General features: G+C 39.7%; 3 protein-coding genes across 3 annotated transcripts in view; 2 read left to right on the top strand and 1 right to left on the bottom strand.

Moving 5' to 3' along the window:
* Nucleotides 1-1,174: 1,174 nt before the first annotated feature.
* Nucleotides 1,175-16,887, top strand: kcnk18 (potassium channel, subfamily K, member 18). Its single transcript, XM_088304203.1, has 6 exons — nt 1,175-1,254; nt 6,302-6,666; nt 6,879-7,025; nt 11,624-11,656; nt 16,422-16,532; nt 16,792-16,887. The coding sequence occupies exons 1-5, from the start codon at nt 1,175-1,177 to the stop codon at nt 16,442-16,444; spliced, it is 648 nt and encodes a 215-aa protein (XP_088160329.1). The 3' UTR covers nt 16,445-16,532; nt 16,792-16,887.
* A 5,546-nt stretch (nt 16,888-22,433) lies between these two features.
* slc18a2 (solute carrier family 18 member 2) lies at nt 22,434-46,885 on the top strand. Its single transcript, XM_088305594.1, has 17 exons — nt 22,434-22,730; nt 23,675-23,826; nt 23,905-24,083; nt 31,284-31,632; nt 33,395-33,453; nt 33,560-33,643; nt 36,149-36,241; nt 36,688-36,777; nt 36,895-36,938; nt 37,074-37,134; nt 37,291-37,386; nt 39,373-39,451; nt 40,845-40,896; nt 41,327-41,390; nt 41,475-41,594; nt 42,378-42,511; nt 45,999-46,885. The coding sequence occupies exons 3-17, from the start codon at nt 23,951-23,953 to the stop codon at nt 46,104-46,106; spliced, it is 1,566 nt and encodes a 521-aa protein (XP_088161720.1). The 5' UTR covers nt 22,434-22,730; nt 23,675-23,826; nt 23,905-23,950; the 3' UTR covers nt 46,107-46,885.
* A 12,138-nt stretch (nt 46,886-59,023) lies between these two features.
* The window catches only part of pdzd8 (PDZ domain containing 8), a 45,122-nt gene continuing 43,197 nt past the window's right edge, over nt 59,024-60,948 (bottom strand). The window contains exon 5 of the mRNA XM_088304194.1: nt 59,024-60,948. This exon is cut by the window's right edge and continues 1,121 nt beyond it. Within this exon, the coding sequence (XP_088160320.1) occupies nt 59,734-60,948 (1,215 nt within the window). The 3' untranslated portion in view covers nt 59,024-59,733.

Raw genomic sequence — 60,948 nt, 5'->3', positions numbered from 1 at the left:
CAGTTGGGCCACCGTGCCGCCCGGATCACAACATACTGTCTGAAAACGGTGACCTATAGCCACCAAAGTTATCTGCTCAGCTCTACTCATGCCCACTTCAACTTGTGAAAATATAAACACGATCGGCACAATATTTCAGATTTTATTGGCATTAAATATGTGCTCCTCTGAGGAAAAGCCATTATCACAAGCACAATGATACTGCCACGTTTAGCAGTATGAAATTATCTTGGGCCGGTAAAAAGATAATTTTGTGCAATCCTTGGCTGTGTCAGCAGCCAAATTCTAATTGAGCCCTGACAGCTGCAGTGGGTGACGGGGGCTAATTGCTGCCTGCCTATGGAGTGTAACAAATCATTAGCATCGCTAATGCTAATGCAAAGTAAGGTTTTATAGGATTATATATCCTTGTTGGTTTCGACAACTCTCTTGTTTCTGTTCTGAAGTTTGAGAACCTTGTTGGGATGGTCACAGCGGCATAATAGAGGTGTAAATCCCCCCCCCAAAATAATTTTTTTTAAATATTAATTAAAAATATTAATAAAAAAGAGTGTCACTGATAGTGTAGTGGTACACTCGCCTGAATTGTGTGCAGGCAACGTGGGTTCAGTTCCCACACAGTGACGGTGTCTATGTCTGCCCTGTGACTGGCTGGCGACCAGTTCAGGGTGTAGTGCGCCTTTCGTAGTCAGCTGGGATAGGCTCCAGCACCCTCCCGCGACCCTGTACAGGATAAGCGGTGTGGATAATGACATGACAATAAAAAAGAGTCAACCTCTACTTTGCGTTTTTTCACTTTTCACGGGGAGTTGTGGTCCTCGTTAACCGCAAAACTATAGATTGTATATAAATGAATCTGAAGTGATTTTGGCATCATTTACGCCATACATTTTCATTTTTTTTTAAAATCAGGATTCTTCTGTATATACAAAGTGTCAGTGGATTTGTTAGTTTCTTTCATTTTTTTTAAACTGCTGTTCTTAATGTGAGATATTGTGTTTATTACAGTGTAATGGTGTGTTTATAACTTAATCCTCCTCTTGCCAGTAGGAATCCGGCTCTGGTTTCAAGCTAAATACGGACGACAGTTGAGGAGATGTGACATTTATGTATTTAGGAAATAAGTATCTCACCATACAATGAACTGCCCACTATGCAAAATTAGATTGTAGTAATGGCTCAGATCCTCTCCTCTTTGATTACGTCCCTCTATCTATCCATTTCCTATGCTGCTCCTCCTCATTTGGGAACTGGGTGAGGCTCCATCCTGTCCCAGTTTACTTTGGGAGAGAGTGAGGCGGGGTACACCCTATACTGGTCTGTCGTAAATCACCCAGGCACACATGAGGTTTAAAAACAGTACATGCATGTTTTTGCAACAACGTGCAAATTCGCTCAGAAATGCCTGATTAGACGGGCCCTCTCGACGGTCATGAATATATATAATTCAGTACATATAATATATATATATATATATATATATATATATATATATATGTATATTTTATTTACAATTCATCCTTGTAAAATTATCGCTTAATTGCTAATGCAGAGGTAGTCTGCTTATGGAGTTTCCATGCAATATATACGCGGTAAAGAACTTCACTTTAAAATATATTACTGGAAGTTGTTCATTTACAGTGCATCTATTTTAAATTGTTTTATTCAAGAGCATATTACCATATTACGAATTACATTATGTAATTGTATTTTAACAGTATATTACTGCATTTTGGATTGCAGTCTATGATAGTACAGCATAATTTATGGGAATTGTAATGATCTTCTATTTTCCTGAATACATTAAATTTTTCCTGTGCATTTAACTCATCATAGTTATGTACACAGCAACTGTAACTGAATGAACCAAGCACAAAACGACCCAGCGAATGGTGCGTGGCGTCACCCAACACATGGACGTCTGCTTGTCTTCGCCAACCAAGTCCACTCTCAGCACTCTTATTTTTTGTGTCCCTTTTTCTTGTGGCTTATTTTCTCTAGTTTCACAGTATTTGAAACTTTAAGACATTTTTATTGACTCCACGGATGTGCTGTGACCAAAATTTCAGCCCGGAAGGAGCAGATTCGGACAGCTGTTAAGCCCAAAAACCCACAACACCTGACCCCAACCTCTTCCACTCATCACCGTTTGTCGTCGGACATCTTGCTTTGAACGTCAGTTTCGTCACCATGTCCTGTTCCATTTTTCTTCCTCTAGCTATGTTACACTTGGTTCCTCATGTTCTTTGTGCTTGTCAACCTGGCACGTTCTTTGTCCCTTGGCACTGTTATGATCTGGATTTTTGTTATTTAGATTAAATTTAGTTGTTTCATTTATTGTTTTCTTTTGATTCATGTCTTTCACCTCTGAACTGTAAGACCGTCCTGCCCTCTACCATCCATCCATCATCTGGACCGCTTCTCCTCACTCGGGTCGGGGGAGTGCTGGAGCCTATCCCAGCTATCTTCGGGCAGTAGGCGGGGGTCACCCTGAACTGGTTGCCAACCAATCGCAAGGCACACAAAGACGAACAACCATCCGCGCTCACAGTCATACCTAGGGGCAATTTAGTGTGTCCAATGAACCTGCCATGCATTTTTTTGGAATGTGGTAGGAAACCAGAGTACCCGGAGGAAACTCATGCAGGTACGGGGAGAACATGCAAACTCCACACAGGATGGCTGGAGCCGGGATCGAACCGACGCCCGGTGCTGTCTCTCACTGTGAGGCCATCGTGCTAACCAGTCAGGCCACCGTGTCGCCTCGCCCTCTTCCACTTGACCTAAATTCATAATACTGGGGAGTCTTCTAGACTTAACCTCAATATGGTCTCCTTATTATCCCCCACTTAGTCACATTACCACCATTGCAGCTGACACTGCTTGCCTTGAAAAATGTTGTCGGAGGCATGAGGACAATTTATTTCTCTGGCTAGCTGCTGAGGTATGATGTCACATGCCCAATAGTGAGATGAGTGGAGTCCAGAGCACAGTGACTCTCTGATGTTTGTGTTAACGGGTAAGCCAGCCAAAAAAAAAAAAACACACAACTGACGGTAAGCAGACAAAGTTTGTTGACAACATTTTAACAATCTATTGTTCATATTCCACATATATACTACATACATTTACACACACATATTCCATTTCAGTGTTTAACATAAATTGTGATGATCACAGTGCACCCTGAATTGCCCGAACAAATGGAATTTGTCAAGCGTGAAAGTAAATCAGGGTTGCTAAACACTGACATGAGATGTAGCAAGTATTGAGTTGAGTCACCCAATACCCATTCATGGCAGTTTAAGCAAGGATGTTGGCAACAAAATCAGAGACACTTTAGACCGTGTTGGGATCTTGGTTTATTCAAAGAATCAACAGAACACACATGCAAACAGACCAAGAGGATCTGAGGCAGGGCCAAACAACAATGCAACATCTATTCGAACGCATGAGGTTTACACTCCAAAATCCAAAACCTTGATTGGGGTCGGATTTTATTCTTGTCATGATGTGTAACAACTCATTTTGGCCAGATTGGTGGATTATTTAACCAGCGAATATTTTATGGAATAAATAGTCAGTCGGATGAGTTTTGTAAATATAAGACTTTCGGACTTTCAGTATATATGCTGGATGCCTTTTCTGACACAATCTACCCATTTTTGTAAATTTAGAAAAATTTGCTGCCATTGACCAGTAACCAATCAAGCGAGCAACCTGCCACATCACCCAGAGTCAGCTTGGTCAGGCTGCATTCTGACCTGCGTAACTCTGAGACCAAGCACTATAGAAAATGTATTTACCCTAAAAAACAATAATAATAATTTTAACAAACAACAACAACAACAAAAATAATCAGACCTGTCCACAGACCCATCAATGTCATTCCTGTGATTGACTGGTGATCTCATCTCTTTAATTTAAAATTAAATATTTATGCAGAAGCAGGATAAGCGCAAATGGAAGGCTCTGTCATGAAGCAACGTACATCCGGAATCTGATGATACAGTAAATGACTACCAGAGGCCTTGTGGGTGTAAATATTGAGGTTACATTTTAGAAAAAGCCATTGCATTGTCAGTCTCTTCCATTTCTGTTAAAATTGACTTGATAGTGACGGAGCTTCCCATGAACTACTTTTGGTTATGAGCAAAATTCTGCAACGTGAACCTCGGACTTCACCCTTGAGGAATAAAGAATCTGCATCGACCCAAGCTACAAATGCGCTGTTTTTAAATAATGTCAGCTCCATTTTTGGTTTGAAAATATATGAGTTATTTATTTAAGACGAAATGTTTTGAGGGAGAAATACATTTATGTCTGTCTAGCCTTCTTATTGTTAAAGGTGCGGTATATGATGCCCAAGCTTGCTTGCAAGATTTGAGTTGTGGACTGAGTGCACTGTGAGAGGCATCATTAGCTAGGGCAGCTAGATAGCATGGCGTATTCATGTTGGAAAGTTGCCAAACATGAAATGTTACCGGTTTGGTGATGTATGATTTGGTTTGTAAAATCAATTAAAAATATCAAACAGGTGTTCAATTTACCTGACAACAGTGATAATGACGACTTTGGCGGTGGTTTCAAGGCTCGGCGACACAGCCGCGTAGAGAATCATCATTAGATATGGTTACCCTTGATTTGGCTCGAGGGTTGTACATTTCCTTCTGTTTAACTTTTGTTCCTAACCACAGTTCAATAAATGGCCAAGACAACTACCAGCGAGATGGAGCTCTACAGCAATTTGCCTCTGATTGGCTCGGTTCGTCACAGCATGACAAATCTAGAATTAATAATTCCAATTAAATTAGAGATATAAGATGGGATCAGAGAGGGATGATTTTCCAAAAGAGCATTTTAATATTCTCCTGGTAGGTCATACAGAAAGCTTTAACATATATAACAAAGATTTTGTTTTTTACTCTGCAAACTCTGCCTTTATTGTGGTTAGATGTGTATTAAATAGTTCCAGGCTGAGGGGAAACACTAATGTACTGTTTAAACTGGGGATATAATAAGTATCAGGAGGAGCAGAATGACACGGGAGTATAATGTGGGTCCGGAAATATACTGGTCAGACACTATATACTGTAGTGCTGGTCAAAAGTAATTAATAAAACAATCAATACAAAGTCACTTAAAAAGCTATTAGTGCTTAAGATGGCTGTTTCACAAAGTGCCATTCCAAACCAAAACACCTCCCACAAAAACTAATGAACATCATGTCAAAGCTGTTGGAGCAGAAATTCAGCGGAAATGCATAAAAGATAACTGTAGGACACCTTGATTGTGGTTGTTAAAACTAAGCCAGATGCAGGACACTTAGAAATAGAATTATCCAGTCTTGCAAATATATCATTTAAGTATTGGATATTTTCAGAAAGTGGTTCTTGTTGTAATCTTGTTCTTGCTTGCCACCTAAATATAGATCTTCCACAGCACCTGTTGCCCTCTGTGCTTTCAATGTTATGTTAAAAGAACTTTTACTGAGTCTGTTCTGACCTACTTCAAAATTAGTTTGGAGCTACACTGTTGAGATTACTCGTTGATATTTTTATTCATTGAAAAAGAGAATCATACATCAAATTTTGATACGGTATAAAATTAATATACAGGAAGTCCTCAGGTTCCGACATACTTGATCTGCGACATTTCGACTTTACGACGATCGTGCCTCGTCCGACAATTTAGGTTCACACTGCAGGAAAATGCGACCCAGATCAGATATTTTGGTTAAGACAATGATGTAAATGTGATGTGTCATACAGTAGCTTTGAAGATCGTGTTTACTAAGCATTAGCACTGATGTCACCCCCTTTGCAGTGTACTGTCAATGATATGTGATGATGTATTCTTGTAACTTAGTTTAGCTGAAGTCTCACATTTTTTAAATAAAAATCTTTTTCTAACATTTTTGTCGATATGATTACATAAAGGAGCCAATTTATACAATATTTTCTCGAGTGGGGGGTGTGCATGAAGAATCAAAGGAGAACCCATTAGATATTGGTGCTCGTGCTGTAAAAGGTGAGGGAACGTTCTTCTTTTGATTACATTACCAGATAGGGTATGATTTAATTTTCCTTTCTTTCTCAAACAATATTGCAAATAGACATCTATGTAGGTCTACAATTCTAGTTTTTTTTTAACATTATATTTTCATATACTGTAGGCTTTAAAGTCGTCCAACTATGCCTGCCATGCACTGCGGGCAGCAATACACTTAGATACTGTATATAGTGGACGTCCGCTGTAGACGTCAGTGTTATGTTTGTAATGTGTATGTGGAATGATTTAGTGAGCGGGGGTGCGTGTGTGTGTGTGTGTGTGTGTCGGCACTTAGCAGACCCAAAGCACAATTGTGGAGCATCAAAGCAAGACGGGCGCTTCCCACTTTCTGCAACGGTGGGAGAAGAAGAGGACAGTTGAGGAGGGAGAAAATGAGACCTGACAAGCAAGCCGTGAGCCCCAGCAGCGAGCTCAAGGCGTGCACAGAATGGTTTTGGAAGCTCCTTCCTCACCTAATGCTCTGCCTCTCTCTGGTCGTTTACGCAGCGCTAGGCGCACTTTTGTTCCAATATATTGAAGGGAGAGCACCCCCCGCCAAGCAGGAATACCATGGCTTCTTGGGGAACATTATTCGACATGTCCAGAATCTCACCAGTACGTATGACAAAAACTGCTGAAATTGTATTCTAATTCATTTACTTTCTTGTAACATCGTTTGTTTTTTCTCTAATCTTGATTCAAACTTAACCGTATGGAGTCTGCCTTCTGTTGCAGGTTAACTAACTTTTCCTGCTCATATCAAATGTTTACTCATTTAAGTTATGCCCCACAACCAAATGATCTTAACTCTTTTATTTTAATTCAAGCTAACGCATCATACACCCACCAAAACATAGTGGATGAAGTGGAGCATAAAATGAAAGCTGGTTTTCAGACCATATGGCTCCAAACACCTGACAGATGGACATTCTTTGGCTCCATGTTCTTCGTGTGCACAGTCTTCACAACGGTTGGTGAGTGCATTCCTTTACAAAATGAATGAGCATTAACTAGCCCAATATGATTACTTATGAATGTACGTATGGTCAAGGCAACAACAGTGTTTCTCATATGGCCACCTCCAAATGTTTGCAACCAAGTTTGTATATGTTAGAATGACAGATGGGCAACAATATGGCGTCAGGCCAAATCCACATACCACCAGCATCATAACTTATCTGGAGACCCCAGAAACAGCATGTTTGTTCAACTGTTGACATTGTAGCATTAAATAGTGAAAGTCAACACTTTTGTTTGGTCAATAATTTGTGAAAAAAAAAACAAATTCACAATTAGCATCCAACAAACTAACCGACGTTAGTAGTACATATAGCGTATGGGCTAGTGTCACGGTTAGCCCCTCTTAATTATCGTTAGCATATTGCTAATCACCAATTAGCATCCTCGTCTACTCGTTTTATCATTACATACATCTTACATATTGAATAGCAAAACTGAGAATCTGCAAAATTAGTGATGTATATCAGGAGCCATCCATAAGTCCATTTGAAGGAGCTGCACATGATTGTCAATTAGTCAGTGACTACTCGAGCCAAGTCCCAGTCAGTCAAAGCTCTCAGAGGAGAGACAACACTAGTAAGGATTAAGAATAGTGGAGAAAATGAGGGAAAGCAGGAAAAAAAACTTTTTTTCATTGTCATATTTACCAAGACATTGGATGCTTTTTTGTAGTGCTGCATAGAGTAACTAAAAGAATAGTTTTTTTCTTTCAAATACACTTTAATACAATCATTTTAATTAAAGCAGTGCTTTTTTTAAATTAATGTAGCTTTCTTAGACAAAAAATCAAGTTTACTGTTGTACACAATGCGACTTTCAGAAATGAAAACTGTTGATTGGCTTGGTCTGCAAAGAAAAAAAAATATTTAGGGCCTTGGCTTTAATGACAAGGGCCTGAAAGGCCAAAGTTTGTCATTTGTCAGCATTTGTCAATTGCACAAGTATAAAAATGTAACCACCGAAAAACAACTAAAAAAAACACTCCACCTTGACTTTCAGAGGCATATTTTGCACAAGTTTAAAACATACAATTGATAATTACAGGAATAGGCAGTAATCAAAAGCATCTGGGAGCAGGTGCCTTTACATATTTACCATAATCCATGGGATGAAACTGGAAGTGAATACTAAAACATGTTAGACATGGTTTTATGAGGGATTGCTTTAGTAAAATCTACAAAGTTATTGATACAATTTCCAATTCATTAATGAATTAATTTATTAAGGAATGAATACTCAGTGAAACTATACACAAGGGATTGATACAGTAAATAACAGTGCAAAGTGCATAGTCCCAAAGAAACTTTCCATCAGCACCTCTCATAAGTGGGAGGCAGCTGCTTTTGGATGGTTGGAATATCTGAGAAGAGACAGATGGTCTCCACAGCACGAGAAGCCTAATCAAGGCAACAAAAGATAGAATAAAAGATCCGGACCGCGGGATGGTTCGGACCGGACCCATGGCCAATCTATGATGAATTTTTTTCAGGGCATATTCGCAAACGTTGGCGCTGCAATTCTAGTTAATACGGAAAAGGCGTCACTGATTTGAGCCAATCAAATCTTTTGTTTAGGATCCACTGCCAATTGCGCAGCAGACCGGAAGAGAGTGCTGCTGACAGTATGCCTTGCTAAAAAGTTAGCAAGGTCGATGCGTCTTGTTTTAAATGACTGGATGGAGAAATTTAGTTTCGTTCTGGCTGCAGCCAATTCAAAACCAGTGTGCATCATATGCTCCGAAAGCGTCGCAACATTGCGAAGCGCCACTACGAAACAAAGCACCGCCCTTTTGTGCACAGTTATCCGCTGACGTTTGAGGTGAGCGCACGCAAAAACATCGAACTTCGAGTGCAGTACAACAGATGTTTACATTTTCGTTTACATCCCAACGGCATGCAAACGAATATTCAGTAAAAGTATCATGGATTTTGGGGAAACATAAAAAAACGTTCAAGTGATGGGGAAGTTGTGAAGGAGTGCTTAAATGCTGTTGCACAAACATTTAAAGGAAAACACAAATCCCAGATGTGTGAAATAATCTACCAAATCCCAATGGCCCTGACTCTGTTCCAACCCAGATTTAAGTCACTGGCAGGGCAGTCACAAACTAATTTTTCTCATTAAGAAGTTAAAAAAAATATTCAAAAGAAAAGGTGGTGTCAAAGCTCATTTTGAATTAGTTTTTCATGAGGACAGCCATTTTTATTGATTGTGTACTGAACATGTTGACTTGTTTTACTTGGATAATTAGGCTTTCCGTTTTTTTTAGGCTGATAACTCTTTGATTTGAGAAAAAAAGGCAAAAGGTGTTAACTCAATGTCTGGCACTTGATATATTTCCGCAGGAGATATTTTACTATTTTTTCCGGAAGTGGCACCCTTAAGTTCCTGGAGCCACATTTTCTTGAATGTGAAATAAACGCCTTATATTTGTTTGACTGGCAAAGGTGTTTAATGGGAACATTGCTAAATATTTCGTATATAAGTGCGCTCTGTTGAAAATGACTAAATATTGAAACTATATAAAAATGTGGACATAGGCTAGACATTTTGGGATGTTGGACTTTGGTTCGGACCTTTTAATTGGAAGAAATTTTCGTTGTGGACCTCTATGACTTTTAATTGAATACCTCTGATGTAGAAAATTGGATTGCATGTCAGTAACATCTTTATCAATCGTTCGTACACATTTTAGTAAATCTAATGAGAGCCAAAGAGCTTTAGCGAAATACTTTAATAGACAAAATAAATATTGGACTGCTGTATTTGTGTTAGTCTGACAACAGCATATTTGCAGTTAGCAGTGTTTGTCCTGACGACAAAAAGGCAGAAGATTCAAATGAATGACCTATGTTATGAAAATTAACAAAAAACAAAGCTAATTCAGCAACTCTATCATAAGGCAATGAAGAAATAGTAAAAAACACCTTGCATACATTTAATATTAGTATAGTAATCTATAATAATTATATATATTAGTGTTTATAGTATAATAGTTTTGATTGACACCTACACTTGACAATATTTGTATTCTTGTGATTATAGTTTACAGTAGTAAAGACCCACATCGCATCATACAGCAAGCTGTTTTAACAACATGGGACCGGGGGGGGGGGGGGGGTCAGGTATTAAAACATACTTTATTTTGAAATGATAAAAACTACAAAGCAAAATAATGTAAATGAAAACAAAACTGTATTATTATTGAATTGTTTCGTAATGTTGATGTTGCTCTTGTATTTAAACTCATGAGATTATGTGGGTACACTTTTAGTGAGTTAAATCTACATGAATCCCGTTCTTGGGTTTTTGGATGCCAATCTGAATGCCCAAGGCTGATGGCTGGGGCCGCCGCCCCGTGGGCACGCACTTAGCACGCCCCTGCATCATCTAATGGCTAATGGCCCACAACTTAAACAGGATAGGAGAATGTTTTTACATTACCGCAAAAAGCTTGTTAGGGGTTAAATTCACATTTCCTTCTGGTGATGTTGCTTTGGATGTAATTTAGCTCCTTACAAGCAACATCATGTGGTCGAAGCCGCAGCACACATCATTTCAGGACACTGCTTCAAATAGACCGTTGACTCCCATATAAAAGTGGATGTTTGGAATCAGTTTATTGGAATCGTTAACTCAGCATTTCTCAACTTATAATTCACTTTGTCAGAGTACTCAAGAGGCGACAAGTGGAAAGGAAGCAGCTGAAGGCATTATATAAAGAGCAACCTTATATACTGCATCTCGGTGTGGTCAGCAGGCTGTGCTGCTGCAAATAAAAAGGCCCCTTTTGCAGCAATCGCCACATCAGTCAAACTCAGCTGCGCATAAAACATAATTAAGGAACTCCCCACGACCCGGGCTATCACCTTTGAGCTGTGGAGATACCGGGCTGCACAAACCTACAAAGACATCCATTATCGGAACTGCTTCTCCTCACTAGGGTCGCGGGGGGTGCTGGAGCCTATCCCAGCTATCGGGCAGTAGGCGGGGTACACCCTGAATTGGTTGCCAGCCAATCGCAGGGCACAAAGAGATGAACAACCACTTGCGCCACACTCACACTTAGGGCCAATTTAGAGTGTCCCGTTAACCTACCATGCATATCGGAATGTGGGAGGAAACCAGAGTACCCAGAGGAAACCCATGCAGGCACGCGGAGAACATGCAAACTCCACACAGGAAGTTCCGGAGCCGGAATCGAACCCACGACCTCTGCACTGTGAGGCCATCGTACTAACCAGTCAGGTCACCGTGCCGGCCCCTTCTAAGACTAAATTATTTTTTATTTTTTTATATATGGAATGAGAACATGAAACAAAAAAACAATCAAGCAGTATACACTGTCTCCTACTTTGCACCAGTTACACTTTGACTACACATTAAAATGCCCAAGCTATCTTCTGCCCTAGTGTAGCTATGTATCATAAGAAAATACTTTTTTTTTTACTGTTTTTTTTTTTTTTTGTACGCTTGCAATGTACAGTATTGTATGTTTTTGGTGAGTGCATCTAAGACTCAAAGTGTTCATTTTTTTCCACATCCTTTACAGGCTATGGAGCCATCTATCCTGTCACCCTACCTGGTAAGGTGGTGTGTGTCTTGTACGCTATGGTGGGCATTCCTCTCATGCTTTTAGTCATGCTTGATATTGGAGATTTCCTTGCTACGCTGCTGACCAAAACATATGTTCATATTCACGCCTTCTTCAAAGTGCTGCGCTCACACAGTTGGTGCAAACTGAAGGCTCGCAAGAAAGCAAGGGAGTCGAACCATCGGACCTTGGAAGATGGTACAACAGTTTTCAGCCATGACATTGTGCTTCAGGAACGAGTCAACATCCGGAAAGCGTTGCAAAGTCAAGTGAATGTGAAGTCCAATTCTATGCAGCGGCGAAAAAATAGAGAAGTCTTTGAGAAGATTCTTGCCAAAGAAAATCTCCCGCGAAAGCGCCCCCTGTACAGGAGCCTTTCATGCCCAGAACTGAATCGAATACCACCCTTGCCCAAAGGAGTCGCGATTTGGGACCTCACTGAAATAGGAGATACTATGGAAACATTGAATGTACCGTTTGTGCTCATTCTTGTTATAGTATTTACTTATATTGTTCTCGGAGGTTTGATTCTTCCCATGTGGGAGACAGAAATGAAGGGATTTGATCCTTACTACTTCTGTTTTATCACACTCACCTCTATTGGTTTTGGAGACATTGTGCCTCATCATCCCAATTTTTTCATGCTCACCTCACTCTTCATCATTTCTGGTATGGCCATCATGTCCATGTCATTTAAGCTGAGCCAGACACGGCTTGTAAACTGTTACCGCCACTGCATAAAGAGCATAAGCATTGGAAACAGTAAGCCTGATCCGGCATTTAGATGAAGCTTCAGCGTAAGGAAGGTGCAGGCAAGAATTTGGCTCATCCGGTATTTAGATGCAGCTTCAACGTAAGGAAGGTGCAGGGTATTGCCTTACTTGCTACTTTGCTTCTTGCCAGAATTCTTCTTTAGTGTTGCTTGTTACCTGTTGGGTCTCGCCTCGTCATATGCGGGCTTAACTTAATTTTCGTGACAGTGCAAATTTAATCGAGTGTGTTTGGGGCCAGCTTGGGCGTGCCCTGCCTACACACGCAGCAGCCTCATCCCGACGCACCTGATGAATTGGTGACAGAACATATTCGTAAAAACAGCGCATCATCATTTTTTTGCCGGTGCAATGGTTTAGTTCCGCGTGTTCGTGAATTTGGCAGACGCACTATACGCCTCAGTGGGCGTTCCTGCTGTGCCGCCTCGCGCATCTTGCAATCTAGTGACACAAACTTGAATACATTTGAGACTCTTTCAAACCATGACTAAATCAAATGTAGTTGTATTTAAAGACCTAGTCAACGCCCTATCAGACGCTTGCTTCACGCCTCACTAATATTTGAAAAAGGCAGACAAAGGGGGTGTTGCTTGGAGGACCATTGGGCTTGCGAGGAAAAAGAAGGTTGGGCGTGGTCTGGATGTGATTGACAGCAGCAATGACAAACTACGACCTAAATCATTTCTATACTACGACAAGCTATGCTAATTAATCAAAATCGGTATTTGCAAACGCTACTGTAAGATGATTTATTTTTACAAGGATGTCTATATTTGGATAGATATATTTGATTTCTTATTTAGGGGGACTATTGTTATGGAATTGTATTGGCAGAGGGATATTGATTGTGAGGAGATGAAGGTGTCAAGTGTGGCGCGGGGGACGCGTTGAAAAAATGAGAAAGTGGTCAAATAAAAATCTGATGTGGAGCTATTCCCTATACATGTGCTGGTCTTTCAAATATTGTTAAACTACAATTTCAACTCCAACTTGCTACAGAGGCATGTACCAGACTGAGATGCTTATATACCACAGTGGCAATCAGAGGACAGAAAGGTAAATTCACAGGCAGTGCAATGTTTAACCTAAAGAGGGCTTCACATTCTCCATGCTCCATTCAACAAACGTGATAAAACGTCAAAATATTGACCAGGGCATGAAGACGCCTTTAGTAGACACCTGTTTAAACATTGTTTATACAAAAAAGTTGATTCGGGAGATAGTCACTCTTTAATTCAGGTGCAGGCAGAGATTCAATGTTCCACATACATGCATGGTCGACCTCATGGTACCGTACCCCGTTTTCCACGGTTTATTGGGACGGGAAGCTCCTGCGAATAGTGGAAAACCGCAAACTGACTTTTTATTCTTATTATTTCAAATTGTAATTGTTTTTTTGGGGGGGCGGCGGGGGCGTTGCAACTCCCCCGTCATGATTACCAACCTTCTAAATACTTGTTACACAGCAAATTTAACTTTACAAATGCAAAGTGAAGAATAAATGCCAAGCTGCAGACTGTGAGAGTCACGTGATCAACAAGCCTGGTAGAGAACAATTCTAAAATTGTCTTACCTCAACTAGAATCCCGCAATGAATTTTAGCCCTCAAAAAATACTGGTGGATTAATGCTCTTTTAAACCCACAAAGAAGAAGCACTGTCGCCGGAAGTAATCATGGCTAAACTTTCACTTTGCACAATGACATCAATAAATTAGTTAAGAAAAGTTGTTTTTCGACAAACTTTAACATTTTATTTAACAATGTTTCGTCATGCTGAGCGAACTGTTCTTGTTGGATGGATGAGCGAACCTCGCTGACAACTTCTGAACAAAGCTGTTGCTATCTGCTTATCCTGCTCAACTCGGACTAACACAACAGCACTTTTGAATAATGTTACGAGTTTCCCAACACAACCGTGTTCAAAAGTGCAGTTTGTTTATTAACGTTAATGAGACTGAGGAGATCGAACAATAGAAGATGCTGGGTCATCGCAGCCAATCAGCTCACGGGATAAATCCACCCGTGCTCTCCTTGGTCGATCTCGCACCTGGAACCAATCACGTGGCTTGTATGAATGCCTGTTTGTATGTGCGAATACTTAGAGTAAACTCATCTCTTTGAAACATTGCATCTTACTGCAATATAGTTGGCGATATGGAATGTATTTTTTCTTTTTTGATGAATATTTCGGAAAAACACGGAGCCGCAAAACATGAAGCGATCAGTGGCGACGAAACGTAATCCATTCATAAATGACAACAGTGCAATCCCTGCCAATCAATTGAAGAAACCAATTTATTGAAATTATCAAATTAAAATTGAAATTCTAATCATTATCTTCTTAAAGATATTTTAATAGCACTCGTCACTATTTTTCACATATGGACGCACAATTGGGAGGTGCAAGGTAGCTTCAAATTGCCCACGTCTCACACAAAGCCATCTACATCATCCGAAAGAGGAAGTAATGAAGTTTACGTGTCAATGTCAAACATGAACTCCAGCAAGTCTAATTTGTTTTAATTTCTGTTTCCACATTTCAAGCAACTCGAGCATGTGCTTTGCATTAGTATGTACATCCGTGAATTTATGCGGTTCTTATTCATCCTTTTGTCGGTGAGATTTAAACCTGTACCTTCCTTCCGCTGCAGCTCCATTCTCTTTTATTTGTATTTGCAGTCCAGGTGTATTAGTTTTTTGCAAACATCTTATTTACATCATTGTTTTCAATTTTCGTTACTTTGATTGTTGTGCTTTGCTCTCTTTTAGTCAAATACAACCTGTGTAATTGTTTAACCGAATACAAAAAGAATACATCGGTCAATGACCACAAGGACGATGAACAACTGCATATAAGGCTTAATCTAGCAAAGGAGTGCCTCTGGGTTAGTACAATCCCTCAATTCGCAAATTCACGGGCGCTGCAACTTTGTAGAATTTGTCGGTTGAGCTTAGGCTATGGCGATAAACAACTGTAGTCCAGACGTTCTTTCCTCTTGGCCCATATTTATTTTGTTTGTTTGTTTGTTTTGTTTTTATTTTTTTGAAAGTATACAGGGACAGTGCATATTAATAAAACAGTTTCCTGTAAATATGCCAGATTATAGCCAATGGCTAATTTGCATCCTTTGTCCCTGTAGCAGGTTGATGTTAGACTGTACAATAGAAAACATATAACTTTAAAATACAGTACAGTTTCAAGAAACACACTAATGGACATATAAATACATTGAATGCAACCAAGTATGAGTATGAGTTGTAAAGTGCTGCAATGCTAGCTTTCATGCTTGTTAAAGTGTTGTAGTGCAAAAGTGCTTGACTGTTAAAATGCTACAAGTCAGATGATGTCTCAAGTAGTAAAAACCAAAAACAGATAACAGCGCGACAGACAATTCCAAAAAACATATTCACAAACATAAATTACAAACAAAGGGTTTCCTACTCAATGGTAATCATGTAAACTGAGAAGAAATATGATTACAGACTTGATTCTCTAAAAGCCAGGTTTTTAGGTGTTTACCAAAGGAAGTGAGTATTATGGGGCTGTTGGCAGTTTTTCAGTCGGCTTCTTGATTATTTTGTTCGTTTGATGACACAGCTCTTTGTTGCAAATTTCAGACAGGATTCAACCAAGAAATACAAGATGAACTAACTGACTGATGTCACTCAATGAGCTGATAAATCTTGCTATTCATTTGGATAACTTTCTCTGTGAATGTCAATGCGGGCGATCGGAGGATTTCCTGAGTGCGTATTGAGAAGCATGCAAGACTGTTGTTATACTCCTGTGATCAACCCAATATTCTATCACCTTCTAATGTCTTCATGATCGAGTCTGCATTTGACTGCAGCGGAGGAGCCCATGCATCTTGGCCGAGGACCGCTTACCACAGCAGAATGCACAAGGCACATGAGGTCACGACCTTGTCGCTACTGCAGCTTGTTCTATCAGCATGTTTCCAACTGTTGACTATCTCTACTGCAGATTACTCTGAGCTGTATGGCTAGATCATCACAAACAGCGACAACCTTGACTCCTTTGGCTACCAACAGTGTGAGAGCACAATCATCGCCACATTCTGCTAAGAATCACTTGGTAAGTCACCACAGTCCTCAGTACCAAGATAAAAAAAAAAACTAAAAAACCTTGGCTGTCTTATCAGTCGCTATAGCTTAACAGTAGTACTACTCAATTTCTCAACTACTGCATCAAAACGTGATGTCTGATAACAGTCATTCAAATATGCATGTTTTACAATCTATCATTGTTACACAATAATTGTTTTTTTAACCCTTGTAATGACATTAACTACATTTTTTTTTCTTATTTATGTACCCGAATGAAACCCACACAGGCACAGGGAGAACATGAAAACTCCACCCAGGAAGGCCAGGCCCAGATTCGAACTCACAACCTCTCCATTGATCAACCAGTCATCCACTGTGCCGCCCATAATCATATATTTAAAATAAATTATGGCTTCAATATTTGCTGTTGTATTACAACATATATGAAGTGAAGTGTGACATGAGTGATGCTTTTCTACAACAGTATGCGAGTATAGAAATGTACTAAACTATACTAAATTTTGAAGAATGTCATTACTAATTACCAGACTGACGGATGCCCATTTTGCTGATAATTGACGAATTATGGGACACTTTTTTTTTTTTTAAAATGATGGACTTAGCACTAACAGAAGTGAATTTTTATCTGTCTGAGAGATCGTTACTTAACCCATCCATCAGTCCTTCACTGATGGATGCCTGTTTTGCTGCCATTTTCTTTTTTGGGGGGTTGGGTGGGGCAACGGACTGACGGACCGATGGACTGCTAACGGACTTATTTGACGGATGAAATGATAATTACAATTGGGTTCATCACAAAATATGGTTGTCTGACTAATTTAACTCCTTTTATTGCAGACTCAGCATCCAAAGACAAACAAAATTGATACACAATATACACAAGTCAAATATATACAAATATACACACAGACCAAGGTAAAAATATTAAAGAGCATCGTATAAAAGACAACAGTACCAATATTTTCAGCTGTCATGTAGCACTTTAACTGCTGTTTGATAAGTGAGCAGTGATTTCATTATTTGAGTCATAAAGCTGACGGATAAATTTATACATCAGATTTCTGAGTACAGCCTACAGTGTATTGACCCTTTTTACTCACAAACATTTCACTTGCACTGGTCCATCTAGTCAGTGATGAAATGACCGAGTTATTCAAACTTATCATGGAGTGGAATGGGAAATTAAGTCATGTATCCTCTTTTGTTCTGCAGATCATTACGACACTCTTAGCAACATTGTTTTTAATGTCACGATGGACGGCATACTCTGAACATTTATTCAAGATCTGTTGGAGGCCTGCACTACTGTGAATGAGAATCACCAAGTCATCTGGATCCGTGATATGGTTCACTAAATAATTCCCAACTATCCAACCAGTCTTACAGGCCCTCAACTGTTCAGAGAGATCATATATGCATTAAATAATACTGGGGACAAAATTCGTTTTTGTCTAACCCCATCGCCAACAACAAACAGGGCTGATATGCTATTCCCCCATTTGACTTGCATTTTTTGATGGCAGTACAAATAAACCTGGATCCTCACTATTTAGGCACCCCTCTGAACCAACTTTTCAAACAGTTTTTAATGGTTAATGCAATCAAATGCTTTTGAAGCGTCAATAAAAATATGAAAACAGATGGTTTCTTGAGTCTATATTGATTGCCCAGTTCTTTCAGGGCATAAATACACATATCTGTATTATGTTTATTTTCAAACCAAAATTGACTTTTAGTCTGAGCAACAACAGTTTTTTCTCGTACTTTGTACTGGCTAATGCTATTGTTCTATAATTACCACGACCGCCCACTTTACTAGCTTTATCCTTTATCATAGGGACCAACAAGACAGACAACATTAAATCTCGGAGCAGCCTATGAAAGGCTAGTAAAACATAAAGCCAGGCGTGGCGCTATCCTCATAATAGCATACTTGGGGTGTTTGTCAGATTTCTGATCTTAGCTACTTTTTCCATTTGGCAGAGTAGCATTTGCTTCAGACACTTCATAAGACATAATCAGGAAACATTTTATGTACTGTATTAGAACACTGCTAGGAACTTCAAATGTTCTCTGTCAGAAGGAGTTTCAACTCACCTCCGGCAGAACTTGACCCGCATCCTGGAGGAGTCGGGGGACACTGAATCCAAGTGAACTATGTTCTGTACCTCCACTGATGAGGTGGCCACCCAGCGCTGTGGCCATAAGGTGGTCGGGGCCTGTCGGGACGGCAATCCTCAAAGCTGTTGTTGGACACCAGGGTTAAGGGGTCCTATCACGTCCATTTTGCCTGTGGGACTCGAGAGGCAGTGAGACCATGGGAAATGTCTTCTGGACGGCTTTGAGAAAATTTTGGTCCACCATCTGACATCTCAGGATGGGGAAGCAGTGCATATGGGAGATGGTGTGCTGCTGACTTCGACTTGGGACATTTTGACATGGGTTTAAGTCACAGAGATGGTTAGTAAGATCCTCGTGGCAAGGCCGCAAGGGTGTATGAGATCCACCCTGAGTTCGCGAAGGGGGTGTGCGGTCAAAATGAGTTTCCTCCGCCGGGTGTCTGAGCTCTTCCAGTTAGGGTGAGAAACTTAGTCATCCGAGAGGGTCTCAGATTACAGCTACTGTTCCTTCACATTAAGAGGAGCCAGATGAGGTGGTTTGAGAATCAATTTAGGATGCTGCAAGGATGCCTCCCTGATGAGCTGTTCCAGGAACGTTCCAATGAGAGGAAGCCCCTGGGATGACCTCGGACACGCTTAACAGACTGTTAGCTGGCCTGTGAATGCGTTGGGATTCTCCCAGAAGAGCTATACAAAGTCACTAGGAAGAGGCAAATCTGGGCTTCCCTGCTAAAGCTTCTTTCCCAAGAGTCGACCCCAGATAAGTCGAAGAAAATGGATTGAGGATGGATCGACCACTTTTGCTTTGTGTACCCTGACGACATTCTTTTTTTCCCCCACTATATTCAGGACATACCCCCAGGCAGCAGGTTCTTCTCATGCCAGACAGCCTTCTCGAAAACTGATTGTCTGTTAATGCGGAAAAATGCAAGTTTCACTCGAGTCTGTTCTATTTCTGGGGTTCACTGTGGAGAGGGGTCAGATTTAAGATGATCCAGCCAAAATACTGGTTGTGGTCACTTGGCTCACTCTGAGATCAAGTGTCAATTTGCAGAGGTTCCTGGATTTCATCCAATATCTCTGGTGATAACCCTCTGAGGTAGAGGTCTTCAATCAGTTCCTGGAGGGCTAGTGTCCTGCCTGTTTTCCATCTCTCCCTGCTGCAAAACACCCGATTCAAATGATCAGATAATCAGCATGTTCTGCAGAAGCTAGATAACGATCCTGATCATTTGAATCAGGTGCGTTGTACCAGGGGGAGATGGAAAACGTACAGGACATTGGCCCTCCAGGAACAGGATTGAAGACCTCTGCCCCAGAGAGTTATCACCAGAGATGGACACTTTAGACTATTTTGTAGGTGTGTCCTTTTCTGCGACCTGGGCACCCCTTTGTCATCGTCCCTCTGTCCTTAAATAATTATCTTCTGTCCCCGTCCACTTTGTCCTTTAAAAGCACTTTTGTCCATACTAAAAGAAAAAAACTTAAAAAAATAAATTAAAAAAAAACGTCAGTTCAAAATGCCATGGGAGAGAGGCTAACGGCAGAAGTTTTTTGACATTGCATGACTGCTCCTCCTCTTGTCCGCTTGAAGTGAAGTAACTGTCATGCATGAGACAAGCGGCGCGTCGTGAAATTTCACAATGTCTGAAGTGTGTGTCTGCAGTGCATTGACAGATTACACACACTAAACAGGCTGAGCCTGTTTTTGTCAGTGAAATGGGCGTCATTTAGAGACGGAAAACCCACTTCAGCCCTTGTTTAGTTCGTCCTTTTTAAAAACTTCTTGTCCTCCCCAATATGGCCATATGTCCGGGACGGAATGCCCATCACTGGTCATCACTGTTTACACTACCTTTTCTGACCCTTGTTGGCTTTATTTAGTTTGAGCTGACTGCAGTTCCTCAGAGAACTTGTAGGTTGCACTGCTGTTTACCTCTCATTCCTAAAGTACCGAGACAAGCCTTTTTTATTTTCTTCATTTATTAAATAGAATATTCGTTACAATGTTAAATTAACCTTGAGGCTGAACTTTGAATTCTAAATTACATAAATGTCAAAGTGGAAAATTGCCACAAAAACGTTTTCCTAAACAGTCAGAAGAAAAAGAAAATACTCTAACCACTAAAAATTATAAATAGAACGGTTCTATAAATATTTTTAGTGGTATTATCTAGTACGCTTATCCAGTTTACTCCCACACTACAGGTTGGTGGCCTGTTATCAACTGACTAGTGATTTCAAACCTTAAAGCCGTGAAAATCCTTATCCACTTTGTACTGTGTGCAAACATTATGCTGATGAGCATTTAATTGACTATGTGACGAAATAATAAATAAAAAATGGGCTCCTCTTACGGTTTCGAGTCCAGATGCAGTTCTATCTTCGTACCACACGATGGCAGTACAACAACGGGAAAGATATGTGTGCCCAGCTGCTTATGAAGTGACGTCTTTACGTCTGTCGTCGATATTTGGTGCTGAAGGACAGTTTCATGAGTAAAACAATTGATTGCAGCTGTGATATGGACCATTAATTGAAGCTATGGTAATTATGATATGGCACAACTGGATTTTCAAAGTCTTGACTTTAAATGTTATTTTACAAGACAGACATTATTACATACTGCAATGCAAAGTAAAGGTTTAGTACTGCCCTACATTATTTATTCAGATTGTATACTTAATTGTTTTGACATGTGGGAACTGAAGGAAATCTGCCCAATTCAAAACAGCTTTGATGTATTAAAGCGGATATTTACACATGCAGTTCAGTGGAGAAATAGTTTTAATTTTGAACACAAACACAGTGGATCTGAAATAAAACACTCAAAGGTTGAATGCCCAACCCAAAAAAAAATAGCTATTCACCATTTTCAAATTACCTTAAAGCCATTTTGTGAAGAGTACCTGTATTTTCGGGGGCTCAAAGGTATTTTTGGAAAAAGTTACAAAATCATGAATTCCTAATGCTTGATAAATCTGCTGGAATATTGGAGCCCATAGACAACACCACATGCTGAATTTCCTACGCAGTGAAGCAGAAGCATCTGCTGCCCTTGGGTAGCCAAATACATGTGACAACTACTAGATACAGTATGTCTTGATATGTCAAAGGTATGTAAAAAAAGAAATAAATAAATGTAGAGGAAAGTGTTATGTATCAATAATATTGATGTTTTATTCCAGATACAAAATACCACTTTTTAATTGGTAAATTGTGACTGAGACCATAAAACTTGGTCACAATATAAAAATAATAGAAGAATGTATAGGAAAATGATTGATTGACAAAAGCATTCATTTTACATAACTGAAATGAAATTTTGCAAGACTTTATGGATCGATAAAATGAAGAACTATAAACAAGCCAATGCAAAGTACAGGCTGAGCCAAATTTCAGACGTCAAGCCAGGTAAACACATGTAATTAAGACCTATGTTAGCATTTTTTCCTCTTGCGAGAAATGTCAGCAAAAGATAGATTGTGAGATGTTTCTGGAAGACTATCATGATGATTGCCCTCTTGTGTGTGGTGTATTAAGATTGACTTTCTCCCCAATCTGCTTGGTTTGGATTATTCATCCAAGATAGGGGATAATGGCTTCTATTACATACTGGAGAGCAGGTGTCCTCAATCCTGTTTCTTTGAGGCCAGTGTCCTGTCTGTTTTCTATCGCTCCCTGCTGCAACACACCTGATTCAAATGATCAGATAATCAGCAAGGTCTGCAGAAGCTAAATAACAACACTGATCATGAAAACTAGCAGGACACTGGCTCTTGAGGAACAGGGTTGAAGACCCCTGCTTTAGAGAAATGTCAGCATCTTTTTTTTCTTTTTTTATAATGATCAGTGTACACTTTCTTTGAGCAAAAGGCTGATCAGGGAACTTGTCTTGTTACTTTCACCTGTTGGTTTCCCTTTCTGTGCCAGACAATCAGTTCATTTGACTCTTCCACAAGTGTGCCTCGTTGTGTGATTAGTGGGCGTCCCTGGCTTTTCGTCACTTCCTAGTCGATTCTTGTACTGCGTAGATGTGACGCCTTACAAGTTGGTTACATGCAGATTGTTATACCCAATTCAAGGTAATTTTCCCTCCCAAATTTGCTCGGAAAATGGCCAGGGCTGACGATCATAAATGGTAAACCTGTTCAATTTCTGCTTGTGAGTCATGTGTGGTCAACACCAAGTTTGGTTGAGAAACAGACTCTGCGATTTCGACATGAAACTGAAAAATAGCACATTATTTAACCATGATATCACATATTTCCAGGTAGGAATAGCGACAATTTCACCAATAGTAAGCAAACCCTTCCAAGTAATTTGACCAAGACAAAGCTGTTGAGATCTTCACCCAGCCTAACTCCTCAAGTCATGGGTTACTAAACTAGGCGTGGGGCCCCATTGTAACAGTGGTGGGGTCAAAAGTGCAAAATGGTTTGTCCAAGTAAGACGTTTTCTAAAATGGGCTTAAAAATGGTTGTTAAAGTTTACGCTTGATGTGTGTGCGGGCACTTCAGAAACTCCACAACAACAAAGTGTATACATGCAATCAAAAAGGGAAGCGCTTTCTCTTCCATTCTGTCACTAAAAGTAGTTTTGTGGAATGGAATGCCCCAAATCCTCTGGACTGTTGAAACTTATTTACCGGTTCCATCTAGCGACTACTACGGGAAGTCCACTCGGAACCAGCCTAATTTGAAACGAGCGATTGATGTCCATTGACCGCGACATTCAGGCACATTTTGTGGGCGTTATTCTATTGGAATGTATGGATTTAATAAACTGTTCATGGAGAAAATAGAGGCGAATACACGGTGCTTAGCCCAATTAATTTAGTTACCCGGTCAGGTTCCCGTGCAAAATGCAATAAAAAATGAAACGAGTCTTTGCCAATTACAATAACCCTTCCAAAAAATGTGTACTTAAAATGAGGATTTCCAAGCAAATTTCCACGAGTCTCAGTTCTATTTTTGAATAATAGACAATTCCCACCCCAGATCCCAACAGTTTAATGATTACTTTGTAGTGGTCTGTCCGTGTGTCTGTGTATTGTCGTGTCTAATTGGAGCCTTCACGTAGCATTCAGTATGACGTCAGCAGCTAGTAGAAAGAGACAGCGCTTCAGCCGCTGCACGCTCCTGTAAGGCTGCTGCTGCTGCTGACCTCTGTGCATCCGAGGTAAAATGGGACCCAACAGGTTCACTCTTTGCCACTGTGCTCCGCCACAGTGCTTTTAACACTTGTCTCTCTACACAGGAACACTTATCATCTACTCGTCCCGCTATTTTACGGAATTAACACCATGGGGAGACTGGACGCGTTCCGCCAATTTAATTTACTCAACTGGCTCAGAGAGGAAAGGCAGTCGAGGAAACTTATTCTCTTCATTGTTTTTGTGGCTCTGTTGTTGGATAACATGCTGCTCACTGTGGTCGGTAGGTGCAAACATTTCTCACACGCCTTACACTTACCCAGCTTTACTTTTTGGAAACGTGTTTGTTTTTTTTATTGAATTATTTTATTCGACGCAACAGGTGGCTCAACTGCCCCAGGGCTCAACAGGCTTCGATGCTTTCAAATGGTATGGTTCGTTATCACACAGAATGACATTATCATTCCTAATAAAGTCAACTGCAAAGTGCAAAGGTTATCAAAAGGACATTTTACATACGTAAATATATTTTCAAAGGAGCTCAGTTTCAAATCAGTGATCATTTTCTTCATATAATGTTCTACAAACAAAATATTTGACATGAATGCATATTGTGACCACTAAGATTTGAAATAATAATAATGCTGGCGTTTTAATTTGGCGGTGTCATACTAGTTGTGGCTGCGTGGGGGTGGGGGTGTGTGTGTGTGTGTATACAAAAAAACAAATGCTTCATTTGTGAATGTGCACTTTGCTGGCTATTTACGTTCTCGTATGAGCAAAATGGTCAAGTGTGTTGCTAGACAAATAGAAATATATATATATATATATATATATATATATATATATATAATTCACATGTCATATATTGTATTTTTAAGTGTTTTTGTCCAATCAGAATTCAGCTAGCTTGTGTTACCAGGCAGATTTCATTATACCAGCGGCACTTTCTTTTCTTGCCTTCAGAGTCTTCCCTGTGGGCTTCTGTGCCGTGTGAGTGAACGGGAGCTTAGAGTTGATAGACAGTTGCGATAGCCAATCTGATCACGAGTTGGTGGCAGTGTCCCTTTTCGGAGGTTTCACATTAAAGGTGCGAACCTGTTTTGTGATTTGCTTTTTTTTGTGAGAGGTCAGGGCCAGGCCAGGCATTCTTACTCGTCGACTGTTCGAAAATCTAAAATATATTCTTGCTTTTTTAACCCACAATGGCTGGAGGCGGGGGAAGTGCAGATTAGATTGCACTTATACTTGCAAGGCCATTTTCAAGACGGACCTTTCAAGAGAAGCTTGCTCTCGTGACCCAAGGTGGTCCAACACTCAGTAGTGTGTAAGGTGTGTGTCTTTATATTATTTCCTCCACCCGTCGTGTCATAAATGATGGTATTATGAGTGGTATTTATTCAAGTAGGAATTCACTGAAGGCCTTGGTGTGAAATGCACGGCCCGCCTCTAGCAGGTTGCATGGTCTTTCCTGTGCTGTGTGTTTTGTCTGGGTGGTGCAGCTTCATCCCCACATGTCCAAAATAATGAATATTAGAGTCTAACATTCTTCATATATGTGAGAGTGAAAGCCTTTTTGCCTTTGCCCTGCAAGAGATGTAACTGACAAGAAACCAGCTTCGTTACTGCCTGCCTCTCTCCCCAAGTCAGCATGGACGCACGATAGACGAGGGATGGATAAAAATCAACATGAATTATTATTAGTGAATCTGTTGACTAAGAATGCAGCCTGCAACTGAGGGTTCGATTTTTCGTGCTACCATAGGTTCTCACTGGTGGTGCCCTGCACACGAGACACCTTCTGCTCCAATCGCCATGGCATGATGTTCACTCCTGGTCAAATATGTGTGAAATGCATTTATGACAACAAAAATATTGTATCTTCTAATCTTATTGTACGGTGAGGAAACTATTAGGTAGGATTTTTTTTTTTACTATTTTTTTTTCCTCAAACAGCAAAATTTCAAAAGAATGTGTTTTTAGCTTTAGTGTCCAGTGTCAGCATAGTGGTTGTTGTTTTGATCCCAATTCTAACAAGAACCCACTTTCTCTCGGAAGAAGGTATTTTTACAGGAGGCTTTATGTTACTCTGAGACATCTTGCTCCGAATGCACACATACAGTATATCACATACGGTATATCTTTTTATTTTCCAATAAGGGATCTTCTGCCTATGTTGTCTGTTCTGGTCTTGTGCAAGTGCTGCATTACCACCCTTTCCTCTTACCCTAAATAAACTTGTTTTTCCTGGCCCTGTCGTGGCCTCGGGGGTTGAGGGTGCTGAACTGAACATCCCTGGTTTAAGTCTGGCTGCCAATGATGCTGCATGTCATTTCTCGTTAATGTCTCGCCCGAGTTTCCTGTCAATAAAAGCACAAGGCAAAACGAACGAAACTTGCTGTGAAACTCCAGCGCTTCTTGAATATGCTGGAAATGTCAGTTATGTAATGAAATGATTGGAATTTACTTCACAAATGCAACATCTAAGCCTTTGTTCTTTTTACCCTATATTGCAATATTCCATGTAGCTGCCCCGCGTTTCTGTTTCAGTTATTAGCCAGCATGCAGCCTGTTTGAATTAAGTTTAAGTGCTAATTTTATGATACAAATTGGCGTGGCGAAGGGTGTCGAGTCATTTGTTAGATGTGGCAGTTATTGTTTGCTCATTGTCACTCGCCTGTCAAGTTTCGAACCTACGTACAATCATCGCAAAAACTTAAGAGATTGCCAAATTTTTTTATATTTCTTGTACATTATAAAGAAAAACTATTTTCAGTATAGTCCATACCTAGATAGAAAAATATGGCGGTCTCAAGTACTGACTCTATGTTGAGACCTAAAGTAGAAATTATACAGAAAACGCAATGTTGATAAAATGTTGAGCCTACATTTGCTTTTCAACCATGTAATCACACAATATAAATGTTGATTCGGCCACCATCTAAACCACAATCTACATGCAATGTTAAGGAAACATGGATTCAACCAATATCTAGGAATGAATTTACATATACATTTTATATTAATATACAACTTTTTAAAATACTTCAAAATATTGGGTTACTACAAAAAGTTAAGTTTTATTAGCTTGTCCAAAATGATTTTTCTCACTTCCCCGAATATATGAAAAAGCTACCCGAGAAAACATGTTTAATATTCAAAGATCGGAATACTTTCAGGCAACGCCAGCATCTCTATTCTGTTTGTAGATTTTGGGCTTACATTTATTTGATTATAGTACTGTTTCAAATAAGATGCAGTTTAATTTTAGTCATATTTTGGTCATCTGAAATGTTTGATTTTTGTAAGATTTAAATCGACTAAATCCAATGTGACTGCAAGAATAACACTCCATATAGCTGTAAACATTTTATTCTTTGAACGGCAGAACACCAATCCATCCTATACAGAACAATATCAGCGTAAACTACATAAGTGAGACTCACGTCCGATGCACTCGCATGCCTCGGAATGCCCACTTTACGCTCATGAGCGAAACTAAAGTTAACCACCTCATTGCTGTCTGAAAAGTTAAATCAAACATCAGCACAATATAATACGGTTAAAAAGATAATTTTTCAGAAACGTACTGAAAGCAGGCAGAGCAGAGAGAAACTGACAGTGTTTCCGTGTGAAGAAATGCGCAATTGCAGAAGAGTTCATATCCGTGCACCAGTGCTTCTGCCGCCGCTGCTGCTGCTTCTTCTTCTTCTTCTTCTGTTACATTTTTGGCAGAGTAAACACCTACCTACTGTCCTCCGCGGGTTGCTGGTGTTACTTCACGTCACAGTTATACGACACACAATCAAGTTTTCTGCAGGAAGTCCAACACACCTCTATCGGCACATTATGCTTAACAATACATGAAGTCAGTGGCGGACTGTCAAGGCCTTCTCTGTTGGCCTAACATAATCAAGAAATCCTAATCATATTCTTCACATTGATGTCATATTATATCCTAAAGATGATTTTTTTTTTTTTTAAGGTTAGTTTTTATCCAATCATAATTCAGCTAGGTCATATTGCCAGACAGATTTCATAATACCAGTAGCCCGCACGAATCGTCCGAGGCTTTTAAATGCAATCGTGCAGGCGTCTATTCTGTGTGTGAGGGGTGTTTACAGTTGATAGACAGTTGCAATAGCCAATCAGATCACGACTTGGTTACAGTGAGCCTTCTCATTGGCCTTGTGTTGAACATGATAAACGCATTTTGTGATTGGATACTCACCCGTGAGGGGGCACCGCTATGCGGAATCAACACACCAGGAAGTGGTAACTGGTGACCGTTCAAAAATCTAAAATATATTCTTGCTTTTTTTAAACCACAATGGCTGAAGGGGGGAAAAGTGTGGATTTAACGGCAGATACACTTGCAAGGCAATTTTCAAGACAGACCTTTCAAGAGAAGCTAGGTTTCCAACACTCAGTAGTATATAAGGCTCTTTGTATATTATTTCTCCAGCTGTGGTGTTATAAATGGTGGCAATATGAGGGGCATTTATTCAAGTCGGACTAAGTACGAATTCACTGAAGGCCTACGTGTGAAATGCACGGCCCGCCACTGCTTTAAGTACAGTATGCGAGCCTTCCAATTGATAATGTGAAAGTGGAGGACTTTGCTGGTGATACAAATATCCACGTAAAATAAACTTGTATTGTATTTTATTGTATAAAAGATGCTCTTTTTTGGACCATTTTAGAGTTATACCCCTGCACGAAAATGACTTGGAAATGAAAGTTTTGCGTTCAGGACAAAATAATTAAATCAGAAAAGTTAATGGTGGAACGGTGGACGACCGGTTAACACAATGGCCTCACAGTGCAGAGGTGCAGGGTCCGATTCCGGATTCCTGTGTGCAGTTTGCATGTTCCCCCCGTTCCTTCATGGGTTTTCTCCGGGTACTCCGGTTTCCTTCCACATTCTAAAGACATGCGTGGTAGGTTAATTGAACATTAAATTTCCCCCCAAGTGTGAGTGCGTATGGTTGTTGGTCTGTGTGCCCTGCGATTGGCTAGTCCAGGGTGTACCCTGCCTACTGTCTGAAGACAGCTTGGATAAGATGCAGCACCCAAGCAACTCTCGTGAGCATAAGCGGCTTCTATAGTGCATGCATATGTACGTATGTATATATGCATTTTGCTCTTGGAAAAAAAGACATGAGATATTACACGCCATCCCCCAATATGCCCCCCACCCCGCTGAAGGAGAAGTAAGAGAAGGGCAATTGTAAATAACATAGTCAACATTAGTTAAACATTTACCTTCAAAATGTTTTAATTCAACCAGAATACAATGTCGATTCAACTTCAATCACAAAATTCAATTATGTCAAATTGTTGTCGGATCAACATTGATTGACCATTAATCTTCAACTGTAACCAAAAATCAAACTTCTGAACCCTAATTCAATGTTTATTGAACATCTTTTGCTGTCCGGATAGCTATGTATGCACACAACTTCTAAAGTGACTTTGGTTGTTCTCTCGGTATCAACCCTTAAATGAAACACTTATTAGCTGTTTTTGTTAATATATTGCTCCAAACAAATTTACCTTTACTTATATGAGGCATTTAAAATGAACAGGCAACCGAAGAAACAAGGGTCATCTCTTTATTTTTTTCTGTGCGTGTGTTTCGTGTCCTTCTGTATGTGCGTCGTGTATGCGTCAATCAGCATTCTGGCCAAACTCGATCTGAGTTGGTGAGTTCTCCACAAGAGAGTGATTTTTGTTTACTATTTGCAAGGAACTTTATTGCTTGCATTCTGGTCGGTGTCAGGAAGGATGGACACGAAGGAACTGCTGTTTATTTACAGTGACTGTACAACAGTATATTGCTGTGTTTAGTAATTGTAAAGTACTATTAAATCATACCTTGAAGATAAAAATTAATAGTTAATGAACAAAAACAGTAAATAACAGCATTAAATAGCATTTTTGTATCAATAGCTCTAAATCTACGGCGTAATGAAACAGTACCTTCAAGTATTTTTTGAATAATTGTAAAACTGAGTCTTCCCTCTCAGGTAAATTATCACCCAATGATCGGTTAACGTGAACGCACTGTAATTCAAGACCGTAAAATTATAATTTCACTCAAGTGATGCAAGTAGGCATCATCATCCCATCTTATTCTCCGTCAGCGTCTTACTGATGGTTGAGGGCTTATCTTTTTATTTGGTGGGTTTTCAACACTTTGTAATGACTGGTAGTCAAAATTCTCACTGTGCTCACTGGTAATTGGTTATAAAATATGTGATTTCTTAATCTTGACTTCGGACAGCAAAGCCTCCCTGTCAGTCCAACCTGAAAAGCCCACAATGGGTTCAACTAAGAAGTTGAAGTTATTCTTTTTCTTATCTCTCGAAATCAGCAGTGCTCTGTACTGTTTTTTCTGCATGATTCCATTATTCTTGTTCATAGTTTTTGGATTTTACTCCTGACGTGTTACACAATTTTTGATTGCTCGTTTTATTGGCATTCATAATCGAGGCTATTGTGGAATGTATATTCTGTAAGGGTTCTCAAACCTATTACCCATAGGTTAGATTTTTTTTTTCTCAGAAATGATTGATGATAACATAAAATGTGATAGTTTACTTACGAGTGTGTCTCTTGATTATTAAGTTCATGTCCGATAAATGCTCTGTGCTGTTGGTTCAAGGAAACTGCGTTAAAGTGAACACTGAGATCTGTCAAATCAGATTCTTGTTTCTTAAAAACTGTGTCACAGTCGGCGCTCTGTACTGTCCATTCTGTGCTACTCTCCCCTGCTAGCTGTTTTCTTCAGTTGTACACAGACAGGCGAATGGCGTTAGGGATTGCTTAAAACACTAAATACCTATAAGAAAAATTAAACTCAAGCCTGATTGTTACTTTTGTGACTTTAACTTGCTGTCAGGATTAATATATCAGTTTGGTCCAGAATTCCATGCTTTTCCAAATCTGAATATTTGTCTTCTATTTGTCTTTAAATCTTTAAATGGCCTCGCCCCAACATACCTATCTGAGTTTCTTCACCCCTACACACCTGCTTTGTGCTTCAGGTCTGCGCACCAAATGCTACTGGAGGCGCCGAGGACTAAGCGGAGCCTCAGAAGGGATTGATCCTTTTCTGTTGCTCACCCTGCCCTCTGGAATGTCCTTCCATGAAATGTTAGGCGGGCCCCATCTCTATCCACTTTCTAAACTTGTTTGAAGATGTGTTTTTATTCTTTGGCTTTTGACCCAACATGAAACTGTCTTTGTTCTGCTGTTTTCTGGTAAATGGTGCTGCACATAGACTATATAAACTGTGGAACACATCTAATATCCTAGTGTGACGTTTGGAGTACTGACCTGAGCAAACAAAGCAGCTTTTTCTTTTTTTTTTTGCTATATATCGTAATGTCATCCAAGATAGCCTCTTACCCAATGCATCATTCAGTGGTCATGTCAGATTTGATCTCGTCAGTATCTGATGCCTCTTTATGCCCAACAGTGCCCATCATTCCGAGCTACCTATACAGCCTGGATGAATCAACAGATGGCGTGTTGAACAACACCTTACCACAGCAGCAGAATCCTCCAGGAGCCTTCGACAGGATTGTGTCCTTATATGACAACACTGTGAGGTTGTCAGGCTCCAACGCCACGGTCGGGTCAACTGGCGTGGCCCCGCCAACATCCGCCGCTACGACAGCCGCCGCTCAGCCGTCGCTCAACTCCTCCGACTGCCCGCACTCGTCCAACAAGCTCATTAACGAGAATGTCAAAGTGGGGTTATTGTTTGCCTCCAAAGCCACCGTACAGCTGCTGACCAACCCCTTCATAGGGCCACTCACCAACAGGTCAGGTTTTTGCTTTTTTTTGGATTTGGCCTCAATGCATTTATTTATTTTATTTATTATGGCAGTTATGGCTCCTATCTTATTTAAAGGTCTTTAAACAAATTTTAAATCAATATAAGCACACATAATCATGTACTGTAGAGAGAGAGCATGCGCAATAGATAACACAAAATACTGTAAAAACAGTATAAAAAATGGGAACAATTCTAATAACATTTAAGATATTGCAGGAAGCGTGAACTGCAATATAGCGGGAATTACTTGACACCGTTTGTTACAATATTTTAAAACATTCTGACGTTGCAAGTGATCTTTTTTTTTTTTTACTCAAACTGAAGAAAACTAAGACTTTGTTACAAATATATGAGTGGAACTTACCAAGATGCTGTGGATTTCGAAACTTTCTAAATTTCTATAGACAATAAATATTCATTGAGTTGTGTTTTTGTTTTAATGGTGTGAAGTTATGTATTTTTTATTCTTTTTTAACTTTGATAAGCGGGTCAGAAAATGCGTGAATGCATTTTAATTTGGGGTTCAACTGATGCATGGTTAATTTTGTACACTTTATAAAATAAATTACTGTGTGTTATATTTAAAAAAAAATTCACAACTTTTCCAATTACAAAGGGTTCCATGAAGGGACTTCAGCACCTAGGTTAAGAACTACTGCTTTAGGGGTAATGGGCATTTACCGAGTGACAAAAGTATATATTCTATGAATGACAATGGTAATTGTTTTATTATATTTTGATACAACATTGTGTGCACGTTCAAGAGCACAATGGTGCACAAATATGTAAAAAAAAAAAAAAGATAAAAACATTATTTCATTTGATACGGGATGCCAAGGGACAGAATTGAGAATGACAGGCTTTCTCTCGGGTTTGAAAAGCTGTCCAAGAGTGAAAACAGAATGACATTTTTGGTCTTATCTAACGCTATATTTACGACATACTATGAGCAGTGATGTATTGCTGTTGTGGAAGGGGCATGAAAAGGTTTAATATGTTGCTGAATCTGTTTTATATCATGCAAGCTTGAAATTTCCTCTTTCTCAGTCAAACTGAGCGGAATTCCTGATAATATGCATTTACATACAGTCAGTGTGGGTAAAGCACTAGCTTGTTTTCACACATGAATAGCTAGCTACACAATGGGTGGGACGGAATGTACAAGTAATAAATCAACATTATCCATCCATCCATTATTCAAGCCGTGTATCCTCATAATGATAAGCAAATTCAAATTTTCATAAATGCGACCATGCTGGCGCAGTAATGTCAGCACATTCTGAGAGGTGTGAAGCATCCGTGGCTCTTCCAACTCCATAATCATTCATCATAGCAAGATTCACGTCATATTGTGTCTGTCTGAGTGCGCTAACATTATTGGCATGCACCTCCAAGGTAGTATTTAGTGTGTCAGCTGCACTCTCAGATAGGGTGTAAGTGAGACCAAGAACAGCACGATTACCTGTGCCGAGTCACCTTCCCTCCTGACAAAGGACAACAGAAGGCAAGTCAGGCAAATCGTTTGTGTCCCCTGAATATAAAGCTTCGATCGTTGGGCTTTGCTTTCAAATAAGACGCTATCATGTGTAAAAAGAATTATTATTAATATTATTAGTATTATAGACCCCTGTTTGGCCAAGGCGACAATTGGCAAAATGTGGAGAAAATTTCTCATTATCTTTTGGCAATGGTAGTAGTAGTAACATGGAAACATATTTTGAAGTGACTGGCTCTTGTTATGCCCTTAGGGTTGGATACCAGCTCCCCATATTCATTGGCTTCTGTATCATGTTCATCTCTACAATTAGTAAGTTGCACTACATACGTCATATATTAATTGAAAGAAAATAAAGTGCCTGCTTCTTGCCTGATCTGTCCTTGTCCATATTTATTTTATTCTTATTGTTGTGAAGTGTTCGCCTTCTCATCGAGCTACGCTCTGCTGTTTCTGGCCAGATCACTTCAAGGTGTGGGCTCCTCCTGCTCATCTGTTGCCGGTAAGAACTCAATCTTACCGTATGGCTCTTATATCCAGTCATCCATTCATTCTTATGCAATACCTTGCATGAAATATACAATTTCTGCAATGCTGCTTTATTGGACAATGAGCCATTTTCAGCCCAATCTTTAGTCTAAATGAAAGCCATGTGGATAGTAGGCAATTAGAATTGTCTGCTTTCTTCCAACCAATCAGCAAAGAATAATAATAATGATGAAGAAGTTGAAAATGGGGGCGATGACTTAATTGAGTGAGTTATGTCTATTTTCTGTTTCTCACTCATTATGATCAACATGCTATTATATTGATTGGTGATCATTCCAGATCCAGCCTGATGTTTCTTCCTTTGTTTCTGGCCTGCTTAAACATCTCGTCATCGTTTACTTGACGTTTCTTGCCCAAAGAATTTTCACTTTTTTAATAATGATGAGATATTGCAAAAAGGTATTTTTTTTGCTTTTATTTATAGATGAACAATTACTGAACAAACTATGTTCTTTAACTACTCATTTTAAATCTGTCCATCAATTTTATTATAAGATGACGAACCATTCATATGGTACGATAAATCCCCCCCCGTCAACTAAAATCAAAATAAATGCAGGAAATGCATATTAACTGCTTTTTTTAATTGACCAACTGGTACACATTACTTTCAATGAAAAATGAAGGTACAAAAATAATTTGTTTAAACATTCCAAATAGCTTGCTTTGCATGACTTGAACAATGTCCCAAAGAACAGGAGAAAAGGAGTACCTCTTGCAAAATCTTTTTCCGCAAATAGATTGCGCCAAGATGCTGTAATGCCATTTGCAAAGGCCTAGATTTGTGTAAAGGTCTCTTGTAAACAATATAAATAATGCCATGTGTAAAGGCACTAATCCTGTAAACAAAATGCTAAATGAAATGAAAAAAAATGTCAATGCAAGCCAAATAAACAAGTGTGTATCATCAGGAAAATGTTCCGTCTCGAGTGCTCCGGTGCGCAGTCGCCACTTGTCGTCTGTGTGCACAGTCAGGCTCAAACAGGGATCCATGTTGCGACTCGACCACTAGTCGGATGAGGATGCAAAATACTTGACAAGTCTAAGCTCCCGTCCCGATGTTGTCCATATTAGGAAGTATGGTTTGCGAAAAATATTTTTGTACCTCTTGTCGGCTTCTTTTATGAGGTGTTTAAATCCTGTGCGCTCCACTGTAGCTTGAGGGGCTCTATCTAAAGCTATGTGCTAGGCTATCGCCTCCACCTCTTAGACGTTCTCTCGTATGGTGTCGCCTCCGTTATGGGCTGTTGTCACTTGTCGAACCTTGCTTCTCATTTTGAGCTTTTAGCACAAGTTCCAGGTCAACAGCAAGATTGTGTTGTAGGTGGTGAAAAAGAAAAGGTTGGACGCGCTCTTTTGGGTGCTTACGACGCACTTTGTTGTTCGTGTTCTTTTGCTCAAACATCGTCTTTATGGAACCCAAAACATTTCCAAACGACAGATGTCTTTTCGGGACAAGCGCAACACGAACAACTTCGTCGTCAGTTTTCTTTCTTGTTCAAATGGATGGAGTCACGTGACTACACGCGCTGTAGTCGTATTAAAGGGGCATGAACATAGCCGCAGACAGAAAAGACTTTTCCCTTCTTTTTTTTAAACACAGAATTTACCGATATGGGCAAAATGATGTAGGTTATTGTAATAAATTTCGGTAACGGTAAATTTTCGGTTTATCGACCAGCCCACTTTGTCTTTTTGCGCTGAGCCGGCCAGGCCACATGGGGGCAGGCCTGGGCACCAGGCGCTCACCAACGAGCCCCCCATGCAGGCCTGGCTCTGGGGGCGGGCCCAGTGACCCGCGTCCACACAAGTGAAAACAAGGTCCAGTCTTTTATTCATCATGAGGGGTCTAGTGAGTCATGCTTTATGTGTTGTGCCAGGTATGTCATTGACATCTGGAGCGTTCCAGGCGCATTCTCCACCAAATCACCCAATGACTTCCTGCTCTCCCCCTTATAAACATCTCGTGAAGAATATCACATGGTGTGGCTTTTTTTTGTTTTGTTTTGTTTTTTCTAATTGTTGCGTTTTACCCCAGGTGTTTTACATAAAGGAGTGCAATATTCCTGCAGAGGTTTGGTGCCATTTAGCGTAAATAAATGTGGGTACCGTACTTTGTATGAGACTTTGATATCTTGAGTTAAAGGTGCTGAAGCAAAAAAGTGTTACAACCATATCCCTACAACAAGACATGTGGTTTGTGCCTTGTTCGAGGAGGTGATGTTCGGGAATCCAATTATCTCTGGATGGCTGACTCACCTCTGTGCAAAAGGAGTAAACATCTGAAGACATGGTTATTTGTATACCAAGTTCTTGTCCTTCTTCTCCTACTCAAACAGTATTTTCAGAAACTTCTCAGTGTATATTTAGGTTAAGAAATTGATTTATAGGAGTAATGTGACCTTGTTGGTCCCAGTAAGTACATGATATACTTCAATGTGTATGTCTATATTTCCAGGGATGGGAATGCTTGCAAGTGTGTACACCGATGATGAAGAGAGGGGCCATGCGATAGGGATTGCCCTTGGGGGTCTGGCAATGGGAGTTTTAGGTAGGCAACTATTTGAAACTCATTACACTGTATAGACTAAAAGTATCAGGATATGTGGCCATTACACCAACAAGAGCTGAAAGCAGGATAAAATATTTTTTAGTTTCTTGTTTCTGCTTTTTTTCCCCGATGTGAATTTTGGCCTGTATTTGTAAGGGAAAAAAATATTTTCCACAATCTGTTGCCACAATGTTGGAGGCATAGAATTGGTCATTGCTATTACCTCAATAGCTGCAAGATATACTGTATACTTTTGTGCCTGTAATATACGTTACATCAAGTAGTAGTCTTGGAAATAATTTTTTTGTGGCACATATTGATTTTTAACAAGTAACCTTACTTGACTTAAAAAAAATATGAATAAAATAAAAAATGAAAATCTCGAAACATTTTGAATTGGTTTGATTGCCATCCATTCATCTGACAATCCTGTTTGTCTTTCACAGTTGGACCTCCATTTGGAAGTGTCATGTACGAATTTGTTGGAAAGACTGCTCCTTTCCTCATTCTGGCTTTTCTGGCTCTGTTTGATGGAGGTACACAATATTTACAATATACTGTATCTTACAACTAGATCAAAAATTATTTCCCACAAGAATTGTATAATAATACCACTTAACTTTAATATTATTTCATTGAATATTTCTTAACAGCTTTACAGCTTTTTATACTTCAGCCCACCAAAGTAGAACCAGAGGTGAGTAGATTCGTCTCAACCCACTGACTTAGAAATGCTCATGAAATGACCTTTTCATTCAGTTTCCAAAAAGAAATGGAAACATTGAAAATTGTTCTTTGAACATAGCTACAAAGGTTGTTTTGTTTTTGACAGAGTCAGAAGGGAACGCCACTGTTGACCCTCTTGAGAGATCCATACATTGTTGTTGCAGCTGGTAAGACAATGAAACCAAGACAGTAGACTTAAGCAAATTGAATGTAATGTCACTCGTTTGCCACGTCATTTTTGTGAATGTTTAGAACTTCTACAAGTTGTGTTGAGAACTTTCTCAAAGAAAAACTATCCATTTATCCCTCATTCTTCTTCACAGGTGCAATTTGTTTTGGCAATATGGCCATTGCCATGCTAGAGCCAACACTGCCAATCTGGATGATGGAGACCATGTGTGCCAGGAAATGGCAGCTCGGTATTCGCCCTTCTTTTTTAGCACTTTAACACAACATAAACACCCATAAACGTGGATGTCAACTTTGAACACTTATCTGGGCCAGTTCCCCATTCAGATACAGCAGGAATGCCCACTCTTTTTCATTGTGTGAGCTACATAAATAAGCTAAATAACCAAGTCTAAGTGATCTACTTACTTTATTTATATATGTATTTGAAAATAGAATTAGAAGTCCTGATAGGTATCATATATATTGATGTACTTTGTATAACTTGACAGCCCTAGTAAAGAAATATAGTCCCTTTCTCAGCAATTTATTTTAGTTCAAGGGAAAATTCCAAAAACGGCAATGAGTTCTTATTCATGCATACCTGGCCTGAAGTGTGGTTGGTACTGTCATTTTGACTGGAGACTTGTGTTGTCAACCACATCGCTACATGAACAGAAAGTCTCAGGCTCCAGACCTTGTTGGTGAATAGTTGTGGATATGGTGTGTAGTATTGCTGTCGAGGGGAGTAAAAATGATGGCTAGACTTGCTTGGGATGCTGCAATGACGATATTTCTATGAAAAGATGGCCAGTGGTTTGAAAGGTGTGTGAAAGAAGCCATCAACCAGACAAAGGAGGGGGGTGTGAAACATGCTGGATGCATTCAACAGTGCCATCTTTGTCTCGTGACAGCAAATGTAAGTTGCTTTTGGTTGACACTGTTTGTCGCCGATCACTACTTTGTTTTGCTAATTGGGCTAGCGGTTAGTGTTCCCATGTTGTATTCCTATCCAAATTCAGGATGCATATTTTATAGGCTAATTTGTGTTCTAAATATGTACTTTATGTTCTGGTCATTTGGACCTTTGAGTTCTTAAACTCTGCTGATCCAATGGAGTGAACACGTTTTATCAAATAACGCGAAAATAAAACCATATCGTACATTTTGTGTCATTTACCACTTCCTACAACACATTGTAGTTAGCAGAGCAATGTGTGTGACATAACAAAATCACAAAAATCCAATGCAAATGATTTGACAATTTTAGTAAACCCCCATAGTTTAAAATTTCTGCTACATTTACCCTGTATACTGCCCGAAGACGGCTGGCATAGGCTCCAGCATGCCCACGACCCTTGTGAAGAAAAGAGGTTTAGATAATGGATGGAAGGATGGATGCTACATTTTCAGTATAATTGAGTTTTATTCTAGTATTAACCCAACTGCTTCCCTTAGTATCCTTTACCTGACAGGATATTTCTTTTCATATTAATATGGAAACATATCTGAAATTCTTTATATTTTCACATTAATCATTTAAAATCCCAAAAAGTAAATCTACAGTTCAATGTGACAGTGTGAAATAGTGACAATGGACAATAGCAAAAACAGACTCATGTGAAAGACTAGAAATTTAGATTTTTTTTTTTCTCGGTCGAAAATGTGTTCACGGCACTGTGGTGTTTCTCTTACAAAGGTAATTGTGGTTGTCTCCACAAATGTTTTGACATCAACAGTAGATTGTTGTGCTGCTGCTGCTGCTTTACAACTTGAAAATCGATAGGTTAATAAGGCATACATTTTACATTCAAGATGAATATACGGTATGTGCATATTTCTACGGCAATGGAGTCCTACATTTTAAACATGTTGCGATTTGGGCACCTGCTGCTAAGTATTCTGGTACTGACTCGAAGGGAAGATTAAGTCACTGGTGAATAATCTGCAACATTATATACTTCATTTATATATTTATTGTTTTGCTCCTCCAATCCGCTGTATATGAAGTCTTGGTCCGATAAAAATAAAATGACAAACAGGATATTAGGGTGTCATGGGCTGGCAGGTGGAAAGCACAGGTCTTCATTACGTACAGACAATGGAAGATGTACAGCAGCTTTGAAGATGAAGCACTGATAAAATCTGCTTATTTTTCAAAGCCTTGCCACACCTTTAGTCTTTTGTACCGCCTGTTTTTTTCACTGTGTGTGTGTGTGTGTGTGTGTGTTGTCTAGGAGTCGCTTTCTTACCCGCATCCATCTCCTACCTTATTGGAACCTACATCTTTGGAACGCTGGCCCACAAGATGGGGAGGTAGGAGGGAAATAAGCCTTATCTATTCTCTAGTCTCTGCTTCGCTCCCTCGGGTGGGTGCGATATCTGTTTCCGCTTTTCAAAATTAGATTTCAGTGTTTTTAATGTTCGTGAGCCTGGCCTCATTGAAAAGCCTTGACGCTACTGTGCGTCATAATGTCTCGTTGACTACATGTGCCCTCTTGGAACGGTTTTTCAGCTTGGTTTTCAGTGTCAAATACGAAATGTTTATTGTTCCTCTTGTTACAATTTTAAATTCTCACAAGTTTCCCAATCCTTCTTTGTTTATATAAGGACTGTAACCATGTTATTTACTAGCCCAAAGATCCCGATTACACGCTCTGTGGTAATTGTTTTTTAGTACAAGATACAGAAATTTATGTGGACTTCCATCTCCTAAATCACTGACTGTAGTGAGTGTGTTTATAGTGACCATGTGTGGAAAAAAAATGTACTCAAGTTCAATTAATGTATTGATGTATCTCATTTTAATCAGTTTTGGCATTTGTTACTAGTCCATCGCCTTAGTAATGAAGGGAGAAGGAAAAACATATTGTCAAAGTTTACAGGTCGATTACTAACCATAAAAAAAAAAAAGCTCTGCAGTAAATGCTGAAATGGTTTTGCGGGCTGAGTTAAATAAACATGTGCAGAGAATGAACTGAAAAGGATCACTGATTCAAAGTTATTGTTGATCCTTTTTTTGTATTTGTCAACTTGTCAAATTAGCTATACAATACATGTTCGTGTACTGAACAGTCAGGGTTCTCGAAATGCCTACTACTTTGCCAACACATCACAATCAATTTAAAATCTAGTTCTGTGCTTGTCTTTACGGATTTCCTGTTGGTCATCGCTGGTACGCGTTTGTGATGATTTTCCTATAAACGTCTGTAAACTTATGAGATTTGCTGTGAAATTGCATGATATTGTGACGCCTCACATTCAGGCTTACATAACTTAAAAAGGAAATTGTTTTGGACTGACTTAAACTACTTTTGTCCGGATGAACGTCACATTTAATTGAAAACTGTTAATTCAGTGTTTTCAGCAGACATGTCAACTATGATGTTTTACTTTTGACTCTATTTATATGTAGCCGTTTTAGCGTTGTATAGTTTTCTGAGTAGGGATGCCCTTTCAAGTAACATGACATTTTCGTCAGGTTCAAAGGTGCTCAGCTTATTTGCTTTCTTGTTCAGATCGCTTCAATGGATATTCCACAAATCCCTTTCTGTCATTCCTCGCTTGAGTCATATTTTATATTCTGGAAGCTTCCCCCCCCAAAAAAAAAAATCATGAAATGCCGTGTAGAAATGTTTTAGCCATGAGTGAATAAGACTAAAGCAACAACATAATAATTCCCTGATCAGTTTCTATCTACCCCCAACAGATGGCTTTGTGCCCTTATTGGAATGGTGGTGGTTGGTATCTGCGTAATAGGGGTAAGTACAGTGGAGTTATTTACAATAGTAGTTGTCAGTAGACAACAAAGTCGTTTCTGATTGTTATTATTAGTCAAAGTGTGGTGATGTCGTTTATCTGTTGTACTTTGGTGCAGGTAGCCTTGGTTCAGTTGCTACTCAGAGATTGTGCTAATGTGAGAGTGAGTCTTTATTCGTGCCTTGCGACGGACTGACGACCATATTTTGACTGATTCATTTATAGCAGACAATATCGTTTTAGGTTGTTTTGTTACCTGACATGTTTCGGCGAGTCTTTTCGCCTTCTGACCAACCAGTTCAGGGTGTTGTATGCCTTTTGTCTAAAGTCAACTGGGATAGGCTCCAGCTTCCAACCACCTATTATTATTATTATTATTATTACTATTATCATTTGTATATTGTCATCTGGTGTACTGTCCACCTATTGTAGGTTCCATTTGCAAGGAATATCTATGGACTCATTCTCCCAAACTTTGGGATTGGGTTTGCCATAGGTAAGTATGTCCCATATAAAACCATAATAATACTGCCAGTCATACATCACATTGAATGTGCCACCTGTTCACCGTTTGTTCCAGGCATGGTGGACTCTTCAATGATGCCTATAATGGGATACTTGGTGGACTTGCGGCACGTGTCGGTATATGGAAGTGTGTACGCCATTGCTGATGTGGCTTTTTGCATGGGATTTGCTTTAGGTAAGCAGGAAGTCACACAAAACCTTGAAACTTCTAATAAGATGACACTGAACCAGCCCAGAAGGTTTTGTTTCCATTTTGGAGCGCTATTGAAAACGAATTGCTGATATCTGTAAAAGAGAAATTCTCTTCTCTGAGGATGGATTTGTGAAAGGGCTACATAACATTTTGTATGTTAACATGGCATTGGGTAATCAAATTATTGGGATTATCCAACTGACACTGGCCCAGGTACAACACCTCATTTGAATTGGTCATTTTCGAGCTAACCTAGGTAATGTGTCAGAGTCCAGCAAATGCAGCATGTAGCCAGATGATCTGCACATGTTCCTGCGTTCCTTTTACTGGTAGGATAAAAATAGCAGTGTGTCAAATGTGTCACACTAAAATAATGGATATTTTGGAATGCAATAAGTCCCCAGAAAATTAAAAAATGCAAAGAGGGTATGTGGCCGAAGCACCATCAATGATATCTGATGCAGAAATACAACAGGCACAAAAGGTATTTTGTTCCTATCCTATACCTGTCTAATAGCACAAAGTACTGTAGCAGGTTTTGACACAAGAAGTGTAGCGCTCCAGATCAGTTGGTGCGTCGGTGCCCTATTCAAGAGCACCGCGGCAGTGCTTGGGCAGTAAACTGACATTTTCTCATACTTGTTCCATTGGCTACTGATTAGGAACTGGTTAGTATCCACTCTTTTCAGACTGAGTTACTACCAGTCAGTGAAAGTCATGTAGTGTGCCTTGTTTCTTTAAACCAAGCGTCGTCTTCTCTTTTAGGTCCATCTATCGGAGGATCCATTGCTGAAAGTATTGGCTTCCCCTGGTTGATGACCATTATTGGAATAGTGGACATTTTATTTGCTCCCCTTTGCCTCTTGCTCAGGAACCCACCCGGACAAGAGGAAAAAATTGTAAGATTTCAAACATACGACAATTTCCATGAAATTCCATCTAGTTCAATGAGAACACTCACCAATTAACTAAGGCTAGTATAAAATAGTTGCCATATAAGTTGTGAACTTGGAAAATGGACCGAGCTAAACTACATTACATTAAATTAAGTTACCCATTGCTATAGCTTGATTTAATTAGTTATTCAATCCAATTCATAAATTTAGATAGACCACAACAGTTTTGTAGATAAAATAACCTGTACAAAGCCAAAATATATTGTGGGGAACAATTGTTTTGCATTACTGAACGATTACAGATATGAGGTAACTTGTATACATTTACTCTAACAGCTTCAGGTGTCACATTTTTCCAACTACTTCCTGTTTGAATTTCCAACACACATACACACATGTACAGTTTCTTCTCAATTTGTCTCTTTCTACCCACAAAATATAGCTAGCTCGTGCTATGTTCGCTGTTGAAGTTTGCTGACTGGGTTGTGATGACTAATTTGGCTGCCAATTGCTGCATGAACTTCGTCAAATACTTGATTGTGTGTTGTTAAATGTGCGTCGGTGTTGACATAAGCTTCCTTTTGGGGTTGTATAGTTAATACCAGAATGTGCAACTATTATGTGACTACTCAATGACTATGTTGCTTATTTGTTAATGTAAAGCTATGGGGAATGTACATATCTCGGCCTCCTCCATTGTCCCCCGCAGCACGCTTTCCATCACGCTCTCCTGTATCAGCAAACGTAAGAGATGCATTTAAGGTTTAGAGCTAGTCGTTTCTGAGGGCGCAGCCGTGTTATGTACTCACAAATGAACTTTACCACTCAAATGATATTTGATGTTCAAAACAGTGACAATACGACCACACTAATGAGAAATGTAGATCATCAAGTAATGTTACAATTTAAAATGCTGCTAATCCCCAACACTGCAGATTAACACTGAAGTCCCTATTTTCATGCCCAGCGAGTCCCGATAGTGTGGGGCTTTGAGAGAAACCCTTTACACTATGCACTTTGGCAACAGTTATGTCTCTTCTTTAATCGCAACAACTAGATCTCCAATCTCGCTCTGTCACCATTAATTCATTTCCAGGATAAACCACTGATCAACTTCGCAATGATGCCCAGCCACAGACCTCCCTGTCTCCGGCCACCCCCTTTTGACCTGTCAGGAGGAGACAGAGACATAAAGCTGCTGTCAGTCATATTCCCACCATTATGTCTTTAGGTTAGGGTTTGCCCCAGTCACTTCTGTCATGATTATGCTTGGAACACCCCAGCGAGGTCTAGCAGATATCCAAAATGACAAGCCAAAATACTAGCTCCTTTTCTGCTCTCTTAAGGAGCAGCAGATGTACATCCCTCCACGATGGCCAAGCTCCCCATCCTTATCTCAAAGGGCGGGTTGAGTCACTCTTAGAGGGAAACTCATTTCCCCTGTTCATATCCGCAAACTTATCCATTCACTCCATACCCAAATGTTGGAACCATATTTGAAGGTGGGGGTGTAAATTGGTCGGCATGGCACAGCACTCTCTGCAGTTTCATGAATGAACACAATTCTGCAGATGCTGGAATCCTCCCTCTGTTGGTCACAATCGGATGTTGCATACCTCTCTGATCAACAAGACCCCAACATATTTTACACTCCAACACCTGAGCCAGAATTTCAATCCCATCCTGCAGGGCACAATACATCATTCTTTTTTTTTGGAGGGGGGGAGCCACGGCCTGCTATCAGGATTGTTCGAGCAAAAATGTCTTTCCACAGAATTGATATCACATGAATCTATTAAAAGATGTTGACTGATTCAAATGAGTTTAGTTGCATCAAAAGTGAAGAGAATATGGGAATTAGACTCATTTCTTATCCAAGTTGGCAAATACCTTCCAGAAAGTCCAGCCCAGTGTTCCTTCCGGGAATTGTGCATTGAGTTTCAACAAACATTCCAATGACAATTTCACTGCCCCAGTGCAAGAATGAATTGTCCTTATCAGGTCCTTCTTGTAGCACAAGCTGGCCACGCCATTTGTCAAAAGGTGCTTGTGTATATGTCACATGAACTGTTGCAAGCAATCGCTGTGTCCTGCCCAGTGCTCACTCCTCAATATGTGAGTGCATCCAGTGTGTGAACATAGAACTTTCTGTAAATTTTGCACCTAGCTGGCGTCCAAAACTGCTTGATCAGCGTAACATAATGTATGAGTCAAGTTTGTACACGTATGGGTTTATTCAAAGAGTTGACTAAACCTTTTGCTTCACTTCCAATAGGATCCACTGATTTTTTTTTTTTTTGTACCGGAAGCCTAACACTTAACAAAAGAAAAAACAGGTCAGGGTCAAATTTTGATTAGGTAATCCAATAACTGTCTGCAAAAAACACAATAGGACAACCTTTCTCAGGGTGTTGAATCGATCGTAACAGACTGATGTGATTGTCTTAGATATTTCACCTCTCAAGCAAGAAAGCTTCATCAGTTCATGTAACAAGGCTTGCTTATGACAGACCAGCCTGAGTTGGTGTGGAAAAACCCAACTGTTTAAGATCCAAGTTGGAGGCACGCTTCATCTCCTTGTAGCGTATCATTATTTTGGGATGCAAAACGATCATCATGTACATGCCTTGAGAAGCTTCTGTTGTTGGGTGGAAACTCCCTCATAAATATTTCTCTCAATTTTAGAAAGGTAGTAGAGCGACCTCAGGGAGACTGTTTTTTTTTTGTTGTGTGTTGGGGTAAAATGATTAGGAAAGGATGGCGAAATAGGTGGCGTCATAAGTCAGCTCCTCTGTTCGAGATGGTGTTTATGGTAATGTAAATGTTTTATGTTTCAGATACGCTGGGTATTGTAGCTATTCAAGGCTCGAAATAACTTTTTTCTTTGATGAGTAATTTTGCTCATCAATGATTTCATTTGAGGACCAAATTACTAATTTTGAGGAGCATTTCTCTTCCGGTTAATCCCAGAGCCTTGAATCAAGGGTTTTATTAAACATAAATATGATAGTATAACGGGGCGATCTAATGTAGGCCTGCAGTCAGGGGCGTGGTGGCCATCGGAAATTTGGGCAAAATGTCTGGATTTTACCAAACGGCTGGTCTGTATTGTGGCCGGTCCATAGCATCATGTCCACTGTCACAATCGTGGGTTGACCTTCCTTCAGAGACACGGGTGAGTGACGCTGTAGGCTTTAGGAGTGGATCAAAAGACGTGGAATTTTGCCGATCCCTAGAAAGTGGGGAGGTACATGGATTGATGTATAGATAGATAAATTGATCAGCGTTGTTTCCTAATCAGCACTTATTTCACATGGTTGGGAATCACAGAGATGGATGGATGGATGGATGGACATACAAGATGCATAGGATATATAGATTTACCGTGCGTGCGTGTGTGTGTGCAGTTGCGGTTTATGTGTGTGAACTGATAAATACAATAAGACATCTACTGTCATGGTAAAATCCACATTTTCTAATTGTCTTTCAGGCAATTTTGATGGACTCCAACTGTTCGATGAAGACAAGGTCCTACTCCACGCAGGGAAATTGCTATCAAGGTGAAAACATGGATCCCGATTATGATGATTATGACTAAGAGCAAAGTAACCACGCAGGGTAACATGAACAAGGGTTCAGAGGATCTATTTTGTTGTATAAAAATAAGGAACGCAGAAAAAAACACCGCTGCCAAGATGTTTCCATGTGAATATCTTGCGTTCAGTCTTCTCTATTTATTGTCTTCTTAGCGCTTGTACCAAGACAAAGCAAAGTTGATCTTGATCTGTGTTTGCGAGCACATCTTGTAAGAGCCAACAGCCTTATTTGTTATAGACCGCTTTTTAAAATTTTTTTTTTTTATTAATTTAAAAAGCACTTTAGTGGTAGGAAATGTTTCAAAATGGTCATCGAATTCATGTCTGTTTGATGTCATGCAAAGCCTTTTTTTGTCCTGTGTTTCCAATATTTTGAACTTACATGTGATGTTTTTCCCTCGTGCCTAAATTGCTTAAAATTGTGGATGATGGTGTCAGTGACAGTTATATGACCGATTTTGATAAGTGGGAGTATAGTGAAACTATTGAGTGGTGGGTCAAACCCGACACGTGCTGAATTTGTTACTGTTTGAATTATAATTGTGTGCGCAGAGGAGAATATTGGAACTAAGTGAAAACAAAATAATTAGTATTGTCATACTGTAGGTCATTTATTTATTTCAGACGGCTGGCGCATGTGCTTGTGGTTGTGCCATTTTTAGTTTATAAAAATGTGCAGAATTGTAAAACTAAATGTGTTGCTCTTATTGCTTACAAATATCGAAACAAAGATGCAACACTGTGATGGGTAATAACAAAATAAATGGTAAGGGAGGACAAACTGGATGTTTTATGCTATTTTTTTTGTAGATTTCTCGGTATGTACAGTAGCTCTGAATTGCATCCACCCAACATCCAATTAAGTTTGACCAACATATGAAGCAAAGCACTGGGAATCAAATTTGACAATTTAAAGTACAAAACATAAACGCATAAATATTAAAGTTTGCTGGAATTTGAGGATGTTCCGAAAATCGCAATCTTTTTTTCCACATTTTGTTTCAGATATCATATGGATAGATGTGCGGCCATCAGCATTTGACAGTTTAGGCTTTTCTAAGAATGTCATTCCCTTGTCTATGCCTCGCCAGTTACAGGACATGATGCACAATTTTTTTTGTTAATACGATTTCTTTTATGTAAATTCGTTCGCGTTACAAAAAGAAATGTGACTTGAATATGAATGTAATGTATACATGATGTGACACATGCTCGAAGCACGATTGAGTGACGCCAACCCACGCACAAAAAAGTCTGCTGTCCCTTGGCACAGTATTCAAAGAAATATATATATGAGGGTGCTCGTGTTTTCATCATCTCATATTGCCATAGTAGCAAGGTGGGAGGAGGTAGAAATATTTTGGGGAAATGAGGAAAAAAAAAAAAACTGAATTGACCTGCAGTGCGAACATAGCTCTTAATTTTCAGAGTGAGTTTGTTAGTTATTATCATTATTATCATTATTGTAATACTTAATTTTAGTTTTTATTAGTCTTAGCATCGTTTTTTTTTTCTACATGTAGCATGTTTGTGGAGTGCAAATAAAAGTAACGGCTACGAATTGTGTCAAAGTAAACTAAAATTCCTAAAGGACTGATTGGCAGTCTTTCTTCTACACAACCGTACAGTAATATAGGAATGAATACTTTTGAAATAAACCTCAAAAGTTCATGCATGAAAATAATTGACAAAGGTGTAAACGAAGAACTAACGTTATCTATCATTCTAATATTGGTTAGTTTTGATGAATTTTACGAACATAAAATTTTGTCTCAGTTAATTAGCGCTTTTTAGAAGCACTCTTGTTTTTATTTTACTTGGTTAACGAAAATGTTGCGCATAGTACAATTTATGCTAAATAGGGCAAGTTTATTGAAATATAATATGTTCTTGGCAAACCATGCCTCAGAGACCTGCAGCTACCACCAGTGATGACAACACAAAATGTCTTGAGCAGGTATTAGCCAGGCAAATTGTTTAAGGAGCTCGGCAAAAACCAAAGCTCGATTCAATGGATGTTTCAGCGCATCCTGATCATCACATTTCAACAGCTTTGCAATGCCGCTCCAGTGTCACTGGGCGAGCCTTCTGCATGGGAATGATACTGTGTGCTTACAAAACGTGAGGTGGCCAAGCTGATGGCCTGACACCGTGAGAATTATACCAGAAATTAAGCAGAAAAATGAAGTTGATAGTGACCTCTGGGACACATTTTATTCAAAATATTTAATGACTGGTGCTGTAACTTATTGTTGCTCATCTTAAATGATTTGCCGAACATGTTATCCCTTTTACGGGTTTCTCATATGCTCTCGTTAACATTAGTTCAGCAGAATCAGAATCAGAAATCCCTTTATTGTCATTGTACTCACGTGTGCAACGAGATTAGAGAGCTCCCCTCTACAGTGCAATACAACAATAATTCAGATAAATATATAAATTAGATAAATAAGAGGTTAGTGCAATGGAAAATAATACTGAATAGGATATATAAAAACACATCACGTTGCTGTTCTGCAAGGTAAGGGTGGTCGTGTGTGTGTGAGAGTTTAGAATGGAGATGGCTCTTGGAAAGAAACTGTTTCTCAGTCTATTGGTCCTTGATTTGATGCACCTGCAGCGCCTGCCAGAGGGCAACAGGTCGAACAGGTGTGAGTTTGGGTGAGTATTGTCTTTGACGATATTGAGAGCCCTGCTGAGGCACCGGGCGGTGTAGATGTCCGACAGTGAGGGGAGAGGGCAGCCAATAATCCTTTGCGCTGTTTTGACTGTCCTCTGGAGCCTCACTCTGTCCGCCTCAGTACAGCCGCTGTACCAGGTGGCGACACAGTACGTCAGCAGGCTCCAGATGGACGAGTGGTAGAAGGCTAGCAGCAGCTTCCTGTCCAGGTTGAATTTCCTGAGGACTCTCAGGAAGTGCAGACACTGGTGGACCTTCTTTACCACTGCTGTGGTGTTGTGTGTCCAAGAAAGGTCATCGGAGATCTGTACTCCCAGGAACTTGAACGTGTGGACCCTCTCCACACACACGCCTTCGATGCAGAGGGGGGGCGGCACCGTCTTGTTCCTCCTGCAGTCGATGACGATCTCCTTTGTTTTTGCAATGTTGAGTTGCAGTCTGTTGTCCTCGCACCAAGCCGTCAGTCTCCCTACCTCCTCTCTGTAGGCTGTCTCGTCACCTTCCGAGATCAGACCGACCACTGTCGTGTCGTCAGCAAACTTGACGATGGTGTTGTTACCGTGGGCTGGGCTGCAGTCGTAGGTGTAGAGGGCGTATAGGAGAGGGCTCAGCACGCATCCTTGAGGGGAACCGGTGCTCAGCGTGCGGGTGGAGGACGTGCAGGGGCCGAGCAACACAGTCTGGGGTCTGTTGGTCAGAAAGTCCTTAATCCAGATGCGTGTGAGGGCAGGGAGGCCGAGAATGTCCAGTTTGGCGACGAGGATGTCTGGGATGATCGTCTTGAATGCCGAGCTGTAGTCCACAAAGAGCATCCTTGCATAGCTCTGCTGTTGTTCCAGGTGGCCCAGCACAACATGCAGAGCAGTGCCGATGGCGTCCTCAGTGGATCTGTTAGCCCGGTATGCAAACTGGTAGGGGTCCAGAGTGGGAGGAAGGCAGGATACTACAGGAGGAGTGATGTTTACAAAACAATTTCTGCCTTATATCATTCATTCTTTGAACATACAAGCGGTTCCCTTTATTATGAATCATTGCTTATGGACAGATTTTTATATATCGGAATCCATATATCAGGCGTGGGCAAACTATGTTAAACGTTTTAATCCGGCCGACCAAACTTGAAAAAAATTTTACCTTGTTAATGATTTATTTTCTAAATACTCCGGAGTGTCAATCACAGATATTTTGTTGTAATGCTTTTGTTCATTTTCAATTAAAATTAAATGTATTTTTTTTTCTCCGATGAGGTAGGTTACAAAAACACTCCATCCATCTGCTTCTGGTCCAGCCCCTCTGTCAAATTTTAGAACCGAATGTGGCCCACCAATCAAAAGGTTTGCCCACCCCTTCCATAAAGTATTTGCAGGGCACCAGAATTTCATGCCTTATTTTGTATTAGCTCACTGTTGTACTGTACATCTGAGGATAATCATATTTTTGTGCGCGGATAATGATGTGCTTAGTGGTTACTAAAGGCTACTGACTGAAAGTTGCGAAGCAGATGTTGCATCTTCGGTCTGTTTTTTTTCTTCTCATTTTAAAAAATGTGTCTTAGAAGAATGTCAGTTGTCCAACCTCAAAGAAACCAAAAAGTGAGCCTTTGAGAAATGAAGCTTTCTCAGAGTTAATCAGCTTGTGAGGCAGACTTGGCATGACTGCTGTACTCACAACTAGTTGACTTTATATGAAAATTGACATTTTTCATCTTTGAGGAAGGAGGCAAGATTACTGCAGGTTAGCTTTACTCGTTTGTTTCTAAAATGATGCTACCAATTGATCTTGATTGGTTTCCCGCTAGTGTTTATTCTTCATTTATTCTTCGCAGTTATTATTGTCTGTTTCTGTTGCTATGATATCATAATGTTCCAATTTTTTTTCTTTTAACATGAAAGAAAATACTGGTCCGCAACAGTTACATTCCACCCTTTCAATGTGCATGCTTCCACAACCAATAAGTCAATGAAACTCAGTTCCTCCTCGTACCAAAATATTTGTAACTTTATGCTTCCAAAAGCAGCGCAGTGATGAATGGTTTGCAAGTCCGCCAGCAGTTCTGCAATTAGGGAGTTTGACTGCAAGCATCATTTGCACGTTTTGCCTGTGTTTGTGTGGGTTTTCGCTGCATACTTTGGCTTGCGCCCAAATTCTGAAAACATGCTTCTTGGGTTATTTGAAGATACTAAATTGTCCTTAGGTGTGAATGGTTGTTTGTGCCCTGTGATTGTCCAGTCCAGGGTGTACCTTGCCTCTCACCCAAATCCCTCGTGTGAATAAGTGGAAAAGAAAATCAATGGATACTTCCAACATTAGGGAAGAGTACAGTGAAGGCTCCGTTTGCTTCCATCGTCACTACGGCAATGTAAAGTCTATGTAGGCATGATAAGATGACTTTGCTGCAAAAGAACCTCACTTCAAGCTCAAAATATCATCTCTCAATACACTGACAATCCAAAAGTCCTCATTTCCCATCCCACTTTTCAGCACCCTTTTATGACGGCGCTGGAATGTTAGGCGCAATTCTGTCCACTGATTGGTTGACAGTTTGCTTCTGTGTTACAATTGAACTTAAAAATTAAATTGAAAGGGAAAAGCAACATTTAATAAAAACAATGCGTTAGAGCAGGTGCGGGCAAACTACGGCCTGGGGGCCACATGTTAAACGTTTTAATCCGGCCCGCCGAACTCAAAAAAATTCAATGAATAAGCCTTGTTAATGTTTTTTTCTAAATACTGGGGTTTGTCAAAGACATATTTTGTTGTCACAGATATTTTGGTATAATACTTTTGTTCATTTTCATTTAAAATTAAATGTATTTTTTTTCTCAGATGAGGTGAGGTAACCAAAACTCTCCATCCTTCTGCTCCTGGTCAAATTTTAGAACCCATTGTGGCCTGCCAATCAAAAAGTTTGCCCGCCCCTGCGTTTAGAGGATTCAGATTCATTTTTCTCTAGTGTGGTGTTATAATTACCACAGAACACTGTTTATTTGTCTTCCTACTTTCATTCACACCGAGTACTTCTCACTTCGTTATCTGCAAGCCACCTGGTTGTCAGTCAGCATTTCAGTCATGTTTTTTCATCCAATCTCCTCTCACCATGAAAGAGTCACGAAGTTGAGGAGGAGCAAAGAGGAGTGACATGTTCGTTAAGAGTCAAAAAACAGTTACTGTGCATAATCAGAGCAACTTGTCGCCAGAAAAACTCAAAGGATAAACCAAGGGTATGAAATACAACCATATGAATATAATGTTTTTTGTTTCCCGTGTTTTATTTGGTAAGTGTACAATTCTGACTTTGCATTGTCATTATGGGATATTGAGTAAAAATTTTGGTGCAACGTGAAGTTTAACTGAATGAGTCAGACTACTTTGTGAATGTGCTGCAGCTACTGAGGAGAGACATTTAGGTTCAGATCTTCACAGATCATTGAGCGGCAAGTGTTTGCGCACGGCCCGAATGTTGACTTTTATTTATTTATTCTCAGGGTGCGGCGTGAACGAACATGTTCAAGTTTTCTAGGCAAGACAAGAAAAACTGTTTGTGATCATTAAATTGTTGAACATGTTTGTGACTGTGCGACCTTCAACGAACCCCAGCAAAAATCAACGTCCGCTGCCCTTAAGAGTATAATGTCCAAGACACGATATTTGTTTTGTGTGTGCGTGTGTGTGTGAAAAGGCCTGGAATATTTTATTAGTTTTGTTGAACATGCACAAATGTATATGCTGTGTATCCATGTCGTCCATGAATATAAATATTTGTAGACGTATGACATGATTTTACACATCCATCTTAGTCATATGTGAAATGTTTTCACACCAGTAGAAACCTTATTCGATATTAAATGTGACATATTCTAAACATTTGCCTCCTTAATATGCAACAATGCGATCAATATGAGAGATTGCTTGATTTTAATTTAAATCACCCAAATTCCCCATGGAGGCTACTGTACCTAATCAATGACTGTCACAGTTTTCGGTTTGGTGTAAAAAAATATTAACAGTCTCGGCGAAGGGTGGAAGGCAAAAAAAAAAAAAAAGAAGACTGACAGGATAATGTGGGAGCGGACACAGTAATCAATCTGTCCATCTTACCACTGGTTCTGAATTACTTTACAGAAGCTTACACAATGCACTCCGCTCACGCTTTAGAGATTAGAAATCCAGAAATATGTTCAAAATTACACTCGAATAAAGAAAGGAAAAACAAAAGTCTTAAAAAAAAAAGGCGGCATTTCTTGGTGATTCAAAAATAACGTGTCTGGTCATTTAAAAAAAAATCAATTTAAGACCTAATATATACTGTAGTAGTGAGGGTGTTTTCTTCGTCATCCGTTGACTTGACATAAGGTGTCTCTTGTGGCTAAATGTGTTTATGAAGCTATTTGTGTTGCAGCCCAAATAAAAAGTGTGCTTTACAAAATAAGCAGTTTTGGATGCAGCAATATATTACATTTATGCTGTAACTATGTCATATAAGAAGTTCCTCTTCATGTTTTTGCAATATTACTGAGTCTTGTAACGCTTCACAAATTCGGATCACAACACATTGAATCACACAGTTTAGGAGAGCAGACTCTTACTTGGCCGACAGGGTATGACGTTTTTTTTTTTTAACCAATTACTGAAATAACATTTATTCTACACAGTAGGAAGCGAACGCAGCTGTTTGAATTGCCCATTTGGTCACTCTGCCAAGAGTTTCGTTCGATGTAAATTTTTGATGAACACTTCATGGCTGAGAATAACTGTCATGATTTCGTAAAATAAAATGCAAAACAAAATACAAGCAGGACCAAATCAAAGTAAAAAGCAGCAAATAAGTTGTGAAGAAATAAGAGTCCTTGTGCTTTCAAGAAGATTTTAATGAATTTTTGTGCCATTAATTGCAGAATGCAAAACAGTGGTCCCTCTGATTGGCTGTTAAAATGCAAATCACCTGCCAAAACCGAAGACGACCGGTAGCCAATGACATCACGCTACGACAATCCAAATCGGACAAACTACATTTCACCCCGTTAAGTTAGCGCATGATGTAGTCGTTTTATGTTATTTATTTATTTTTATAATTTTTTTTATTCAATTCAACTCAAACCTTTGTCTCCATAAAATTTGTGTCTTGTTCAATCAATTATCAATTACACATCAGATATCACTATTTTTTGTATGTAAATTCATTTCCGTAATTGATAATTTCATTTAGTTCCAGTTTGGAATTATTTTCTTACTAGACAAAATATCAGTTTCAATATTTACATTAAAAAATAAATCGTATCGATATCTCCCACCATCGTCGGTATAAATCTTATTGGAATCTCCCACTATAGTGTCAAAACATTTAACATTATAGTCAACACTATATAGGTAAATATCCTCATTACAAGTTAACTTTATCAGCAAGAGTATGATATAAAGTTTGCATTTTCTTTTTTAAAGTGTCACAATCACTAATGCCAGATTTAAAAATAAATAAAAAAAATAAAAAATTAACTTAAAAGAAACTCAAAATTGAATAACTGATTACTCTAAAAATAATATTATAAAGAAACATTCCTTTCACGTGCAAGTAATATGTAATATATTACATTTTTGAAGTAACTTGCCTAACACTGCAAATAAGATGCAAGCTTGCGTTTTATCGTGCAACAGGGTCAAGTCAGTAAGTCGGAAACATCAGAGTAGACATACTCCACAATATCGTAGTCATTAAGAGATTAAACATACATTCATGCTGGCCTGCTTTTGGTATAGCTGTGTGGAGGTGAACGCAGATGGGGACAGTTGCTTTCTAATGTGTTGCTGGAGCTCTGCAACTCCGATCAGCTGCTTATCTTCCCCCAGGACAAGTAGGGCAGTTAATTGCAACTACCACGACACAGAAAGGCGCTGTGTATTTTTAACACTTTTATAATTATCAATGGAAGGGACCATGTGCAATATCAGTATATAGTAAATTCAACTTTAGTTCGCTGCTCTGTCATTTATGTAAAATTGCATTATTTTTATTCATCATAAAAACTGCAGAATGTTCATATTTCCTGTTCAAATACACCCATGAGGCGCAAAGTGTGGCAATGAGTAAGGCGAACCGAAACAGACTGCGCAAACCCTCACTGAGTTTGGGAGGCTTGGAAATTACAAAGGGTGTTTCTCTCTCTTCACATCTCCAAAGTATTGCGCCCACTTTTATTACACCGTAATTTTCCATAGTGAGTTTTAAATATTTGTGGAACATACCATTGGTGTTGAGCAAAATCCATGCATCTCCAAAATTGATTTTCAGGAGACCTAAAAAATCCACGTTTGTTCAACCATTAACATTCCATTGTCAAAGAGAGAAAGCCATCTTAAACACTGTAAGTTAGTCAAATACATAATTAAAAATACAAATAAATAGCGCACACACACACACGCGCGCAATTGTGAAAAGATATCAAATGGACAAGTTTGGACTCGACACCGACAATAGTTTTGCTGATCACAGAAACGTGCTCGGTGATACGGCCAATCTTCTCTGCCGCACTTACGAGAGCACACAGGTTACATACCTGGCTTGCATCTCAGTCGATAATCAAGTACACAGCCGCACTTTTACGCATTCTGAATTTTGTTGTGAAATAAAGCCTGACCTGGACAACAGGGCCCTCCAAAAGTAGTTGATGGGCAAGGTCATTCCTTTTATTTTTGTTTTCACTTAAGACATTTGGGTTTCGGGAAAAGTGCAGAATTCCAGCTTTTACATCTAGATGTGTTAATCAACAGCACACTTTTGGTTATAGTCGCCCACTTTTAAAGTGAGCAAAAGTATTGGAACATGTGACTAATGGGTGTTTCTAGTTGCTCAGCTGTTGTCTTTTAGATTGCATAAACATTAGATAGTGCTTGTTTTTGGCTTTCACCTGCGAAAACTGCATTTGCTGTTGAGCAACCATGAAAACCGGAGTGCTGTTTATTTCAGAAAAGCAAATTGAGATAAGAGGGACAATCGGTCAGATCTATTGCAAACATTTTGGGCATTGTCAATGCAACCATTTGGAACGTACTGGAAAAGAGATTAGAGGTGTACTGAGCGACAGACATTGGATTGGACTGATGAGATGAAGAGTAACTTTTACCAAAGTGTGGACAAAGAAAGGATTTGCTCACACAAGTTCATCTGTGATGCTTGGTGCAGGTAATGACAAACATTGATCCGCAAAAAAAAAAAAAATCTAGTTAAAAATGAAAGCTGACATGAACTACAAGCCTGAGTAAATAAATTCAAGCCATTTCTCTCCTTTTTTTATTTTGGGTAAGTACAATAAAGCTTCATTACAAGAACCTTCAGAAAAAACTGTGCACAACATCCCTACCATATGAAGACCATACCTGTTGAAAAGCTGCAATGGCTACAAGCAAGTGAAAAACAGTACTGTGGTCAATCACATTGTAACAGCAGCAGCAGAGGCAGAAAAAACAAAGCTTGGCAGGCCTAAAAGTGAGTTTTACAGTGTGTATGTCACCACCTCTCAGGTTCTGAGATGTGATTTTATTTGACAGACAAGTACACAGGACATACATATCTAATTACGAAAGAGAAATCTAGTAAACTCCATGTCCAACGTAAGAATATTGCACAAAATCTGAAAATACAGTGACAGACTGAAACACGTAGAGCAGTCATTCAGCCAGTACGCAAAAGCAACTAACATACTCTGGGCAAAACTTGTTCAAAATAGTAATAAATAGTGAGAAAGCAAAAAAAAAAAACGGTGGTCAATTGGGTGGCTTCCAATTCTTGTGTCTCGGCAGCATTGACAGACATGCACGCATTGTTGGAAAGATCGCCGTCACTTTCGGAGCGGGGAAATGCAAACAAAATAGATAAATACAAGGAGAGTAAATTTATATTATGAGCATGAAGGTAAGAGGACTGTTGATATCAAAATGCACTTTAGTGGTTTTTTTTTTTTTTAAACAAATATTCAATATTAGCCAATGACTTTCACATTTTGAAAAGTGTTACGGACATCTTGTTTCTTGCAATATCGTAACTTTATGCTCATACGTACCCCCCTGACAACGTGACGCTAATACCTCATTGAAATTTGGACTAAATTGGTATCCTATTCAATTTTCAGAATTATGTATTAACTGTGCGCCATCCAACATGATCTTGAACACCAATGGACGTGAGCTAACGTGCAAAGTTTCGGCAATATTTTCAAAGAAATCACTTCAGCCTTAACCATTTCCTCACCGTTTGGGGACAATGATTTAAATGAAAAGGCCGTAATGGCTTCTCTCAACCATAGCTCACGCTTTGATATGAACTGTGTGTGTGTGTGTGTGTGAAGTGGTGACATGCGAGGGTGGTCGCCTTACCAACACCTGATTGTTTGTGCACTGTTAACCAAATCTATATTGGTCTCAACGACTTTGCTTTCTTGTTCGATAATTGTAATTTGATACGGATGCAATACAACTCCGACAGAAGATGACATAAGTTGGAAAGAATCTTTGTTTCTTCAGGTGTAGGCCAGAACAATGACCTGCCTACCGTATTTGTAATCAGACTTCGGCGCCGCCTGACAAAGATTGTGCATTGCAGCTTAATCAAGCAGCTGTGAATCAAAGAAGACATAAAAAAAAAAGGCTTCCAATTTTTCCAGCACGTTTCTTCTGGTTTTAATATCAAAATCTCCTTTCCCAATTGCTGTGCAGCGTTTCAGCCGGTGATTACTTAAAAGTAGCTTTCGATTTTTATTTTGTGACCTACATTTTTTTTTTTTTTTAAACATTGCAATTTGAAGCAAAAGATACCAAACATCTTTGACTATCTAACGCAGAGGAGGGCAACTGCAGTCCTCAAGGGCCGGTCTCTTGGATTTATTTTTTTTGTTTCCCTGTTCTAACGAAATCAAGGTTATCGTTATGCAGTGTCTTCAGAGCTTGCTGATGGACTGACCATTTGAATCAGGTGTGTTGGAGCAGCGAGATATATAAAATACCCAGGATACTAGCCCTCAAGGACCAGAATAGCGCCTCCTTGATTAATGATCGAATCAGAATGTAGGAGACTAAGTGGCACTAGGTTGGCAATAACCACAGAAATAATGAATGTTCATAGCTTTGTGCTAAGATTTGATTTAAAAAAAAAAATGTGGCTTCCATGGAGCATTCCAGAACATTAGTAAGAGGATAACATTTCGGGAGCTGATGGCTTGTTAGGTCTGAAAACAATTTTGAACAACGTGTGGAAATAATGGGGTAGACTACCAGACAGAAGTTCGGAAACATCAAGTTCAAATGGTTTCAAACACATTCAGAGGTCAAAAAATTCTAATAGCTCTTGATAATGCACAGCTGTGCAGAAAAAAAAAAAAATCAAAGTCAGCCCACGTCATAAAATATCATCCACATCAGAAAGCCAATTTGCAAAGATATCTGGGCAAAAGGTGCCTGCTCTACGGAATTGAGAAATGTTTTGATTATGATGTTTTTTGTTCATTTACCAAATTGTTCGAGAAATATTTCTTCATGACGTTTTAGATTTCATCAGTTAAAAAAAAAATCTTGTGTTCCAAAGTTTGCGAGATAACGCAGTTTTTTGTTGTTTTGCAAGGGAATGTTATTTTAATTTATTTTAAAATGTGCCTTCCAGGCAAGTTTAATTACTTTGAAATTTGCTTAAAATTCATCGACACGAATTAAGTTCTTCATATTAAGCATGGTTTCCAAATACGCCATCGACATCTGAAGGGGGTGCTAAACAAAAGAGGATATCTCTTGGCCGCAAGAAGCGTTACGGGTCCTCCTCCACGATTACTGCCGGCTCCGACGTACTGCCAAGATGACCTGAAAGTACATAAACGCGCCCAAGAAAAACGTGTGCCCTTCCAAAAAATAAATGAATAAAAAACCTCCGTATGATGTCGGTGACTTGCGTATTAATATACAATTCAAGAAATTTTTAATTAGTCTGTTTCCAAACTTTTGACTAGTATTGTAGGTAGTGACAAAACAAACAATATGGGAAAAATATTGGACACTCACGCCACTCATGAAGGCAGCTGGCATGTACAACATCACACAGAAACTTAAAGTACAATTATCATCCTCGCACATAAATGCAAATTTAAACCATGAAGAGAAAAAACACTTAAGCTCCAAATATGGGTAAATCAAAAAGAAAAAAAAAAGAAATAGACCAAAATAATCAAAATCCACCAAGTTATTCACATAACATAAATGAAATGAACATTTCAAGAATTTATTTTAAATATTAAACAAAGATCAGGACAACACCGTTAAATATTCAAAAACACATTGTTTATATGGTAAATGAAACATGTTTGGCTGAGGTGAGACAACTAAAATAAAAACGTAATATCCATTCCAATCATTTTGCAGCTGCTGAAATCCCCCAAAAGAAGGGAGTCATTTCTGAATATTAAAAGGTCTGCATTTAAAAGTGCTTCAAACAAAAAGGTAAGAAAACTTGACTGCAGTGTTCACGCAAAAGACGTTTTTCACCCCATGTCGTTTTGACCTTTACAATTAATTATCGCTGAACAATAATTTATTTTCATTGCACATAAAAATAGCGCCATGTGAAAACATCATTGAGAGGGGCAACGTTTTACAAAGACACTTTGAATCATTTGAAAAATATCTTGAATGAACAATATACCAGCAACACTCCAGTGCTCTATTTCCCTTTGAAACCTGAAGTATGGACACAGTGCAAAATAAAAGCATTAACAGCTGCAACCAAGTAGCCATAGGGGGGGGGGGGGAGTCCTTCGTGTATTTCGTAAAGTGTGACGAAAAACAATGGACGGTATCCCCCTTTCAAATTGTTCTATACGCCCCCCCGTCCCACACCACCTCCTTCCCAAAAAAGACAAACTAAAGGGCACAGGTCCAAAATGTTACTCCTCCTTTTTCTTCCTTTCTAGTCCAATTTAGTGGAGCGCCTCCACACAGATCTGCTCCTCAGTGATGTCATCCAACAGCTGCATGTCCACCGGGCTGCATGTGTCACTGTCATAGACCTCTGCTCCCATCAGGGCCTCCTCCTCTAAGCCATCCCCTTTGCCCTTAAAACATTGTTGCTCCGAAGGAGAGGTGCTCTCCACCGACTCCAAGTCTTCAATTCCCGCACGGTAGTGAATCATGAGCAGTGTGAGGGCCTGGAGTCTTTCACCGGACTTGGAAAGGGCTGAACTAATGAGCACCTTCCGCCTGGGGTCACTGGTCTCCCTCTCCTCTATCAAAAGAGCATTGTTGTGCTCCAACTCCTGATCGATTTCCTGCTGCAGTTTGTCCAGCATCAGCTCAAGTTTTTGTGAACGCTCATCTGTGGGCAAACCCCGGTAAAGGTCGCGACCTATCTCTTTTACGGCAATGAACACGCTGTCATCCAAGCCACCCTCCTTGCGAACAAGTTTGCTGCTTCCCCCACTGCCGGCAGGTTGCTTGGAGGGGCTGGCACCACTGGTGTAGGTCTCAGTATCACTGCTCTCATTGTCCGAGGTGTTTGGAGTATGTTTAGGGGAAGGATCCACTGCTCCGGGCACCGCATCCGTTACCTGCTCAACCAGGCGAGTTTTGGGCGCCTGGCGTAGGTTAAGCAGGCGGGAGCTAGTGTTGATAATATGGCGGGTTAAGCCAGTGGCCCGATTAATGGTGGACTTTGCCTCAGGGTCGGCTCCTCGACGTTCAGTCGCTGCCACGCAGAAGGGATTTTCAGCAAGGCATTTTTCCTGGCATTTCTTGTGGCAAACATAGGCGCAGATCATACACTGAGAGGCTGCCTTAGTCCAAACTTTCTTTTTGCAATATTCACACCATGTAGGGTTTTGGAACTGGGTGTCCTGGAAGTTGTGGCGAACCTCAACAAGCTGCATGGCACCATAGGCCAAGTCATCACGTGGGGCTGTGGAGATATGTTCCCTCTCCCGCTCTCCCCTTAGATCTTCATCATGGATACTCCCCTCCCGCTCCCTCTCTGCCAGTCCAGGATAGTCCAACTCCTCCCCTGCTAGGTAACAGAAATTGAGAGTAACATCTCCATAACACAACTTCTCATTGAAGCCTTTGTGGGTGCTGAGACTGCGTAGCGCGGTGCGGCTGACGTTAGCTCTCGGCTCCGGAGGACCAAGCCTAAATGTGCTCTG

The sequence above is a fragment of the Idiotropiscis lumnitzeri genome, chromosome 9 (genome assembly GCF_059441095.1).
Source record: "Idiotropiscis lumnitzeri isolate Australia: NSW breed Sydney's pygmy pipehorse chromosome 9, RoL_Ilum_1.0, whole genome shotgun sequence".
NCBI classification, from domain to species: domain Eukaryota; kingdom Metazoa; phylum Chordata; class Actinopteri; order Syngnathiformes; family Syngnathidae; genus Idiotropiscis; species Idiotropiscis lumnitzeri.
This window is presented reverse-complemented; position numbering and strand designations above follow the sequence as displayed.

Excerpts from the sequence above, each read along its gene's own strand:
- kcnk18 (XM_088304203.1), top strand. The coding sequence starts at position 1,175 with ATGGCTCAGATCCTCTCCTCTTTGATTACGTCCCTCTATCTATCCATT. Across the intron at positions 1,255-6,301 it reads CCTCCTCATTTGGGAACTGG|TGAGCGGGGGTGCGTGTGTG; the intron begins GTGAGGCTCCAT and ends GGAATGATTTAG. Across the intron at positions 11,657-16,421 it reads CTATCCTGTCACCCTACCTG|ATTACTCTGAGCTGTATGGC; the intron begins GTAAGGTGGTGT and ends TCTCTACTGCAG.
- slc18a2 (XM_088305594.1), top strand. The coding sequence starts at position 23,951 with ATGGGGAGACTGGACGCGTTCCGCCAATTTAATTTACTCAACTGGCTC. Across the intron at positions 39,452-40,844 it reads CTGGCCCACAAGATGGGGAG|ATGGCTTTGTGCCCTTATTG; the intron begins GTAGGAGGGAAA and ends TACCCCCAACAG. Across the intron at positions 40,897-41,326 it reads TTGGTATCTGCGTAATAGGG|GTTCCATTTGCAAGGAATAT; the intron begins GTAAGTACAGTG and ends CACCTATTGTAG.